Here is a 58,190-nt window from a genome sequence, read left to right as displayed (position 1 = left end):
CTCCATGAAAATAGTTAAGTGACCTGGTACTTTTGAATAGTAGAATATATGGAATATTCAATAACAGAAATGTACAAAGAAGAGGTCATCCTCTGAGGCCGGAAGAGCAAAAATGTCATCGAAAACAAAGGAAAGGATTATTTACAGTAAGGGCAGTAAAGGTATGGAATTTACTGCCAAGAGAGGTAGTGCTATCAAACACAATGGGTGCCTTTGAAATGAGTCTGGATATATATAATTTTTTTTTTTTTTAGAAAAGCAGAAAATACAGGGCCATAAATGATAGACTAAACAGTAATATTTTATTTCTTGATCCAAGGAAAAATCTGATTACCTGTTAGAGTCACAAAAAATTGGCTTTGGGATCAAAAGCGGGAAGGATACGTAGACTGGTTAAACTTGATGGACTTAGGTCTTTTTTCACCCTAAAGTACCAAGTTACTGATATTGAATAATGTAACTCAGAATTACATATTTTACCATTTTTATTATTATTTTTTAACATTTTCTTCTGGCTACAACATCAGTTGCTGTTCAGACATCCATACACTCCATAGTGGCAACATGAATACAATATACGGTACGCTGACCTTCTTTGTCCTTCCAGATAAAGACAATGTTTGTGCACAGGTGTGGTGGTTTTACACTTCTTGTTTAAATAGCATGGTAGAAAGCAGGGGGGAAATATCCACTTAAAACTTACGGTATATTCATGTGCTTTTGTAAAATCTACTAGTGCTTACATACAGCAGTCAGATCATCAGCAAGACATTTAGCTTGAGCTGGGTTGTTGCTGCATTGTCTCAGATGGTGCCCTTCCAAACCAGGAAACATATATGGATGAAATGAGATCTGTATATGTGTGGGGGCTTCTGTCCATTCTTAATGTTGGTGGTGAAGAGGTATTTTTAAATTTAAATATAGTTTCATGCTTCCATTTTCCCATGTGTTAAAACGGAGATTAGTAACATTGTAGGTATCTAGTATTTGCCATATTTGTTTTATTTAGAGAATACTTGGATGGAGACTATAATGTGTCCACGCTTAGCCTGTCTTATGAAAAATCTGAAATTATTAACATAGAATGAGGAGGTGTTGGAATTGGAACAGCTGCTATAGTGCACAGGTATACCCCACATCAACGTACACAATGGGGTCCAGAGCATGTATGCAAAACAAAAATTTACTTTAAGTGAAGCACTACTTTTTGTCACTTATCAACGCATGTACTGCACGGCAATCATTAGGTCGTTTCCACCACAAACAAAAAAGGCTCGAAAGACATGCTGGCGTCATGCTGTTACATTTGGTGTTTCTGGAAAAAGTACCGTATATTCTACACTAAGTTTGTGGACCTCATGTGTTTTAGACCTTCGGAGAGCGTGGTGCCTATTAATGAGATATACTAGTTGAATAAGTAATCTGTAGATGGATAGGATGGAAACATCCTTCCTCGAATACACATATGGTCATTTATTTGGTGGCAGTGCACTTTTACATACAATTCTTGCTTAATGCTTGGTTTACACAAAGCCAACACTCAAACCCTTTATACTATATATTTGTTGCACTCTGCATACAGTGAATCCCATTACAGGTCGCTTTCACCATACAAGCCAGATGAGAAGCATGTGTAATCTAGAGCTCCAGGGACCGAACCACGTCCTTTGTATGGTGGCATTTTGGAAACGCAATACTGAGCTTGCTCTGGAGGGAGCTCCCTGCGAAGTTCCTCGGCCAATATATAGGGCTGTCAAAAAAAAACATAGCAGAAGAGGTATTGTATTAAACATCATAGCAGGTGCTATCATGATCATTTTGCCATATCATTTTGTGTAACAATTCAGGCTTCTTACATTGCCTAGTGATCACAAGAGAAATTAAAAGGGACACCATCACAAAGTCAAGGTTTTCTAGGAAATCTGTTGCAGGTTGTAAAACCATTTTTGTATGTGGAACGCTGAGGGTTTGGAGAAGTGACACTACTCATGGGTGAGACATTTTTTTTAAATAAATATTTTAGGAAAAACAATGTTTATTCTCCTTTGTATTAACTTTTGTGTTTCTGAAAATACAGTCTGGGATCAGCTGGGGTTGAACAGAACCCACTTATAATTTCACATACTTTCTTCAAAGATATTCTTTTTCTCTCTAATACCTTATTATGCAAACTTTGGTTTTGAATATGAATTTTATGATAATAGGTTTTTTTTTTCAAATAAGTTTATGCATAGTAGTTTACAGCAGACAGTCCTCCAACTAGAGATTAAAGACACTCACCTGGAGCCTTGGAGAAGACAACTGCATACAGCTAGATAAGTTCCCCGCTCTGGTTATATTACTAATGTTTTTGCTTTCACCCCAGCATGTTGTAATATTTTATTCCTTAGTTTATGTATATTTTTCCATTTTTACTTGCATTACTGATTGTTTCATAATAAACCTTTTTGCATCCGATGTAATCACACCAACCTTATCTGCTGCAAGGATTCTAAAAGCAGCAATCACTTGTTCTGCTGAGTCTGTTTCTGCCGTCTCCCTTGTCATGAAATCTATAAAGGATTGGAAAGAAACTGTTCCTGTCCCGTTGGGATCAACTAGAACCATAATCCGTGCAAATTCTGCTTCACCCTACAACATAAACAAGCAAAGTAAGCATTTTGTGGGGAACACTTAAAACATGAATATAATAGTTATTTTATTATAAATTAAATATTATATTTACAAGGTTGCTTGTTTTTCTTTACATAGATTGTAAAATGCTTCTTGTATTAAAACAAATTATATTCCTTTGTTGTTACACATACGATGATTTTTGGTTTCCTACCAGATCATAACCCATTGATATCAGACACGCTCTGAAGTCATCATGATCCATCAGTCCATTCTTTCTCTGTAGGGAAGGGTCAGTCATTTGGAAACACCAGATCCATGTAAGAAAAATGGGGGAAAAAAGTCAGTTCCAAATATATCTGTACTGATTTTGATGTGTACTGTGTATACCTAGGAACTCTATAGGTTTAACCTGGAATCTCTGGGTAAAGCACTGTTATGGACAGCTCTGGGTATGCCGCCCCTGTAAAGTGCCACCCTAGGCCTAGGTCAAGCCAGTCTGGGCCAAGATACAGCCCCCCCCCCGGGGCCGGTACAAAATTGTTAACAAAGGGCCGGTCCGGTGAACAATTTTGTATAAACCCAGGGAAGCAAGAACGCAGTAGGGTCACGTGCAAAACATAGGATCCGCATAAACGTGCAAAACATAGGATCCGCCCTGGTGCCAAATACTCAAGGTTTGCCCCTGACTGAAATGTCTGTCTCCTGGGAATTATGATGTATATTTTAAAATAATCACAATTTATTGTTTTAACTGCAACTTTTAGAAAACAACACTTTGTTATTATCAATATCAAAATCGGCACCAGTTAAGTTATTTTTTAAAATATTGCCCTAAAATTATACAGTAGCAACATTACATTATAGACATAGCCTTCTGACACTGTCCTACCACGCTTCTAAATGGTTAATGTGCATGTAGGATTCCTTGGAGTGTTATAGTTCTGTCCACACATACTTCTCAAGTTGTACTGACATCCTGTCCCTGATTACTCCATCAGTGGAATGTTGAGCCAACAAGTTGTGTAGAGATTAGGCATTCACCTCCATATGGGGGGGGGGATGTACCGTCCTATTATTGTGTGCAGTGTAAAATATATTACATGATAACTTAACATGACCATTATTTCAGATAGATTTTCCAAACAAGTTGCATGTTTTGCCCTTAAAGATTTCTTTTCTTGTTCAGTTTTGTTCAAGGTTTTATGGGCAATCACTTGGGTACCATAATGGTTAAATTAAACATGGCTGTTGTTGCCTGTGTCGGAGGGGGGGTTCTAAATCTAACCCTGAATGTAATGAAATAGGAATGTAATAAAATAGCTAATATAGCTATTACAGCTTCGCTGCCAAGTCAGAGGATATGAAAATAGTCCTAAACACAATGTACATAGCTCGTTGTTCCACATTCAAAAATAACTTTCCATGAAGGGAAGGCTGTCTGAGTGTTACTGATAACCTTGTACTTGATACTGCACGGCAGATGGGACTAATCTCACTCTGTTTCTGTGTGCTGGGTTTGCTTAGCGAAACGTACATAAACTGTGACAGTAAAATAACACAAAAAGATGGATTTTAATTTTCATCATGTCCTACACACTATCCTATACTGCTAATGTGGCAGATTCTCAAAAAAAAGTCAAATAATCCCTTCTAAGGGTTATGTGCGGTGTTTATATTAAGATACTGAACAAAATTCTGTAATGTTATGACAAGATTTTTATGAATTGGTAGGACAAATACAGGAAGATGGAGCTTCCCCAATAGAAAATTACTCCGGATAATATAATGTTATAATAAATTAAAGCAACTGTCTATTTTCACTACAATTAGTCATTAATTACTACACCTTGTCAAAATGATTAAAAGAAGAGCGGAATTCGTTAATTTGCTCCTGGGTGATTCCCTTGGCATCTCGTGTCAGCATTTGAGTTTCAATCTCGTTGATGGTTCTAGCTATGGTAGTCAGAAGAAGCTCCCAGCCCACACGGATGTGCTGCAAGATAAATGAAACTGGTTAACTAATATTTAAAATATTTTTTTTCATTTTTTTCTGTTTTTTTGCCCCACTACATGTGTTGTGACATGTAGATTTTTGTGAATAAACACTTGGTAAGACGGCACATCTGCCTCTGGTCCCCTTAAATATGTTTATTAGAAACACTTTCCAATCCCAGGCTTAATTGTACTGTGGCTGTCTCTTGTGCGAAAAGATTTTTTAAAAAGTTGTGGAATCATAAAAGGAAATTTTATCCTTCTAAGCAACCGAGGACATCGGTAGTTTGGTGTGTATGGGTGCGCGTGTGTGTATGTATGAATGTATGTATGTATATGATTATATAATTATATTGGAGGATCCAGGTAGTGAAGCACTGCGTTTTAAGATTTATATAACAAGGAAGGGCAGCACCTGGGACCTCTAGCATACAACCCTGAAAATATAGTTAAGAGTTACACTATATCATCGACAAGGTGTTACAAAACATGGTAAAGGCTTAAAGAACTGAACATACTTCCATTGTATAATTGGTGTGCTTGTTATCAAAGACGAGGGATTCTTGAATCATCTGGTGATCTCCCTCCAGCTTGTCAATGTTGGGCTTGTAGTTGACAATGTTGTGCTCCTGCTGCTTCAGGTTGTTCATCTGATCTTCCAGCGTGGCAGAGAGGTTTATGGAACTGCGAACAATCTCCTACATGAGGCATACGTTTACACGTGACAATGTGACCAAGAAATGATGACCCTTAATTGCCTGATTGTTTGAACGCCAAAATGGATCAGCTAGCAATAAGGTGTCTTATTGGATGAATATTGGACAATTCTTTTAAAAGAAAATAATAATTAAAATTGTTAATATAGTTATGATGGAGGAAAGGAAATTATGGAAATATATTTACAATTAAACACAGAATGGCACACAATTAAACAAAAATATCCCTTAAATTATGGCGTTAGCTTGCTGCATGTTTTATAATACACAAGGTGGGCTGAATGGTTCTTAACCCCCAACAAATATCTGTGCTCAGTGCACAGACTCTTTAAAGTAGCATAAACTGGATATGGTTCTGTCGCCGGAGTTTATATTTCATCTTCTGTATTCTGTATTACCTTTTTTTCTACTTTGATTTTTTGTTACCCAGATTTCCTTTGAAAACTGAAAACAACAGCTGTAACCGTGTGAAACACGAAATTAAATGTGACAAGGGGGTGACTGTCTCTGTATGATCGGTATCCCAGCTGTCACACGACTGCAGTCTTGGAATGCCTTGCGTCTCTCTTAGCATCAGAGACTACAATTTATTAAGCAGTGAGAAAAAGTTTCTAGTGAAGTTAAAGAGTAAAACATTTTCATTCCTGGTTTATCAGCCAACACTATTTGTTAGACACAGAACTTGAAGGCAGATAAAAACCATTGAGCTTATCTAGTGTGCCAATTTTCAACAAAAATACCAGCAAAAGCACACAGTTTGTCTGCATAAATAATTAAATAATCGAACATCTAAACCAATGTCATTAAAAAGTTGTTGATTCATAATGGGAATGGTGCACTTGAGCCCTCTGGGTCTGACCTTGTCTCAGGTGATAAGATCTCTAGTTATGGCTCCGGTCATTCATTTCTGCTTACCTCCATTTTGTTTTGTATCCACGGGCCTATAACATTAGCTTGAGAAGCGAACTGGCGACGTAGACGTTCATTGGCTTGTTGTCGGGATAACTCTTCCTGCAAGGAGTGGTCTCTCGTGGGCACAAGTTGCTTTACCTGAGTGAACAAATCCAAAAGTCAAAATGTCAAACGCTTGACCTGATGACATCATAGGGATGTTATCCAAGAACTGGTACAAAAAAAACAGCAGTCCAATAAAGAGTAGTGCATATTAAAGAATACCTTAATGCCTCTTAGCACTGTTATAACTAAGGAAGCTTATGGGAAATGAGTGATAACCTTTAGTCTCACGTATGATATGGATATATATATATATATATATATATATATATATATATATACATACATACAGACAGTACATATAATATATTAAGGTCCAGAGCCTTATTCTCAATGACTAGAGGCAGCAGTGACTTAATCAACACAATTGTACTAAGTCCTAGTTTATACAAAGTTATATAGGAATAATTTGTTACCTAAAAAAGTGCCATAGTATTATCTATCCGCTAACCTGCGGACGTATTCTAAACAATATTCAAGACCACCATTTCCCTATAAATTGTCTAAGAGTTACCTGAAATGACTTTAATTTCTGTTTTTTTATTAACTAAATCAAGGTTTATGCACCGTATACATTTCCATATAAAAAAGATCTCTCCAAATGCAGGGCCAGCCTTGCCATGGTGCAGAGTGGGGCAATTGCCCCAGACGGAACTTTTAGAAGAGGCGGCACTTTGCCGCCCCAAGCGCCTTATTTTTTTAAGCGGAGATGTTTTTCGGCGCCCCTCTCTCTCGTCTGCGAGCCCTCTAGCTCGGTCTCCGTGCCGGCTTGTAATGCTGAGCGCCGGAATATGATGTCATTTCCGGCGCTCAGCAGTGAAGCAGCGCGCACCGCAGCAGAGCAGGGAGACTCACAGCAGGACTGCTGGAAGGTAAGTGAAGTACAAAGGAGGGTAGATAATGAAAAGGTAGGGAGAGGAAGGGTAGAACGGCATTTCAAACTTCGCCCCAGGCGGCACTATGTCTTGGGCCAGCCCTGTCCATATGCATAATTACCTTTTCCCATTTGGTGCGCAGTTCCTCCAGGGTGATGGGACTATATGGGTTGACTGAAGATACTCTTATATTGTAACTCTGAATGACTTTTTCCACCTCGTTTTGGATGCCCACAATCGCCTGTCTCTCGCTGTCTGCTTGGGGCATGGTAGCTTTAAATTGTTCATGAGCGGTGATTAATTTCTAAAAATAAAAAAAACCCTGTTAGATCAGCAGCTACACAAAGTACAACATTAATATAGATAGCATAATATTTGTAAAATTGGATATTTTTGTTATCCTATTAAAATAAAATATAGCACTAACTGCCAACGTAATTCAGTGGATTTATACTATGTACATACCAGCAAGCTGTTACACACCAAGCAACAATAAATGTCTATTGTGTATCTACAACTCGGACAGTGAGTTTTTTTGGTCTATATATACACTAACATTTGCGCTGTACAGAATAATTATAAGTATTGTTCCTTGGAAACAGAAAAACATTCTAATCATGATTAGTGACAAATAAAGTAACTACCATGTTTCTTATGTGTTTACGCACATAGCAGGCTAAATACCCTGGCAAATTGCATATATATACATGAGAACAGTGACACATACTAAGGCTAAATCCAACCTTTTTAATTATGAAGCTTTGCTTAGTTTCATTTACACATGATAGTAAGCATCCAAAAACTAAGAAGAACATCTATTCAATGTTCTTGATTACAATACATTCAATTATTTTATGTAGTAATAAGTCCACCTTAAAAACTTTGCACCAGAATCACTTTTTATATATAATTATAATTATTTTAAAATAAATCATACCTGGATCTCTTCCACACTATGGACAATAAACATGTCCTGAAGATCCTCCATGGCTCCTTCCATCCAGATATTGAAGGGTACAGCCCGCTTTAAAAACTCCAAATGAAGCTGGTCAACAGTCTCTAAAAGTTTCTCTGTGCGCTGTACAAGATGGAGATAAACAAATTGACATAAAAACATTGATTTTGTTAGTTTAGTGTGAAGTGGTCAAACAGTTCTTTGATGTCAAACTATACTTCTGATGATATAGAAATCTATCTTTTGGAATAAGTCAGGTCCGAGAGGCACAATTATAATCTACTTTGAAACGTTAGATGTTCCCATAAAATCATTGCAGTGGAAAGACAATGACCTGAACGATGCTTTTGACATATTTGACATATGACCAATGCTAACCATGTCAGATGGGCCAAACATGGGGCACATGGGAAACATGGGCTTACTGTGTATCTTTATATAGAAATCCAGTTATTTTATTCACAGATGCTCAGTTGAGTGATAGGTCAAATTTTATAGGGGGTATATCACTCTACTTAAAATCTGACTTGAACAACCAGGATGATGCCAAACTGTCAAATGTGTTCCTAAGTGGGCAACCCAAGATGCCAATGATAGCCAAAGGGAAACTAAAGATGTTGAAACATCATCTGACGAGACCTCCATCTGAAGAAGATACCTCGCAGGTTTCTGAAATTATATTTAACTTTTTCTATGTTGACTCAATAAAAAAGTATCAACTTAAGACTCAATTTCACTTAGACTAATATGGTTATATGCTTCTTTCTGTTATTAAAGGGACTCTAGACTAATTACCTCAAGTGTTTCCCTTCGTTTCTGAGTTAACGTTCCTAGTCGATCCCACTGGTCACATATTTTCTGGCATCTTTCATTAATTCTGGCCGCATCATGATAGTCCAGTTCACTGAGTAAAGAGAATCATGAAAGTAATTTATATGTCCTCCTGACCGTACACATAAACATGGAATAGCATACGGAAGGTATAGTGCATTGTTTTTTCATTCATGCATTGCCAATTTAGACTTCCACAGACCTTAGCAGCTTCCTACAACCTATGTGATGCATTCAAAGTGCAGGTACTGGAACGTACTGGAACATTTTATGGACACAGGGCAAGGAGCTCTATGGAGGTTGCGTTGGTTAAGCACAATGCTCCATATTGTATTTGGACCAGGGAGATTTCTGATCTCTCCAACATTCTCAGAGCAGTAGTGTACCAGGGAGCCTAATGGCTCAATATGGTGCTCTGTCATCGGTTATGTGGCAGAGGGGGGTGCCTGTCCGCACTGCCCGTAAAGCGGGTTAGTTTACTTCAGGAACACAACTTAATAAAAACCTAAACTTTGTATGTAAATTGTACCATTACTAGCTAACTAGGGAATTCATTTGGAAACTTTCAGAACTAGCTAGGGCTCTTCTTCAGACATGCTTACAATAAAAAAACACATCTTAATCACAACATAGCAGGTCTCTTCAAATTAATTATTGTGTAATTACGGTATTTCTTAGGAGTCATTGACACCTTAACTTTAGTCACAAAGAAAACTCAGCTATTCTTTACTACTTAAAATACTGTAAATAACTGGGCTTTTACTCAGGCCAGACATTGTTAATCCAATTGAACAAACTAGAAGTGATTGAGGTCTAAATTTAGCCATGTAAAGAAAAGGGTTCTGAAAGGCCTGAGATAATATTCTTGAAAAGTTATGCTAGGAATTCTTTTACACAGAACCTATGACACTATCGAATTCCTGGGAAATCGTTTTATCGACTAAATGTCAGCAGCTGCGCTTCTGGGATTGGGACATACTTCAGCTCCTGGGCAATGGCCGCTATCTGCTCCACTCTGTCCTGGCGGGAAGCCAGCTCGCTCTCGAAGGCTTCGTGTTTCCTCAGCAGAGCGCGCGCTTCTGTCAGCGACACAGTCTCGTAGTCTTTCTGTATGAGCAGCTGCTCTTTACCTGCATAAAATGATATGTTTTCATTGAATAAACCAGTGGTAGGAATATCATTTGCTTCTTCGCATAATAACAGAATATTGTGGAATTAAAGAGATAGCTTAATGTCCCTGACAGCCTCGCCAAAGAGTTGATATGAAAGCTGCAAATTCCAAGGGAGATAAACCATAAATTTAAAGAGACCTCTAAGCTATAATTTGCATTAAAGTGTATGTGATGGCTGCAGTGGCCCTTTAAAATGTTTTTATTTTATTTTTATTTCTGATGTGACACACGTGTGAAACACAAAAAACATAACATTTTCAGTGATAAAACATCATTTCTAGGACACTGACTTCATACAAAAAAAATATGTTGGAGTTACATCTAAAGCAAAACCACTGATTCCATGCAACACACGACTCTTTTTCAACACATTGCACCATGGTCTCATCAGATGTGACTGACATAAACTGTACATCACAACAATTGAAACACAATTGTTCACACAACAGTTCCTCGTTTTCAGAGATTGAAAACTTTGTTCGCCCAGCACTATTATGCCCTATGCTCAAACCCTTCATCATATCTGTTTGACTTACCGGAAGTCCAGGATTCATGGGAAGAGGCCTTCTGCCTAAACTTCTCAGCTAGATGGTCCAACCTTTCAAGCCTTCTTAGCTCATTTAGTAACCACTCCTCATATCCTTTTTCTCCTTGCTCCAGCCTTTGCCATGCATTTGCAATGTCCTACGTAACATACAACATTTTATATGTTAAATGTATTTTCCTTAGATCATATAGTTAATGTTGTTTAATACTTCTTATTCTTAGGACTCAGTAGTTAACCCCCAGAACCTTGTGACTACAAATCACTTGGTAAAGCCAGTTCATACTCTGATATAGAATGTGACATTAAGAATAAACCATGGCTTTTGGAGTGCTGTGATTAATATCTAAACCTTTTTGTAGCTATTTAAAGGTGAACTCTCTGTAGGTGCAGTTAGATGACATCACAGCGGTTGGAGGCTGCCATCTTGGATAATCAGTGAGCATTCAGTGTTCTCTTTCTTTTGAGATAAAACATGCAAAAACAAATTTTGTAGCGGAAGAGAGACATCACCCATTTGGGACAAATTGGCGTGAGGCCGATGGCTAGATTTAAAGCTCATTGTATGCCTCCTTTCACTTTCTGGTTTGTGGGATGGTTAGAGGCATGGCTACGAGGCACAGCTTTGCCAACCCCTTTTAGGCACATTTGTGGTGTATTTAGAGCTGTTTGTGTAATAGTTATGACTTTTCCAGAACACTGGGATATACTCATACCCTCTAAACTTCCTGAGCCCTTAGGGACATAGAGTGAGGACAGGAGGTATTGTGTCCCAGACAGGGACTGAGCCTCCTAAACAGGGACATTTGGGAGGTATGCCACACAAAGATTGTGACACGTATAGATTCATGCAACTAGATTCAAAGAACTGACATGAACTTTAAAACTCTGCTGTCACTGACACCTTTTCATCCTGAACAACATAATTTAATCAAACATGCAGTCTCAGATAGCATTTGTTGCCCTATAGCATAACTGCTTTGGTTTAAGTCACCAAACAGAAAATGTTATAACAAATTAATCATATACAAGTTATAAAATCTGGATGTTTTTGGCTTAAACAAAAAAAGTTGGAAAGTAACAACATTGTTGTGTTTTACAGAGGTGAGGCCCAGGACTCTTTAGACCACTCACTCTCTTAATGTACAGATGACCAGATTTAAGTCCCACATGTTCTAAAATGTCAGTTTCTGCATTTTTACAACATTCAAAACCGTTTCACTGTATACTGAATGGAACCATTTAGTGAAATGAAAAGTTAATAGTATTTGCAATTTCTCCTATTTTGTTTACCAAACTGTACTTACTGAAACCATTTTGCCTTCGGAGGGCATGAATGCCGGCCTATTGCTTATCCTCAGCTTCGTCTGCAATGTGTTGAAGTTGATCTCCAACTGACACTTCTCCTGGACTCTGGGAGGTTTGTGTTTGCGACGATAATCTCGGAAATCCTCCAGTTTCTTCAGCATAGCTTGCATTGACTTTTCGGGTGTTCGGTTTTCTAACCATGGGATTGTACGCCGGATCCATTCTAAGAGCTAAGACAAGATCTGTTGCATAACTGATGGCATGAATAAACCCTCACTGAAGCCAAACCTTAGTAGATGATCCTGATGTGTGATTAAATGATATTGATATACTTCCTATTGCTTAAAAGTAATTTAGAAGCATATGGGTTGTTTCAGTAAAGTCTGAGTTGGCACAAGTTGCAACTTTAATTCAAGTTGCATGAAAGGGGCAACTTGAACTTTGGTCAAACCAGATATTTTTATTAAACATGGTTCAACCCAGTGCTTACTCATTATCCACATGAAAAGGAATTATTTTTTTTAATACTCACATGAACCTTCACTAAGAAGGAATAGGTACTTACCTCGCTTGCTAGCCTTTCATATTCTTCCATCATCTTTTCATTTTCTTGGTTCACAGCAAGAACTTTAGAGATCCGATTAGCTGCTGTTTCTGCCTGAGAAACATTATGACATATTAGTCACGGGTTTGAATATTGTTAATCCGACATATTCTGTAGAACTGCCAAGTACAACTTTATTCTTCAAGGATCTCGCTTCCCTAACTGGTCCAATAAATCTTGCTTTACCACTTATCAATTAAAACAAGCACACTACACATTGATCCAATCCTTTCCTCGGACACTCGCACTCTTACAAAAAGACAAGGCGGAAATACTTATTTTATAAAGTATTTGGAAATGAGGTCCTTATCCTCTATAGCATGGATCTTAATGCAGCAAAACGACCATACAGAGGAGAGTCATCTGAGATACCTGCTCTGCTCCAGCAAAGGCATGATAAAAGCACGACACATAAGTCATGATCGCTCTTTCGTCTGGTTTTGGAGTATTTACAATATCTACAGAGAAATAAAGAAAAACAAAAATAATGAATTGTCCCCACACTCATAGTTTAAGTATTAAGGAATTGTTAAAAACATATTAACATCTATAAAAGGTAAATACTGCTTGCATTGATTTACATACAGTAAAATGTTCTGGAATCCATAGAAAATGTAGTTCAATATGAAGATATCGAAAAATAGACCATTCCACCTTCCTGCTTTTATTGAAACTATGCTTCCTGCACATGCTCTGTGGTTTCCCATTGAAGCCAATAGGAGCTGAGCAGCGAATCAAATGTCTGCTAGGTGAATGCTGTGATTGGCCACTACTCCTACTGGTTTTAATTGAATCACTACAGCAGATGTACAGGAAGCATACTTCAGTACACTTCCTGCTTTCAGTATACATATATGTGACATTTCAACTCACCAAACTACTAACCTCATTATATAGTAGACTTTGTGTAGACTTTCAATATTTCTACTGAATAATCAAGCAATATCCCCAAAAACATAAAATACTGTAATGCAAGCCTACCTTCTGCATCCAACATCTTAGGGATATCCAGGTATTTTTCAGCAACATCCATTGCAAGGTTTATATTTCCAACAGCATCATCCTGTGGAATCAGAGAGGACAGCGTTCAAATTGTACCATCTAATAGTAAGATCATCGTATTAATAGACAACAAAATTAGTTACAAGACGTTTTCAGCCGTGGAAGAATTCATCTGAGAACAATCTGTTTAGTTAGGTGTCAGTAAAAATATAATGCAGAAATGCCACATTTACAACAGTCTGATATAAAATGTAGCAGGGCGACTTTAGAATGGTTAGAATAGTGCAACTATATTTATATTATATTTATTTATAATATATATTATATATTTAACTAATCATCATATATTTATTTCATGGCATTCATGTTAATAATGAAACAAAGATTTAACTGCAGAACATTAATATGGCTGTGGGGAAAAATACTGTAAATGCAATAATTGCTATAAATATCATGTGTATCATATCATATAATAACATTGCGTATAACAGCATTCGGCTATGCTCTGATGCGAGATTTCATTTGAGCCATCCACTTATACCAAAGATTACAGCATAGGTGTGGATTATACTATATCCATTGTAACGAGGGCCTCAGATAGCAATTTTGCCAGGATGCACTTAAATTTCTAAAAATAGGCATGTGATCTCATACACCGGTCATTTTCCTATAATCTCATGTCTTACTAGGCGACACGTCTCTTGTACACAAATTGTTGGGCACTGAAATGAACTGGCTGCTCAGTTACTGAATTCCACAGTCAACAAGGAATTTGAGTGTTAGCTGTAGGGTTCCAATGGAAATACTGGAATCATGAGAGTGGGTAGCGTAAACATTACAGAACAATATTGTGTGTCCCATACTGCAGTAAATATAGCAAATATATCATAATCAAGTTATTCATCTATTCGCATGTGAGGTTTATGAGTGAGTTTTTAACTTTGTTCATTGTTTTAAGAGTTTCTTAAGTCTGTTTTAATCGCAATGCAAAACATGCAGAGTTAGTCAATGTAGGGATTGTCACTTCAAATGAGCAGGCAGATTGTGACCTTATTTAGCTTGGAGTAGTCAATGAGATCTGGCCGATGTCTGTGGATAAGGGCACAAAGCCCAAGGCCATCTTTCCAGCTTTATGACAAATAATGCAAGAGAAAGAACACGGTTAGGCAATATTTTTAATGAATGAATGTGATTGTCTCAAGTTACCCAGTTTTCTCACAATATATTGTTCTAACTGTAGGGTTTGCATAGAGTATCCTTCCACCTGCAGCTAAGCGTATTGCTGGGAATAGGAAGATATGACATCATAACCCAGTGCCATGATGAAACATGTACAGGAGGGAAGAGTGCTGGGCCAATGCAGACACATATCTAGCTTCTCCCCACATAGACCTCTACAAACATAGCAACCTCCAGAAACTCTGATCTCTCATGTACACTGGTAAGAGAGTATTGGGGTGAGAAATAAACAAGGGGTAGAGTCATGTCACTAGTACCCATAAAAAATCTTATTAAAAAAAACATTTTAATCTTAAAGGTACACAATTATCTAACCATTCATGAATGCATTTGAATGCATGTGTAAGCTATATATTTTATAAAAAATATTTATTTACACAGAGTTATATTAATTTATTTTCTCCAAAATGAAACAGAATATAACAGTCTATGTATAATAAAGTCTTTGTATCAAGATCCTCTAGAATGTAAGCTCGTTTGAGCAGGGCCCTCCTCAACTTCTTGTTTCTGTATATATGATGGCGCTATATATATCGATAAATAATAATAATGAAGTATTCCCTACATATTTTTACCATGTAAGGAAATGAGCAAGAAGTAAAAGTGATTGTTGTCCTGGTGCAAAGATGACAAATGCAAAGATTTCTACACATTGTTATTTGCCATAGCCTTGATAATGATAGTACCCACCTCTTCTCCAAAATGAACATTTATGTTACAGTCTTAGGTCTAAACAATCGATTACGACTCTCTTAACTATTATTGTTAATGGCTGCTCTGGACCTACAGTGATGGACTGGATGGATATACCATTCAGATGCAAAGTGTGCCAGCCAGATGCTGTACAATCAATGCTGGGAAACAGTAACCTATACTGCCTTTCTAGACAGGCTATTTGTTGTTCAAAATAAACCTTTGAGACCTGTAGCTATGGCCTGTTACATCACCCGATATTTACACCGTTATTTATCCTATTGTACAGTCCTACAAAATATGGTGGCACTATACAAATCAATAAATAAGAATCCACAATGCTCCTGTCCCCCCCCTTCTTCTGTTATACGCAATGAATAAACATACGGATGTATATACTACAACCAGTTGCCGTTGAGAGGTGAGATAGAGATAGAAGGAATAGAAGAGAAAAGAGAAAGAAATGAGAGCGATATATACTATTTATAGAATTTGTGTTCTTTCTCTTCTTCTTATTGAACTATTATTATAATCTGAGTATAATAATTGAACCATGGCTGTTGTTTTTGTATGTTGTATTGTAAAAAAAATAATAATAAAAAATAATCTATAATGCTCCTAATAAATAACAGTATACAATACCCATAGGCTACCTCTTGGATCACCAGAAAATTCAACTCAAAGTTCTATAGCCTTTCCCATGAAGACATTGGACAGCACTTGCGTCGAGTAATAACATTATATAGATCGAGCTCGAACATGAAGTTACCTCGTATGAAAGTTCTGTATGTTCACATTGCGATAGGGAGCAGTTTTCCTTTGACACCACAAAAGCAAGCCTTCCTTGGCAGAGGTTTCTGATACAACAAACAACACAATAAAAATTTATTATATTTATGGACTTCACCCTACAATGAGAGGTCCCATAATAACCTTCAAAGAGTGAAGTTTTTACTGAAACATTTCAACAATACCAAGGAATCTAATGAAGGAAGCTCAAAGTAAAATGTAAAAAATATATATAGATTAGAACTGCAGGACATCATTTGAAGTTAGACAGGGTACAACATGCTGTTTATGTGAGGAAAATCTATTTTACCAACATATTTGAAGACCAGGTCAAAACTGAGCTAAGTACATAAAAGTCCTGACAACAAATCATAATAACTTTCAACTTCTGTTTCAGGACGTGTCTTGAAGCTACTTGCTGATATTTTAATAATATATCCGGGAAAACATGGTCATAATATAGACATAATATACATAGATTTAAATTTCAGCATTTTTAATTCTTACCTTCTACTGATATATCTTGAATAGCAAAACGAAGAATGATTGTCCAAATCATGCCCAAAGTCATTTTTACATTTCCATCCACAATTTCTACGGCAGAAAAATACTCATTTCACTCTTTTTTTATTTCAACAAGGTTTTTCGGCCTGGATTTCAAGAATCAAGTTATTTTAACAGCTCGTTCATTTCAGCATTACATTTTTTACTAGAAAGGTTATCGGTATTGTTCATATTAGGCTTTGATGGATTTGTTACTACTTTTACTTGGTTGGCCTTTACTAGGCCTCTAATGGGCCCATTCCTACATCTAGCAGAAATAGACACTGTTCTAGTACAGTATATACTACACTTGACTGCCCTTTCCACACGTGAGATTTCTCAGAAGTTGTGACAAAACAGCAGCCAGCACCCATAAAATATCACATTTTTTTAAATCATATTAAAATACATAGACAAGACCCATAAAGAATAACTATCACTCTGCAAACCCTAAATGTATTCATTGGCTTAAAATAAATTACATTTTCCCCTTAATATATAAGAATGCTTCATACACAAAACAGCATCATGAGTTATTATTAAGTAAAAAGCAATAATAATAATAATAATAATAAAAATGACAATTCTTTTGACAGAGACTTGTCCATTAAAAAGCAGACTAAGAGTAGCCACAGATGAACATTATAGCTTCTCGCGTCCACCGAGTTTAGAGTAATTTAACAGGGGCACAAATATTACTCTTCTCTTATATTTTCTATGCATGGATGCCATTTGTCTATATGTACCTTCTGCTCCGATGGATACCAGTTTTACTCCTTTACTGGCAATGTAGTCCAAAGCTTTGTTGACGTTGGCAATCTTATGGAAACGCATCTTTCCCCTATCAGGTTTTGGAAGCCTCTCTCCTATGGCGGTGGAAGAAACAGTAAAAGTACATTGTTGCTGGTGTTTTCAAATAATTGTTAGGTACAGTGTTTGATGTATGATTATTTATTTAGTTAAAATAAATGTAAGCAACAGACACAGACAAACCAACGCTAGAGGTGTGCACAGCATAGTGATGGTCCTAATGTTGGATATTGGCTGGGCACCACCTGCCCAGCAGACTTTATATGATGTCATTTGTTGCACTGCATTTTAAGGGCATGTGGGACCAAGTTGGCTATGGAGGCATTGTCGGTTAGGCACAGTCCTCCATAGTATACATGGAATGTTACAAGGCAGATCTCTGACCTTCCCAACTAATCCATGGAGCAGTGGTGCGTCGGGAAGCCTAGCTTTGCTCTGGCTTATATTCTTTTTGAGAAAACCTTTGGTCTCGATCTAAAGCTGGATGGATCACCCAACTATAACCAATACATAAGATGAATAGTTCTATGTTTCCAAGCTTTACATTAAAAACTAGGTACTATTTTCTGAAAACACCAATAATTGCAACCTTATTTTGTCACCACTAGAGGGAGTGCCAGAAACCTCTGGCATTTGTTTTTACCCATGACTTTAAAAGAATATGTTTAATATTCACAGCTAATGCCTGACTGCCATATAACTAGTGCTTTGGGTTACCTGAACCATGAGTTTCCAATTTACAAACCCAAAATTCTTATACAAGAAAATAGTTTTGTCCTGATGTGATTAGAAAAATGCATACACTACTACATAAATATATTCAAAGTACATTGGTGTTCAATTTAAGAATAATTAATAGAAAAGTGTTTTATCAACTTACTAAGATAGCATTGTTTTTTATTCACAATTTAACACCATACACGTGTATTATTTTACTAAATATTTACTAAATATTTTCAGGCTCTTTAAGCACTGGAGACTATTTTGGTGTGAACATCATAAGCCACCATCCCTTTCAGAATGATGGCATTTTATACCGTGCATGTTGAATGCTGAGCCCTGCTACAAAAGAAGAATGGATTTAAGAGAAATTGACTATGCATGGCACTTTTTGTTATATGCAACCCTAATGAAGCACACTTTGTGTATTATTGTGTACCCAGTATAATTTATCAGGATAGTTGAATTTGTTTATGTATCAATTATTGTGAATGCTAAGGCTGTAGAAGATCAAGATACACTCATACCCACCGCATACTATGAGATCCTACAAAATGGGGCATCAAGAGAGGAAAGAGGGACAGAAGCCTTTGGGTCCCAAAGAGAGACAATCTCTCGTAAAGAAGGACATTTGGAAGTTGCAATGCATGCGCATGACCTGCACGTGCTGTAGATCCCATAGTGCAGGTTCAACTTAAGGACACTAAGTCTAACTGAACAAATCAAGATATGAAATATAAGTGTTTTTATTGGTACAATATCAAGAAATAACAATAATTTGCAAACAAACCTGAAATGACTTCAAGGAGAAGCATAAGTTTAAGTCCATTTCTGAAATCTTCCTCGATGTTCTCAATTTGTGTGCTGGCTTTCCGCAAATGTGAATTGCACCATGCCGTAAATGTCTGAACAAATATCAACATGTTGAATGTTAGCAAAACCCAATTTAAGTAATAATTTCACACATTTATACAAAACCACAGCCATATGTGTAGCTGACTTGGTATCTTTACTTGTAGGGGAGTTACCTTCAAACTCCTCATCTTCATTCAATGAATGAAGATGAATTCATTGAAGATGAATGAAGATCTGTGGAATCAACATTTAGATGTGCCTTTCTTACTGGAAAGGCATCTTATAGTATCAGTGAAATAATACATATTCTTCCTCAATAATGATGGAGAAAAACATTCTCAAGATGCAAAATATACATTTTAGTTAGTAAATTTCCTACAGGTGTGGAATCATGCAAAAGACAGAAGAAGCCGCTTCTCAAATGATGAAAAATTACACTTCCGGGAAAAGGATTTTTCAACTTTTTTTTTTACTGGAAACTTTTAATGAAAAAGACAAGAACATGTTCAGTAGACTAGAAAATTCCTGCTGACCTCTGTTCCTTACTGCAAACCCCAGGAGAAGAAGCTGTATATATTTCTTGTTATGTGTGGCGTGGCAGGTATATTACCTATACCTCTACTACTCATGTTACTCCTATTTTAACCGATATTCCATTTATTTTGAACATGTCCCTTCACTTTCCAATTCATGTCACACCTAGTTATCCTTTTATTTTAGCATGGAGGTGATGGGGAGCATGGGTAACCCATCCTATGTAAAGACACGACTGTAATCTGAAGTTCTAATCACAATATCATGCCACTATCAATATCAAGCATGTGTTTATGACACTAGGCTAAGGTCAAGACCTTAAGGCTGGAAAAAGTTGTCCAAGACCTGGGATTACCTTAGGTGTCCACAGATGTCCACTGTGCCCCCTCAACAGATGCCAGAGGTGGTTTTAGGCTGCACAGTTTGCAGTATGTGCAGCTGTTGGCATAAATCCCCCTATGAGCAGTCCTTCATGGTCTATTTAACATCTGATGTGTCGTATTTTGTAGTGTGCCCTCTGCTCACCTGATGTGTTATTGTCCACTTGCTTTCCCTTACAGGTTGACATCACCTGTGACTCTGAGTTTTTCTTATGCATTCCTCTTACGCACCCATTGTGCTGTTGCGTCGCAGAGCGTGTCCCTTCCAGACACTGCAGGTACATTTTTGCCACCAAACATGTTCTGGGTGGAGTATCTTTCCCAATATATTACTATCTCTTCCTTCCACCAGGATGTGTGAAATACTATTAGATTTCCAGTGCTGGTTCCTGCTTGTCCTGATATTGAGGCCACCACTTCCCTCTAGCTTATTTTTGATGATTCTGGCTACTGAACCTTGGCTTGTTTTACTTGTCTCAATTGTCTCGTCATTAGGTACTGCTTTGCTCTTGGTTCTGACTTTGGCTTCCCTTTTACTCAAGAATTGAACTATGCAGGTCTATTTTACCATCTGAAGTCATTTGTGATGTTTGTCCCCACACTGAGTATCCTACCTCTTGTACTTCTGTACTGGCTTCAGAACTAGCAGCACTACCTGAAATCTAAGAGAGCTGGTATATGACCGAAGCCCAGCATCTGGTGGTGCACACAACTTAGAGGAATTGTCCCCTCTATTATACTGTGGCAGGTGTGACTGGGTTAAGTGAGGGAATGGGATTGGGAAGCAATAGGGTATGCTTGGCCAGAACTTCATTATTATTGAAAAAAGCATCTTACCTACTTCTTCTTGTCTCTTTGATGCAACTCTTTCTTGTCTTCCTGAGTTGGGTGCCCCACTCTGTCATCTATCTGCCCCTTGTGACTCACTCCTGTTACTGTCTGTGTTGGTGTTCTTTCTTATACCATTCTTCTTGTTTCACTTTTCCCTGAGCCTCCATATCTCATGTGTATTTGTTTAAAGAGGTAGAAATGGACTTGGATTTCTCAGCCACAGTGAACAAAAAAAGATCCAAATCCATCAATGACTCAAATGATCATGCCCCTAGCTTTTACCATAGGGACAAATCATTATTATTCTCATTAAAACAAGCAATTTCTATTGGGTTTGGTAGTTCTAGATTGCAATTAGTTTTCATCGCAGTAGAAATGTAGAACACTTCCACAATAAACACTGAAGACCCATAAAGATTTATTAATAGACTGTACAGCCCAAGCAAAGCATATTACTCAGACTTTTAAAACTACAAGACTCCACAGTACTTCCAACAGGATTTACTGTACTGTATACTTAGTTACAAGAGCGCAGCCAGCTACGAGTACCAGGGGAGCACTACTTCTTAACAGTAATAGACCATGAGGACAACCCTGTGACATTTAAATGCTAACTCGGTAAGCCAGGCATTTCAGCTTTTGCAAGGTTACTCATCAAAGTAAGCCTACAAAATAAGCTGCAGTCTCTTCACACACATAAACCTATCCAGGTGTAAGCTAAATCTAACCTTTTGTTGTCTGTTGTTAAACTATTAGTGGTTTTGCCGTATGCCTCTTAAATATATATATATATATCTATCTATATATATATATATATATATATATTTATATATATATATATATATATATATATATATAGATAGATAGATAGATAGATAGATAGATAGATAGATAGATAGATAGATAGATAGATAGATAGATATACTGTAGTATTGAAATTATGTTCTCAACAGTGGTTCAGCTGTAGGTAAGCTGAAGAAAGAATAAGTCTCTAAGGATCTAAGAATTTAGGTTTTGTGAGGGTTTATTTTTTAAAAAAAATGGTTATTAATGTAGATCCAGTTAGATGTTAGCGAGGCAGTAAAGATTCAAGATAGAATTGATCAAGTAGTCCACTAAAATACCAACTAAAGACAGTTTTGCCAGTTTTGGAAATGTATTTTCTATCACTGATATTGATAGCACTAGCCAACTAGTTGGGGGGTAGGTTTGTACAATATTGATTTTTTGATGATGACCTTGATTGTTCAATATCATTATTTAAGGATATGTGAAGGACTAAAATACGCTTTCATTCCAACTGAGTTGGTGACAGAAACTGTAATAGAACAGGAGACTGATCATCTTGCTAATATGACAGGACTAGATGGTGTCATTGGTTAAAGGGCAGTCTAATGCCCCATACAGCTCCGCCAACAAAGAATACAAATTAAAGTACTTTGTAAAAACTTTATTGTACAATTTTTACTTGTAAACAAATACCTTAGTTGCCAATTATTAACAGAAACTTGCTCCAATTGAAATCAATGACAGCACTTCTCTTTTGAGCACTTAGATGTGCTTGGCCTACTTGCAATGAAAATTGTTGGGGTCAGGGAAAGACATCATATGTATAAAGAGGATTCGGATGAATTAGAATAAGCTAAATACTGCTCCACCTACCCAGGTGGATTCTTAGATCCTTGCTGTTGGTCTCTACCTGAAAGTAATGTCCAAGTGGATATTACATCTCTCCCAAACAAACAGCTCAACTAAAGAATAAAGTTGAGCTACAATCTTTGGCTACAATCCACTCCAAAGTCTAGAAAACATCTATCTATACTATGTTTTCACCTATGTTATGGTGAGAACTTTTGTTATTACAACAAAAACTAAAACAGGCAAAAATTAAACAGGCAAGTGTAGCCCAAGTTTATTCTGTAGAGTGGTGCTGGATGTCAAATACTTTATCTCCAGAGGGACCCTTGAGGTGTACATCCAACCAAGGATTTGGAGTTAATAAGTAGAGCTAGAGCCACGATAAGTAAGATGTGTAACATGAAACCCTGTATTGTCAACAGGTTGATAAAAAAAAAATCAGTAGATTCTAAAGGGCAGCTGAGTAATGGGAAATGGTAATGTTCAATTAAATGATTCTATTATTTTATGAGTGGAGGCTGATTATCTACTGATTTGTTCAAGGATGATATGGGTGTGGAGAATATTGCTAAGGGTTCCATTTACTTGCTTGTGCAAAAGATGTAATCTCGAGTATAATTACGTCTCACACCACATATTTGGTTTATGAACCCCTGGCTTAATGTCAATATAGTCTTCAAAACATCCTGTATTGAATATACAGTTGTCACACAGATGAATCTAAGACCAATCGAGCTACAAAGAGTTAAAAGCGGCAGAAGCCAATCTAAGACTGAGCCAGACCCCAAGCAGGGGATATGGATTTGGATGAGTGCCAAAGCCTACAAGGTTGAAATTAATGAACTTTTGTCTTTTTTTTTTTCAACTTAAATTACTATGTTACAAAATATATTGAAGGTGCTAATCCACTTAGACAATATATAATAATTGCACTCTTGTGTATGTTAAGCAAATAATGTATTCTTTCCTGAATATATAGCATATTATATATATATTTTTTTAAAAAAAACCCCTATTCAGATAAGTAAATCATTATTTTCTATTTTAAAAAAATGCTCAGTTAAATGTGGAATAAACTGGCAAAATATATTCGATTACTTGCCCTGATAATAAAACCACCCTACATTCCTATATAATAAGTTATGCTTTCTATTGTTTTAATCGTTATTTTATTTTAACCCCTACCACTAACTCTATGTAACTAACTCCCACTAATTCCCAACTAACTACCCCCCCCCAATATACATTACATATTACACAATATTAAACAAAAATGAACATCTTAGGCTAAGGTAAAAATAATAAAAGCAGTGCTTACAAGTTACAAGGTAAATCTATGCATGTGATTGGCTGTAATCGCGGTGACGTGGGATCCCCTTTTTATGTTTATTAGGTGCGTCATTAGTCTTCTAGAGACATTGGTCAAGAAGGGGATAATTATATCAAGACAACAAACAAAATGGAAACTTTTAATAAATTCTTTCGGATTCTATTGCAACAACCTATCAGCGCCTTTTTTGGTATCATATGGTATCATATTACAAAGATGTAAACATGGCAAATTGTGCACCGTTTTATAGTAGTTAACATGTTAAATCCAGCAGGGTAGCCGGAACCGCACCTTTAATGTTAAAAATATAGAGTGTTTCTTTTCTAAAAGACTTCTTACATTAAATGACATAGCTAATCTACCAAACATGTTTTTCTCTTCCTAGGTTTTCTATGAAGCATTTCAAGAACCAGACTAGATTATATTTTACATTTTAAATTAAAATGCCCCAATTCTAGTAAACGCTTTTTTTACTCCACCCGTCCAATTAATATTAAAATGTGAAAAAATCAGGGTTTTATAAATACGCATCTAACACAAGAAAATACCCAACGTTTATGTTGCAAGTAAAAAGTGAAATCTGATTAATATGTTATATATATATATTAGAAAAAAATGATGAAATCTCCCTTAAATAGTAACAAAACGTATACTCCTACAGCAAAGTGTACTAAAGAAAAACGCTGGATTACCTAAGGCTATAGTTCCTAACAAACCGCAGTTATAATAAGCAGTATCAGCTATTGTAATCCCGCGGATTTTTTCATCTGCTACCCGCGTCTGTTGACAGATTTCATACCAGGCATATCAGCCAAATGGCGGTAGTCTAGATCCCGCTACCCACAATAGTAACAATGGCTCTCTCATGTCTCCACGCTTCCAGGAGATTGTCTCATAGGGTATACATGTGTAGAGGCTGCCAGGAGACTCTGGCCGGTTCACCGCAGTAAATGTTTTTGTCCCGCAGCCAGCACATTGCTCCCTGTCACTTGTATATACAGAAAATAAAACACAGTCCGTGTGTGGATACACAAACATGAATTATAGATCGCTTCCAATGACATGTTTAGAAATGTATAGCATTTGGGAAAGCGATAGAAGAGTAACCGGTGGAGAAAGAGTAATGGGTCAGAGGGAAATTACTTCTTATGCCATCATAACATTTTAAAAATGTTGATACATTTAATAAACATGACCTTTAAATGCAGCTTTAAGTGCTATAACACATAAAGAATATAAAATACCGGAAATGAGCCGAAACTGGCTTCAGTTATTATGCTATAAAATTTTAAGGGTCTGTTTTGCCAATTTACACTTACCACCAGTTAGGTCCAGTGCTGGTTGGAAGAACGTTGCGTGGAGGTCTAATGAGACCCACTTTGTTGGCATGCGTGAAAACCCTCCCATTGATTCAATAGGAGCTTTTTCCTGCCGCAAGCAGTCAGAATGGTCAGGCCATGGAATATAAGGGGAGCTGCAGCTTCTCATAAAGTATTATGAATCCTTTTTGGTGAGGTTGTATTGTCCCATTAGCCGGATAAAATTGAACAGACCTAGCATTATATTATTGATCAGTGAAGAATAGTGAACCTTGTTAGTATTAACATCCTTGATCACGATTGAAACACAGGCTGAAATGACAGGACTGTTATGTCTGCACCAACAGTTAATGATGGCTCTTAGTTTCCACAGACAGCTAGCCTGGCATAAATCATATAAATGGCTGTGTCAGACAGCTAATCCCTGCTGACAAGCAGATAAAAAGGTTAGTTTTACCAACTTGTTAACCTGTGGCTTGCTCAATATGGTAATGCCCAAAAGGATAAAATCTGTGATAAGCTCTATTTTTACATATGTTCTCAGACCACTTCATATAATGTACGCGTTCTAGCTCTGTTACTTTGGCCAAAAGTTTCTGCAGGCAAGGGTTTCATTAGACAAGCAGGACTTCTTTACTACTGCCATAAAGAATCGGCTCAGTGTGGTGCTGGAGCAGGGAAATTCACCAAACATATCACATGACCATCTGCAATGGCGGCCTCCAGTTCTAAAGATTAAGGACGTTTATTGGAACAAAAGATGGTGTGTTACATTCCCATCACAAGGCAATGTTTTCTCCAACATATTTAGGTGAATTTAACATTCACTCCAGAGAGAGAGACTGTAATTCTATGGAAACTTAGATCTTATGGAAAGCTCCTTAAATTGGGTATATAATTATATTTATAGGTGTTAGCCTTGTCATTCACACACTACAAGGTTCTTTTGAGTTACCATGCAGGAATATTGGTTAAATATAAAATGCTTAAAAAACACTGCCAATGAATTATTTTGCCACATTTTATATTAAAAGAAATATATCCACGGGGTCTGATTTTACTTTGTCATACCCCAACATTTCAGTTGTCCAAATCAGGACACGTGACCATCTCACGGCTCTCAGCTTCAGCGCATCATGAGTTGGCCACATTGGACCCGCATTGACTTTGCAGCTTCCTTGGCTGGTCAGGGGAGATCAGAGGACACATGATGCCCTCTGCTCACAAAATCATATCTGTGGCTATGTGGGAGAGCAGGATACTCCAGTACATGGAATGTCCAGAGAAAGCTGGGACACTTGGGAGATATGCTTTTGTAGTGTTGAGGGGATTATTCAGACCCCTAAAGTGTTTCGAGGAAGAGTTGGAGAAGGCTTGGGGATGGTACTTGCAACATTTTATCTTGCGATACTATGAATAATATCTATATTACTAACAGCATGGATAGTAACCAATCTTATTTTTTCCTGATGCAAGATGCTTGTATGTTCTGTAGTTTCATTGATGAATTTGCATGTACATAATCATCAATGAAACTTAATGGCATGGACTAAAGTCACACATGCACATTGGCATGTTTTAAAAGAAGACCCTCATTGTTATATGAACATACAGTGGGGCACTCTCAATAAGGAGTACCAGTCCTGTGAAATAACTGCACAGGAAACACACTAAAGGACCACCAAATGAACCCAGTCATGGCTTAAGTGCAACATTAAACTCCCAAATGGTTACTTTTGGTATTGCAAGGAAAAGATTGAGCACGGCTCCTGGTAGACGCCCGCAATCCCAAAACCTGAGAGTCATAGATCTGGATCATATTACCCAAAATAAATCTGTCTCTGATTTTGCCAGAACACCCAGGCTGTTATGTACTATTGGCAGAAACAAAATAGGACATATTTTCCCCAACTACCCCACGGAACCAACATGATAAGATTAAATATAAATACAAATCCAGATGTTAAAGCACAGACTAGAGATGTATAACTAAATGTAATAAAATGCTCTCGTATGTATCACATATTAGTACATTTCTGCCTAGCATGCTCCACATTTGAGTAGATGCAGTGCCCTGTATTACCTTCAGGAATATATACTGTTTTATATGTTGTGTTGAGTTGTATGTAACCTAAAATATACATCTTGCAGTTGTATACATAGCCTCTCTATTGCATCGTTTCCCAAAAGCAACAGACTGAAGATTCACTGTACTCCATACCTTTCTTTACTTATGTAATATTTACTGCATTTTCCATTAAACATACATTTAATACAATTGTATAGAGTTATCATCATGTCTGCTATTATATATATAAGTAGAAGGCAGTGGTAAACCCCTTGTTACAAAATAAGATCTTTTCATCTATTAGTAGAGATGAACACAACTTTGCCCACTGAAATGCCCTTACTGTCTTCTAATTAGGTGGTATGCCCAACCTTTCTTTGTTGCTTTTCCCATGCCGGATCCAAGAGCATGTCCCGGTCCCATTCATCTTCTTGGTTCATATACTCTTCCTCTTCATAGGTATAGTTGTACATCTCGTTGGCAGATACTTGGTTCATGCCGTTAGACAAGCAAAGCTAACAATCTGAAGTTGAATTGTGTCACAAGATAGTTTGCGTTGGAATAACTTGCTGATGGCAGATGGGTTACGATGAAACCGTGATGTTGAAAAAAAGTGGAAGAGATGATCTTTGCTAAAGTTCACGCTCAATTCATTTGCCTCTCCTGGACACCCCTTGTGCCTGCTTCCCTAGTGCAGCCAACTCTCGGCTATGCAGCTGTCTATTATCCCCAGATCCCACGTGACAGGCCCTCTTAATAATGTCAGATATGAAAGCACTCCCACTGAAGGCTATTTTTGAACCTGCATTTATCACTCTAATATCTGAAAACAATGAGCTGCTCGCACAATGGTATGACCATAAAGTCACGATAATCACTCTCTGTGTCATCGTTGCCAACAATATTAATGTGACCATTTCTCCGAGACTGATCTGTTAAGATTGTATCGACTTTCTCATGAAATACCCGCAGCTAAGCTTGCTACATGGAATATAACCTGATCTCTCCCTCCGTTTAAAAAATGTGTGCGTGAAAACTTCTGTTTTATGTCTTGTACTTAATTTTGCTTTTCATTGATTTTAATGAAAGCTAAGTGTAATATAATGAGCAATACCGGAAGGAGTATTTATCTGCAATTCTGTTGATGTCTGCCTATAAAAAGGAAATCTGATAATGTGGTATCATATTAAACTGCATGACCACAGTATCCCTAAGGCATTTGCCTAGATAGTATTTTCAAAGCATGAGGCAGATAGATTCATGACTAAAATACAAACTGTTTTCATTCCCTGTGTGGGGCCAAAGTCAGATTTTACTGAAGAACTGACACAAGATAACACGGTAGTTTATGCCTGGTGTTAATGTGGGAGGCATTGGGAGTGTGGAAACCAGGGCCGGCCTCAGGTGTTAAGGCGCCCTGTGCGGACTAGTTCTCTGGCGCCCCCCTCGACAAAAAAGAAAGGGAAAAAATCTAGTTTTAATTGGAGATTATTTATGTGCAAGTGCAAACAAGTACAATAATATATAACTGCAAACATTGGTAACAATAATGTACCTTAAATACATTAAATATAGGGAAAAAGACAGCAATCTTTGTAACAAAAACATTTCCCATTAAATATTGAAAAAATTGGACCCCAGGCAATTATTTCCCCCTCCACGCACCCTAGCATGCAATCACTCCGCTCCCACACACAAAATAAAAATTCGAAACTGACTGCAGATTAGGGGAATACTGTGAGAGTCAGTGCAGTCTTCTCTCCTGACTCTGCTATGACTTTGAAAGGTCCTCTCTCCCGTAATCTTCCCCAGAGTCCTTTTGTCCTCTCATTCACTAAGCTACACCTCTCTTTTCCTTCCTCCCCATAGTTCAGGTATAGATCAAATAAACAACACATGTAAACAACACTTGCGTGTATAGCATTGCAGGTATTATCCAACAGATTAACACACAAACCCATCTTTGCAGGTATAGATCAACTGGGGATCACATGCAAACTCAGCACTGAAGGTATAGATCAACTAAACAACACAGGGAAACAGCACTGCAGGTATAGATCGTGCCATCTTGGTCCCCAAAGCTCATACACCCTGCTTGTGCCATCTTTGCCTTTCCCCAAATCACTTATACATCTATCATACACACAAAACACTTATACAGTCACTTCTTCAATCTGTCATTTACATAATTTCTTCACGCAATTATCCATTCTCTCACTCATTCACACAAATCATTTACACATATTCATTAATGCATTCTCACCATTCATCCACACATTAATTCATTAATTCTCTAATTTATTCACACAATTCATCCACACATTAATTTATTCTCTCTCATTTACACAATATATCCACACATTAATTTATACTCTCACTTATTCACGCAATTCATCCACACATTAATTCATTTATTCTCTCACACATTCACACAATTCATCCACACATTAATTCATTTATTCTCTCACACATTCACAAAATTCATCCACATACCAATTCATCCTCACGCATTCACACAATTCATCCACACATTAATCCACATTCATTCTCTTACTCATTCTCACTCTTTCTTTCAAGATTCTTACAACCTCCCTTTCTCACAATCTCCTCCCCCTTCTCACTATCTACCCCCTCTCCCCCTTCTTACTACCCCCTTCTTACTATCTCCCCCCTCTCTCCCTTCTTACTATCTACCCCCCTTCTTACTATCTCCCCCTCCCCCTTCTTACTATATCCCCCCTCCTTCTTGCTATCTACCCCCCCTCCCCTTTCCAGTTTTCTTACCCTAGAGAAGTCCTGTGGTGGGAATGCGAGGCCTGTTTCTCTGTCCTGCCGCAGCGCGCGCAGCTACACTGCTGAGCGTCGGAATATGACGTCATATTCCGACGCTCATCGTGAAGCGCTGCACCGCGACAGAGGCCTCAAGCGCCCACCACCACAGTCAGGGCAGCGGTAGGGAGCTAAGGGGACAAAGGGGGCCGAGCGGTTGCTAAAAACCTTATGTGCGACCTCTCAGCGCCGCTTTCTCTCCTCCTCTCCCTGCCGCCTTGGCGTTGGTGATGGGACGGCCGCACGGCGCCCCTGCTGCTGTGGCGCCCTGTGCGGCCGCACAGCTCGCACACCCCTAAGGCTGGCCCTGGTGGAAACACACTCTACACGTGTCTATTATTGTTAAAATCCCTGTTATTACTGTATTGGCCCAATTATAGGTTGCACCCTTATAGTTTGGTGCTATTTTAAAGAGCAATGTATTTTTAAAGAACAAATACCCATTAGTGGAATGATAATGTTTAGTAAACGGGAATCTATTTGTATACATTGTATACATGTATTTTATGCAGTTAGTCCTGCTTTTGACAGCATATGTTATATATAAACAGAAATTTGGAAAACCAGAAGCCATTTTAAGGTCCCCCCATAATCCACCTTACTTATAGATACGCCACTCTGTTCCCCTGATATGCCTTATACCCTACTTTTATGCCACTCTACCCCAGATATTCCCTATACCCCACTATATGCCACTTTGCCCCCTGATATGCCACTCTGTCCCCCTGATATGCCACACACCACCTTTATATGCAACTCTGCCACCCAGTTATGCCACCCCCCAGACTTACCAATGCATCACCAGGCTTGCCCCCTGTGCTCCAGACTCCCTGGTGTCTAGTGGGGATAGCCAATGGACGTCTGCACAATGCACGTAGACAACTTCTGCAGGGGATCTGGATCCTAGCCCTACTGCTTGCCCGCAGCAGGGCTAAATGAAAAAAACAAAACACCTGCCCATCGATTCGGGCGTTGGGCGATACAAATCGTGCATCCCTGAGTATATTTTTTATTTGAATTTGTTATAGCCGTGCCCCATGTCCAGTAGCCGCTCACTTAATCCTGGGAGCCCCTCTGGTGGTTCATTTTGAGTATATTTCCCAATATTTTACCTTATTGTCAGGACAGGAGGGGCTACCCATTAGGCCAAAGTGTGAGGAAGGCTTCAGCGATGGCAGTCCCCTTGGTTCCCATTACACGTGTCCAGTGCTTGTGTCCTCAGCAGTAAGCAACATGTGCCCTTACACACCATTGCTGGTTGACTGACGTTAATAAATTATTCTTGGATTTTAGGGTGACACGGACAGTGAAGGAAAGTAGGCTTCAGATCCCAGAAAAATAAAAATTCCATATCAATCTCCCTAAAATACATCACTCTGCTCTCCAGTTCTCTCTAAATTACTCATAGATCAGAAGCAGTTTCTTTTGCTTATAATTTTTGCCCGTTTCCTGTAAGAAGAGGTCAAAATATAAAGAAAGTAGGCGAAAGTTAAGTAAATGTTAATTAATGAAACAAATGTATAACACTGTAACAGTTAGCAGCATCATTGACTTAGCTGCATTCATTTCACACTAAAGATTGAATGGGAAAGGGCAGCTGCTCAAACTCTTCATTGGTCGCTCTTATGGCGCCAAAGCCAGGTTTTCCGCTTAGTGATTCCCTGCCCTGATGAAGCAGAGATGCATCTCGGTGAAACGAGCGGCGGGTTAGAGTGTTAGGGATTTATTTTTTTCATGCCATTGATTTATCTTCGAGTTCTAGGGATCTATTTTTCTCACACCATTAGCTTTTTTCTGATGTGGATTCCTTTATTAACCGTTGCTATACTATGGAAGGCCTAAGGCTTAGGCTAGAGTCAATGACTTTTATGGGGGGAAAGGATCAGAGAGCAGTAAAGCGAGGTCTGAAGTGACAGGCCTCGTGCTCCCACCACAGGATGGAGGATGAAGAATGAAGGAAGAAGGATGGTGGAAGAGGTAAGAGATGAGGAGAAAGGGGTGTAATGGCAGTGTATATAAATGTATGTGTTTGTAAACTTGTGTGTGTGTGTGTATGGACAGGTGTGTGTAAGAGCAGTATAGGTATTTGTAAGCTGTGTGTAAGGGCAGTGTATGTGTTTATGAGTGTGTAAACACAATGCACGTGTATATGTGTGTGTAAAGGCAGTATATGTGTATATGTGTGTGTAAGGACAGTGTATGTGTGTTTATGAGTAGGTGTGTGTAAGGGCAGTGCATGTGTATATCTGCGTTTATGAGCAGGTGTGTGTAAGGGCAGTGTATGTGTATATGTGTGTGTAAGGGCAGCGTATGTGTGTGTACGGACAGCTGTGTAAGGGCACTGTATGCGTATGTGTGTGTAAGGGCAGTGTATGTGTATATGTGTGTTTATGGGCAGGTGTGTGTAACGGCAGTGTGTAAGGGTCCTGGGAGGCTAACAGCCTTTTTTTAAATAAAAAAAATCTCTGCTGTTGTTGACTACTCTTCCAATGATACTCAGCATTATGGTGGACACCTGGCTGGCTGAGAATCATAGGAATTGTAGTTCACAACTAGCACCTGCAGCTTTACTGTTGACTGCACTAAACAGGATGCTAAGCCAGCATCATGGAAGCCGTATGTCTGGCTGTGCCTCGTGTGAACTGTAGTTAACAGCAGATTATATGGCAGGTGTTTGTTGTGCATTTAAGCTCCCACGATGCCTAGTCATGTGGACACCTGGCTGGCTGAGCATCATGGGAATTGTAATTTACAGCTAACATCTACTGTTAACTGCACTTCCCATGATCATACCTGGGAACTTCTCGGCTCCGGCTACCTGGAGCCTTCCCTTGTGGGACGCAGCTAGGACTGCACACAGACGTCAGCGGACGGTCCCGTTGATGTTGGTGGGTAGTCCCCCAGGATTCGGGTCTTGACCCGGAGAACCGGAGGAGCAGCGCTCACCCAGCAATCTCCGGGTCAAACCTGGAGAGTTCCCAGCCATGCCCATGATGCTCTGCCAGTTCCGGTGAGTTCCGCAACATTTTGAAATGTTGGGAGGTATGCATTCGGGATCAAAGACAAGAGGGGCAAACCGACCTTGCCTACCAATAAATAAAAAAATAGTAAAAAAAACACAATTACAATAAAGATAAAAATAAAGAAGTATAAAGACCCCATATATACATGAAGAAGTATAAAAAAAACCTTGTCATGAAAGAGTTAATATTAACATTATTTCAACTTTTAAGGTTGCAGAACTCTGTAATACACATATGAAGCACACATTCTTAACTCCTAGAGGGACAGTCCCTCTGGAAAAAAGCACATTTGGGGGATATTATTAATTTCACATGCAAAAAATGCATAACGTGACAATCCTAGTTGGCGACATTTGTACAGTTTTGGAAAACATGAACTTCGCGTAATCACCCATAACAAAAATGGCCGCTCGTGCCGAACGGCATTGTCACAGTGTGAGGGATGAGGCCATAGAGTAGACAGGAACTAGCATAGAGTGTCGCTAATGATTTCCGGGTAAGGGGTCGCACATGTGGTGTGAGTGCTGTGGGAGCCGAGCTCGCTGCCGCATATACATCCAGCGGTATTGGAACGTGATTACCGGCCCAGTGTCCATCAAAAGGTAAAACGATCGCGGATATAACGCCATCGTGTGCGGCACAGAGTTTGGGCTCGGTGTCCCTGTGTTTTGTTGCGGAAATTAGTCGGACAGCGATTGTATTTACATGGAAGTAAAAAAATAAATATTACCAGTATACCAAGAATTTTGCCATTCAAAAGCTTTTGATTCTGGTTAACATATAGGTTAATGTGAAGATTGAAAGTACAATTCCTCTGCTTTTGTATTGTGCATTAATACTTTTTTTTTAATTTATGAAGTCACTTCTGATACCCTTATTAAACGGCAAAAAGTAGCAACTGGCAAGGGACTTAGTATAAAGAAACTGTACTTTTATAAAGATAACTAAAAAAAATAAAGTGGCAACTCTTCCCATTTGGATATATATTACGTGATTTCTGTGTGAAGTTTAGATCTTTTCTGCAGAATCATGTTTTTGTAATTATAAACCTCTGTGTTGTAAGAATGTAGAATATGAATCTTGATATGTGTTGAATTTGCTCAGCGGAGAACCTGCTCAGGAACCCCACTTCGAAACCCACCGTGCCCATGTTGTGTTTCCTCTGAGATGTGTTTTGTGTTGATGACAGCAGGTTCAGACATTATGAGCAAAAAAAATAAAAGACATTTTTGTTAAATTTTACTGCAAATAGCGGGTTCTTCTATCTCATTCAACTCCGTACAGGGCCGCCTCTGCCACGGCATGGTTTATTATTTGTTTTATATAGCGCCATCACATTCCGTAGCGCTGTACTATGACATAACGAGTAGAAATAAATGGGAGTAGCAACAGCCCCCATGTGTTCACTATCTATCTTAACCCCTTAAGGACAATGGGGGGGTCCCTAAACCCATTGAAAACAATGTATTTTGAGCCTGTACATGTACAGGCTTTGTCATTAAGGGGTTAAGATTTTGAGGCCACCTCTTCGGTTGGAGGTGCCCTCTGAGGTCCTGAAAGCTTATGTTTACATATCAGTCCCTTTTTGTTCTTTTGTATAATTTTGTTTGTTTCTTTGTTCTCACAGCAGCATAACCAGCAGACATGACCACCTTAGCCCACCAGCTGAAGCGCCTTGCGCTGCCACAGAATGATTCAAGTCTTTTCCAACGGGTCGAAGCCGCATCTCTTCTGTATGACCGCAAAGAAGCTGCTAACATTGACAGGGAAACGTTTTATGCATTGGGTAAGCCCTTTGGCAATGATGAGGTAGTGCAAAGTATGCACGTTATTAGGAGATTCTATAATACTTGTATTTAAAGACAGGCTTTAGCTTATGGGAGAACCCCAACCATAGAAATAAGGTGAAAAACATTAGTATCACTTATATTTGTTGTTAAAAAATGGTGCTCCTTTACGCTTTCCAAACAAGAGTAGCTTTCGTGTTTGGAAAGTGGGTTTGTTAGCGTTGCCATACAAATAGGTTTAGTATGGGGCATGTGAAGGAAAGATAACAATTCAAAAAATGATGCTTTATAAAGCATTTCTTTTTCAATCACATGAGAATGTTGTGCACGGGATATTCACTAACTTACCTTAACTCAGCGTCAAGGTCTTGACACTTGGGCCACCAGTATGGTCAGTGCTAAGTACCAAGTTGGGTAACCAATTGAATCATCTTGTGACATATCTTGGAGCTGCTCCGAGGATAATGAATTCACTGCTGCAAATTCCCAAAGTCTAAATTGGGAAAAGTGTTAAAAATGAGTAGAGTTCTTTGGCTAGTTATCATGCTGCCGGATGTATAGATCAAACAAAAATTTTTCATTTTTTGTTAACTTGTGGTATTGGATCTATAGTCACACGCTGCTCACATCACATTTAATACTACATAATTAAGCCCGTGGACGGGATGATAATTCTTATGTACCAAAAATTTCTTTGTAAACAACATTTAGCGTATAAACTGTTTTACTTGAGGGTATGGAGCAACTCTGAGTGAGAGTATGAAGAATTTAGCTCTAGAAAAACGGACATGCGTTGTCCATGCCTAAATACCAAATGCTTTTTTTAAAACTGAGGTATAATTCCAGTAACATTAGGTCAAGAATGTAAGTGCAAACACTAGTTATCATTAAATTATATTCAACAGTGTATTTTACTATGAAGGTAAGTGGGTGTTTTGACATTAATTTAGCTTTTAAAAGCTGTTACTGAGCTCTTCCATTTGAAAACAATGCAGTGTCATGCTACCTTACTCTCTTAGTTGGTTACCCAAGTCTGTCTTATTATAGAGAGAGTGCGATACTAACTGGTATGTTCTTACCCTTGTTCCTCTGCAGGATGCACCGGCCTTGAGGAGCTTATAGGTATCGACCCTGCCTTCGACGCTTTTGAAGAAACTCTTTTTAGTCACGCCTCAAAGAGCTTGGAGCGTAGTGTCCAGACTAAAGCCGTGAACCAAAAGCTGGATGAAAGCATTTCCCTCTTTCTCATACACCTGTCACCTTACTTCATGCTCAAACCAGCCCACAAGTGTCTGGAGTGGCTAATTCACAGGTACAGCATTCTTACGATGCAAGAACCAGAGGGTATTAACATGTTGGAAAAGCTGAGTGATAACGTGAGGCAGGTTTACTTGACAAAAGGTGTAGTAGATTCGTGGGATAAGCCTCCGTTGGAATAAGTACATGTAAATACAGTAGGGGGTTTCAAACACAGCTTGGATGTGTATTAATACAAAAAGGGAAGACTAGATGGGCCATCGCCATGTACGTACCTCCTTGGATGGATGTTCTCTTACATTCCATAAATATTCATTATTTTTTATGTCACTCAGTCTTGAATAATCTGGCAAAAATATTATAGAGTATAAAAAGAGCCAATGCCCTCCTTTATCTTCTGTCTAGTCTGCCATGTGGCCTTCTTGAAGTCCTTCATGAATTCTAGTGTAACCTAAAAACCTGCTGAATAGTGCAATGATGGACGATGCATGTTTTTAGATCAAGTTAATACTTGTTAACATGTTGTTGATTATCTTACCTGTAATTCTGAGAATACTTTCTATTTTGTTTAAGGTTCCACATTCACCTTTACAATCAGGATAGCCTGATAGGCTGTGTTCTGCCGTATCACGAGACCAAAGTGTTTGTCCGTGTCATTCAGCTGTTACGTATATCAGATCCAACTCACAAATGGAACTGGCTGCATCCAATCCAGGTAACGTAAATCTTTAGGTGTTCTTGCCGTGTTATTACTCTATCTGAAAACGTAAGCTATGAGTTTTACTATATATCGAAATACGCAATATGATGTCCCGGAGAGCCGTAATTTAACTCTGCGGTGTTATATTGTGCAGTTTTATTTCATCAGGAGAGCACTGGTGAAAATGACAAAATAAAAACAATAAAATCCCCAAAAAACTGATTCCCTACAGCTAGAAGGGAGATCATTGCGGTCTGCAGTGATTGCACAAGTTTTTCAATAATAAAATTGGTTTTATTGCTCACCTCTGGGTTTTGTGTATTAAACAGGCTCCAGGTGTCCCTCTTGCCAGAGGCACCCTCATTACACATTGCTACAAGGACATGGACTTCATGGAATTCATCTGCAAGCTGGTGACCAAATCCATTAAGGTTAGTGTAAAACTGTGGATTTTACTACCAACGTTTGTGTGTGTGAATGCGTGAAAACGTATTATCGGCACATAGCTTAGTTAAAGTGATGGCATAAATTATAGTTGTACATCAGGCAATGAACAGGTTCATTTATTATCTATGAAAGCCATGTTTGTAATTCTGGCTAGAGGTCTGTATAGATAGTCATTTTAAGAATCCTCCTACTCTTCTAACATACTATTAGCCTTTTTTTCTGTAGTTTATCAATCTTAAAGTTATTATGCAGCCTTTTAATTTCATCTAGTATATATAATATATCTATATAAAATCTGCAACCCTGCAATCTGCTAACAGAATTCTACCATTTTTATGAACCTCTGTGTATCTCGTAATTTAATTCAAAATGCTTTTATTTTTTATTTGTTTTTTAGGTGTTCTCTGAACCTGCAGGGAGTGCAGCCAAACTGAGAGTTCTGCTGTCGTTTTATGTCTCTACGATAGTGGCAGCTTTGGACTCCTCAGAGCGTGTCTCGGACACACTAGTAGCTAAACTTCTTCCTTATGTGCAAAAGGTAATCATTTTCATCTTGAACCGCAAAATCAATGCGCGTGCTGCATATTTTGTTTAGTACCTGTTAATTAAAAAAAAAATCTGATTGATATAGCTGTGAATCAGAATTCTGGTGGTCAGTGCTAGTAAGCACCCTTGAAAGAGGTTGTTGGCTCAAAATGCTGTCTTCCCATCAGGGTTTAAAGTCCCCCTTGGAAGGTTACCAAGCTGCCACTTACATGATAATCTGCCAGTTGTCGGTGAAGACAGTGATGGCTCCGACGCTGGTCAAAGCCCTTGGATCCCAAGTCAGCAAGAGCCTTGTTAAAACATCAATGGTCCGAGAAGGGCTGAGCTGTCTGATTATTCTTCTGCAAAACCAACAGTCCAAGGACCTGGGCAAAAAGTAAGTTAAGGCTTGTCTCTATAAGTGCAGTAAGTAACGGATGAGTGCTTATTCATTATAATTGCCCCGTTTCTTTTCATGAACCTTATGTCTATCAGATCATATTAGTCATTTTTTTTTCTCTCTCTTTAGGCCGTTTTTTAATCTTTGCAAAGTTCCCGATTTAATCACGCTCCTTCAAGCAATTGCATTCTCCTTCGATACAACCCCTCTGTTAGAATACCTAATGCCTAACCTAGCATCGGGCCTTTTTCCCACCACTGCCTGTAAGTATTTGGATTTTCGCATCCACAGATGTGCTACTTTTTTGCTAGTCCAGCCTGTATTTGTTTTGTGTGTTTGTAGCTGTATTTATGATCCCAAACTGAGTCAAAGTTATGTCGTTACTGACCCGATCCAAATATTTTGGTTTATTCCATATGTATACCAGTAGCAGAAAGCTCGGAAGAGGTCAGTCCTGACACTTGTAAAGACATTCTTCAAGCGATGCTCCGTGGAATACTACTTGAAAACAATATAGACAAGCTGTTGGCTCGGTAAGGAGTTTACCACAACTTTGGAGCACGTCCGAGCTTGAGTGATATGAAAGCCTTTGTGTTATTTGTGAAACCAGTGTTTGATAGAATCATAGCATTGCTATTGTTGGATCTGATGTATTTGTTCTTTTCATGAAGCTTTATGTAATTTGGTTTAAGGTGGTGTAATGTTACATTTAGTAAGGGTTTTTTAACACTGTCAGCCTTGTAAGAAGGCAATGGGGTGGCCTTGGATGATTAGCCATGTTTATCTGACCTTTTTTGAACATAGTGTCACTAAACATGTTCATCTAATGTTGTCTTCACATTCCTCTGCCAGCACTTTACTGGATGAATTCCTCTCCTATGGAGAGATGCACCAATCTGAACCAGACAGAATATCTGAACTGGGAGGGTTTCTCCTCCCTCTCATCAGGCTCTTAGAGAGCAGGTAAGTGAATCTGGTACATATATTTTTGTGTGTTTGCATTTAGAATGTATGTCACAGGTTTACAGATTTACTATTCCACTTTCATTCATTCGCAATTTTAGATATCCTGATGCTCTTGACTCTGCTCTGGCAAACCGTCTGAAAGATGTCTCGGATAAGGAGAAGCAAGACCTGTTTCACAGCTTTATATCACTCTCCACCAGTGGTGGTAAATATGAGGTGTGTTGCTTGTTTTAAACATACTGAATACCGATTGGTTTGTACGCTGGATCGATCAATATGGTGTATTTGAAATGCCCTAGTGAATCCTTGTGCTTAGAGAGCAATTGTAAATGGGTTTGAAGTAACTCAATAATTAAACTTATATCCTTAAAGGATTCTGGTATTTTGTTTTTACATATTGGCTTTTTATTTGGATATTGCTTCATTTGCTTGGTTTTCATTCTAGCTTCTGGCAGACTGCGACACCTCACTTCTGCTCAGTCTGAATCACCCACAGGCCGGAGTGAGACAGTTGGCTCTTCAGCACTTGAAGGATATTATCGAGACATCCAGGGTATGTGTCTATCGCTCACAAAGTGAAATGCGGAGCTATCACTTTGTATTCTATATTCTTGTTTTGTAAAACATTACCCATGCTGAACTTTATATTGGTAATTGTCTGCTGTGAAAATGATAGGCCATTTACTAGAACCCATATGGGAAAGTACAAGGGACAAAAACCTATATACTTCACATATTTAAATTTAATTCTAACTCGATGTGAAATGCAATATATAATTTAAGGGTTGGTCAGAAGCTTCCCTCCAATAGAAATGCATAGGTTACTATTGAAGGGTGGAATTGCATTGCATTGACTTGTCTGTATTGGATTAGTGTAATGTTTAGATATCAGTACATATGGTGTGCTTTCTAACATCCTTTTTGTTTGGCCGTACAGGCAGGGTTTGATGAATCCTTTATACAGGAAGCAATTTTAGCCCGTCTTGCGGATGATAACCTGGAAGTGGTCATGTCTGCTTTGAGTGCCTTCAAGGTAAATTATGTTTTATAGTTTGCTACTTTTTTAAAAGTTTTAATTTGCATTTGCTTATTCCTAAACGTTCTGAGATTTGATGTTGAAGACTGTAAAATATACACAGTGCCACTACACTAAATACTTATGGAATGGCATTTGGAAAATAATATATACAGTGAGATCCCACCTTGTGTGTGTTCCAGTATCTTTCTTCTTCTAAGGATGTGATTTTATGGGTTATGTGGGAGTCTAGAGAACCTGATTGTATGTGCAATCTTAACTTCCAAAAGGGCTGGCTGATCTCAATATGTCAATACAGTCTTCGCTGAGGGATCATGGGATATGTAATAAAATTGAAGACAAAAACCGATCCTCTTAAATGTGTACAGGTCCTTAGATACTGCAGTAGTAGTTAACCACATGTTAACCGGTCATAATGTATTTTGTCCTCAGTTGTATCACACCCATCTCAGCACTGAAGTTGCAGTTTCAAGTCTTCTTAACCTCTTTGAAAGAGTTGATCTTGCGCAAGATGAGGATTGGTATGTATATTTTTCTTTCTTTCCAAAGCCTTATACATCTCTGTGACTATTTCACATCTGCACTTCTTGATTGTTTGCTGAAAGTTACTATAGTTTTTACATGGTTTTACTGCAAAGGTTGCCATTATCTAACTTTTTTTTGTTGATTGAGGTCACTTTTGATCACCATAATCCTAATTATGGTGTAGTGATTTATTATTTTTTTTGCCATCTGAATCCCATACTGCATGACTTGTCAGATATGGAACATTTTTGACCAGAGCCTTTCAAGGGACTTGTATTATTCAGTAGAATTTTTCATAGCTATTTCCACGCTGAACAACTGGAATACATATCTAGTACCATTTGCAAAAGGAATTTCATAGTTTTTGTATTCATAAACTGTATTGTGTTTTACGCAGGTACAAGGCTCTCGAGGAAGCAACAGTTCTGCTTGTCCAGCAGACGTCCATTAAAGATAATGAGGCTATCTGCAACAGAGTGATCCTGACATTGATTCCATACATGGTCTTCACAAACAGTGACCCTGACTCCTCTGAACAGAAATTGGCTCTGTACCTGGCAAAAAGTGGGGTCTGTGACCTGCATCCATTAATGAATGGTTGGCCTGAAGGTATGGGTCATATTGGGCGTTTTGAAGCAATATCAAAGGGAACTGTTAAGGTTATCCTTTAGTAGCTAGTATAGGGTTGTTATTGTTTGAGTTGTGTTTTGCTGCATAATCATGCACTGACCGGTCACTGTATATGTCAAAGGTGCTTTTCCAAGTGCCATGCTGAACTTAACACTTCAGTAACTATGTGCTTCACTACAAAAACATTTCCTAGCACTAATGTATGCCCAAGCCTATTCCAGGCATAATTTTTGTAAAATTTAGACTAATTTAGAACTTTTGCTGGGACCAGTTAATTGCCATGTGACACAAAAGCAGTGTCTGGTGGGTCGTACAAACTAAACGCATCCTTTTTCTATTTATTTTTTGTTTGTGTGATTAAAATTTCAGGTGAATGAATAAAATGAGTTAAACATGATTTTCTTTTTTTTCTTTCACAGCTCTTGAGGAAGTGTTAAAAAATGCTAAGCCTGCACAAATACTTGGCCTGGCAAACAGCAGTATGGTTCATCTCCTGTCGAAGAATATGTCTGCTGCAGACTCCCCTACCTCTCTGCAGATGGTATGTGACGGCACTCGGATTGTGGTTGCCCAGTTTGATTAAATCGCTCACATCTATTACTTTGCTTTCGTTTTTTGTTTGTTTTATACATATCGCCGTATGTCATTTATAGCTTGATTTTAAAGTATTGATATCCACGTTAAATACACGTGCCGATGTTGGGTACATACTTGCATGGAACTCACTGGACTTTCTCCTTTATTCCCATGAAGGTGGACGATATGATACAGGCTCTTGAAAAGGATTCAGATAAGGTGAGGCAGAAGGTATCATTTCACGTCTTGTCGCATGCACTTGTGCAAGGATGTTGTAGCCTCCGAGAACACCGGGCCGTAGTCAGCGTTTTCCAGCTACTAGACAAGAGACTAAGAAAGATGGATTTACCAACAGGGGTAAGAATCTTCTTTTTTTTTTTTTTTTTCCTGAAAATCATGCACGTTGCAAGATTGTAATAGTTTAACTCAACAGTGGTGTTTTTGTAACGAAATACACCTTACCTGACTTTTTCCTACTTTTGAGGCACTCGGCCCAAATCCAGAAACAGGAGGCACATTTGATCAAGTGTTGGTGATTACGTGACAAGTAGCATGATGAAAAATAGTGTCTTAGCAAGCGATCTGTGATCAAAAATGTCGCATATTTGTGGCAATTCTTGAACCGTGTTGTTGCAAAATGTTATAACTTTTCTAAATCTGACTCCGCAGGAAGCCCGTGACAAATGGCATCTGGATGATTTGAGTGGGAAAGAGCTGCAAATCCAGCTACTAACAGAGTACATAAAGACACTGAATGCTGTACAGTCTGCTGACATGGAAGAAGCTGTTTTACTTATGCTGCTGTTGAGAAATTTTATAAGCAATCTCCGCCGCCCGGAATCATTTCCAAAAGGTGAGAAATCCTCATAGCGCCACAAGATCTCCTAAAATGATTCCAAATGTTCAGAGACTTTGGGGTCTATTCAGTAAGAGTTGGCAGGAGAGTTGTTATCTCAACCATACACGATGAAAGTCCAACCCAGGGATCTTCTGTTCCAGGAAGAGTGGGTTCTTCAAAGTGCCTAGGTGAGAGTTGAAACAGCAAGCCTCATGCCAACGGTCTTTTATGGAATAAACCCCACTATGATAAAATCAATGACTTTGTCAGACCTCTTTGTTGGTCCCATGTACTGTGACTTGTGATGTTTCTAATTTGTGTTTAGATGTGCAACTTTTTTCTGTTGTCTGCAATAGGTTAGATGTACTGTTTGATATGTTTTGCACGGCCACTGTGTCATTCACTCCTTGGCAGTGCCGTTAATTCTTCTGGAATGTGGTTGCTTTACAGATAGCATGTGGTGGAATCCAGAGACCATGGACAACCTGAGCAGAGTGTACCTGCAGCTTCTCATTGGCTTGTTTGAAGTGATAATTTGGGGTGCCAGTGAGGGACCATACTCTGCCAACTTCAAAGCTCTTATGGGATCCCTATTTCTGGTAGGTGGCCCCAGGCGGTCCCTTTATTCAAGGAAAACAGAAAAAACTTCCTTTTTAAAAAAAAAAAAAAATTAAAATCTAGATTTCATAATTTATTTTCCTTTTTGTTGTTTTTAAAGGAACACCTAAAAGATCACATGGAACTGTTCCGTTTCCTCTCGGTGCTGTGGACCTATAGCTGCAATCTGTCCAAACCATTAGATTGTACAGTGAATGCGCTGCTGCAGACCCGAGCTCTGTACATTGGCCACACTTTGCTAGCATCACAGGCAGAGATCAAGAAGAGACTGGCTTCTCCCACCTCCCCTGGTACGCACAGTCCATTTATTAACCTGTCACTTTGTATCTGCAACATGATATATGTGTGTGTGTATATATGTATGTATGTGTATATAATATATATATATATCCACAGTGAATTGAATGTCCATGCTTAGACAGTGTGGGTTAAGAGGAATGAACTATCATTCTCAAGGAGAAATCTTGTGATCTTGCTAATAATTTGAAATTGTTTATCTTCAACAGTGGTCGTGTCTTTGCTGATTAACTTGACTTGCCCGGTCCGAGAAGTGCGCAGAGCAGCCATAACTTGCTTGCAAGATCTCTCTACGGTGACGGATTCACCGTTCCTCCCTGTATTACAAGGCGTGGTAGAAAAAACCGAAGAGATAGTTGCAGACTCAACCTTTGTTATTCTGGTAATTGTGACTAATTACTTTTTAATGAGATATTGTTTGCTTGTTGAAGAGTTACTACAAAGTTCATGATAAAATGATTTTGCTTTTGTGTTTAGCCCATGTATTTATCCGTTACCTTGCATGTCCTGGAGCCTTTTTAGAAATGTTAGATATGTTATCTAGAAGAGGTTACCAGCCTAGTCCTCACCACATTCTATTCAATAAAGAGATTAAAAGAACCCAGACCATTGGTGCTTTGGGCAACCATTATTGTAATGAACCAAAATGTGACTTTATAAACCCTATTTGTCTTTAAAGAATTAAGTATTCTGAGCTTGTTTTGAGAGCATTGTAAAGAAAAAAAATAATAATAATGAAAACCCAAATGTGCCCCACGTTTTGCATTTCTAATGAAAAATGTTCAGTTTATAGGTAGTATTAAGAGATTCAAAGTCCATTACATGCATAAGGATTTATTTTCAAATTTATACTTCAAAACCATAAATAATAAAATCTTCCAAGTGCTGATTGGTTGTAGTTTTGTGTGTAGCTATTGTAAGTGTTTTTTCTTTTACCCTTACACGTTGTGTTTACCCGGCAGACGTTGGGGAGCTTGTTTGAGGAGCTGCAGCCCCTTGGCTCTCAGAAGTCGACACAGAAGATTTCCAATGCAATGGAGCATCTATTGAGCCCCCTGGAGTTGCCCAGCTGCCCATCTTATGTCAAGAAATCCTTGATGAAAGTTCTCCGAGATGCTAACGGCGAGGTTTGTCAAATAGTCTCATGGGCCATGCCATTTATTTCTCATAGACCAAAAAAGAAACGGTCGGACATTTTGTTTCCTTATTGAAATATTGACATATTATATAAACAGTTTCTTAAAGCTCTTAAAGGGGTAATTGGTAGTATAATCAGGGTAACAGTAGTAGTCAAAAGGGGTTCCAAGACAGCAGTTGTACTCAAACGTTGACCATTTATGAATGGTTTATTTTCTCTACAGGCTCTTCTCGCTCACCTGTTGCCAGTGTTAAAGGCCTTGCTTGAGAAGGTCACGTCCTCTCCTAGTGAGGTACTAAGAGATGAAGCTCTCCTGCTGCACTACCTCCTGGGCAAGTTTAATGAACATTCTGCCAGCCTGTTGGCCAAGAACCCTGAAAGCCTGCAAATGTTCATACAAGCATTGCAAACTACCCAGATCACCCACCCAGGAATGCCCTCTTTCCAGGTTACTGCGCTCGGACAGGTACGTTCTATACTGGCAAACCATTGACATTTAAAAAAGGCATAAATACATTTGAAAGGTTGTTTTAACCCTGTCCCAATCATCTAGCTGGCATGGTATAATCCCAGTCATGCGTTTTTTTTTTCTTTTAGATCACCAAGGCTTTCTTTGCTGCGCTAGAAGATGGGAATGTTCAGCAGAAGATATTGGGTGTATTGTTTGATCTGCTTTTAAACTCCAAAAATGTAACCTGTGCCCAGGCTGTCAGCAGTGCGTTCAAATCTGTAAGTTTTTGTCAAAAGAGTAGCCTGGAGATGGTGATTTTTGTCTCTGCATATTCAGTATTGAATCTAAAAAATCTAATGTTGACTATTCTCTTTAGATCTCAGTGAGTGCAAGTCACATTAGTGCAGAACTAGAGCCACCGGGAAGAGAGAAAACGGTTACTACGGTACGGCAAACCAGGAGGCAGAAAATGCAGCTGCAGCAAAGGTATATGGCGGATCTTCTCTGTGTTATGTGCGTTCTCTAGATTGTAAGCTCTCCTGTCCTGTCTACCCATTGTATATAAAACAATAAATGGGAATAATAATCTAGATTGGCTGTCAATAAAAAGTCATTAGTCTTTTTTTTTTTTTTCTTTAATTTTTAAACAAAACACAGATTTTTGCCACGTTCCTTCTCGTTTCTAAAGTGGCTTCTGGTTAAATCTAGCAAATGTACCAGAAGGTTTCGTTGGATGCAAATGATCCAAATCTAATAGTGTATTTGACCTTCACGAGATCGTGGCCAGTAGTACGCCACCTTTAAAATATACACGAGGTCTGGTTTTATTGTAATTTTTTTTTTTTTTTTTTAGTATTTTTTACTATGTGTAAATTGTGGCATCTAGAGAATCTCCTTATTAGTATAATCCATACTAAAATATGCTACTTTCTGACCCATGCAGGAAATCTCAGGCCCCTAGTGGCACGGCAGACGAGGGAAGCATCAATTGGCCAAGGACCACTCTTATCCTGGAGCTGCTACAGCATAAGAAAAAGCTCAGAGAGCCACATCTCTTGGTGCCCACACTATTTTACCTTCTTTCCAGGTAACGTTCAGATTTGTAATTAAAGTCATTTTTGTTTAATGTTTTTATATATAATATATGTTTAACTATTCTTTGCATGTACAATAAGAACTGTTTTGAATTTATTAGGTGCCTGGAACCTACAGCTCCCGAGCAGGAGAATTCGGAGTACACCAAGCAGCTTATCTTGAGTTGTCTGCTGGGCATCTGTCAGAAGGTTTCACAAGATGAGGAGAACATCCCAAAAGGTATTTGTGTGACAATTAAGAGCCAGAAATTGCTTGCAGTTCCACTTGATTGTGCAAATGAAATGTCTTGAATGATTCATCTTATCAAGAAATATTTTGTTTTTATTGTGTAGTAGTTAGTAATTTTCAAAAGTCACAGTGAGGATGATAATTATGTTGAGTGGCCACACTTTTTTTTGGTGCCACTCCACTTGTTAGTAATTAAATCTATTGTACACAAGGATCCTTTGGTATTACTGTTTTACCCTATTTTGGACTACAAATGTTGTGTAATCATCCTCATATGAAGTTATATGTAGTTAAGAGAACATGTTGTCCCCTGCGAGGGTGTTTGTAACCTGTGCATATCCCTTTAACTCAGTTCATGTATTCAACGACATCTGAAAAAAAAAAAAAAGATAGCTGTAGTCAACTGAAGTGACAAAGTTAAAAATGATTGTCCCATTTTAGAAGTCCTGGATGAGGAAAAGTTTAATGTTGAGCTGATTGTGCAGTGTGTGAGAACCTCAGAGATGCCACAGACGCACCACCATGCTCTGCTTCTTCTCGGCACCGCTGCTGGGATCTTCCCGGTAAGAACAGAAACGTCCTGTCAAGTAGCATACGCATTTACACTCGCGCAAACTTACGAGCCCTCTCAAACTCCTTTATCCTCTCACTCCTTTTACTCTTTTTATTTTATATATACACACACACACACCCTTACCCTCTTACCTTGTCTTGAGTCTTCTTTCTAGCTGCTCGTAGCCTCGCTTTTACCACAGTGTCGCGTCGTGTTTCGTGACTCCCGCTCTCTTCCTGCCACCGCGAGGAACACTGCTGCATTTTTATTTATTTATTTGAATTTTGGACCTGCGCTGCTCCCAATATATGTGGATGTGTGGACTTGACCTCCATCAATGTAACCATGCATAGGATAGGCATAAGGCTTTACTGAATTCATAAGACAGGCCATGGGACATATCCATGATGGGCCTTACAGCAGAAAGATAATTGGGTCAAGGGGAATAATTGGGCTCTTATCTGCTGTTAGTTTACATGCCCTGTTGACTCTAAACATCAATTAAATAGAACATGTCTTGCAAAATAAGTAAGGCTAAAAGGTCTCAAAAACTGATGAGTCATTGACATCTATCAGTCTGGAACGATACAAAGCCATTTCCAGTGAGCTCCGCGGGTGGCGCAAGCAGTTATTGGGTTTAGGGGCAATTACTTTTTCTCATGGATGATAGCGGTTTAATAAAAAAAATACTTTACCTTCCGTAAATTGAAACGGTCATTTAAAAGCTGCATTTTCTGTTTCTTGACATTCTTGGTCTCATTGTTGGTTGGGTGATCTGACACATTTGAATGTCACAGATGAGCTAAAAAAAAGTAGATTGGGAAGGAGGCAAATACGTTCACAGCACTGGATGGCTGATCTGTAAAACAAACCTGTACTAAGTTACATTAAGCCTGTATTTTCCTACATGCACGTTCATTCCTGCTTTTAGTCCGGCTCACATTCGATCCAGCCAGGCCCATCTTATTACATCTGTCTGCTCTTTTGCTTGTAGAGGTGTATGGGGACCCTTTTTATTTGTAACGGATCAGTTTTACTTAACTGTTGTATACCCAACACATGGTGTTTTCGCTGTAAACTCTTAACGTTTGCTATTTCTCCACCGCATAGGAAAAGGTCCTGCACAACATTATGCCTATATTCACTTTCATGGGAGCAAGCGTTATGCGGCTCGATGACACCTACAGCTTCCAGGTGATCAGTAAGACGGTGCAGACTGTGATCCCCGCGCTCATACAGGTAGGCGCCAACGCCAGGAGCAACTTTTACGGCTTTAACCAGCCTACATTATATGGTTAAATGCTTTAAGTAAACACATGGATCTGAGAAACCAATTTCAGCTTCCATTAGGAACCTTTTAACTAAATATTTCCAAACAATGACCTTATTAGCAAAAAAGCAGAATAATAATTAGCGTTATTATTTACCAATACTAACAGCTGTTATGTGATGGCTCCACTACGTGTTATATGCTTATAGTCTTTAAAGAGTCTGTTAAATCAGGGGTTTGCGGGACAGTTCTGGTTTCAGCTCTCCAGCTATACCATTCATTAGGAAAGGCCAATCCCAGTGAGCATGCTCTGCTTGGCCCTGTATAGAGCATAGGAAATCAAGAGTTCTTGATCACTTGGATTAATCTGCTTTATGCTACCTCTATAGATTAAAAGCTTGTTATATTTGGGACTTCATGTGAAGCACCTTCCTTAGTGAATAATCCTCTGCGTTTAAATTCGTAAGTGAAAGGTTTGGGTACTTTTAAATGGGGAATATCTGAGCTCATTTTTTTTTTTGTTTGTTTTCTTCCCTACTTTGCTACCGTGATACAGGCAGGCGAGGAGGCCTCAGAGGAGGAGAAGGAAGATATGGAGAAGGTGGTTGGAAACATAATCCATGTGTTTGTGGATGCACTTCCCCATGTTCCAGAGCACCGTCGTCTCCCCATTTTGTCCCAGCTCATCGACACGATTGGGGCGAAGAGGTTCCTATGGATGCTGCTGGTTCTGGTTTTCCAACAACACGTCACTAAAACCGTCACCAGTGCAAGCAACGGAGAAAAGGTTGGGTTCCTAATAATGGTCTCAAAAACAAATGTTTTGAAAAATGTCAACCACGTTTAAACTTACTGGGGTTTGCATGTGAGTTTCTCTTTGAAATTGTTCAACTCAACAACATCAATGTATATTTTAGTGAGCAAGCCTTAATGAGCTGTGCTGAACTGCCAAGTATAATAACTCTACCATCGTTCTGTATGCATTATACAGGTCATGTGGCTAGGGAATAGGAGTAAAGCAATTTCAAAATCTAAAATACCCCCCCAATTATGTGTGTGCCATTGAGACTAAAAGCTACAGATATACTCTAAGGCACCTTTGCTTCAGTTTGAATTTTTTTGTGGGTTTCTGAATTGTTTCTGAATTGTAACATGGTATTAAAGTTGCATTTAATTTGACTGCAACAATCAAACCTTGCAGTGATGTCATTATTTGGTGTCCGTGGAAGTGTGACATCATCTTTAAGGGTGGTGGATCTGGAGTCAGTAGCGTGGCGAGCCTTTGCTGGTGTATGTACATATGAATTGGCATTTTGGTTTTTTTTGTTTGTAGTCTTGCTCAAAAGCTAACAATTTCACTTCCAACAGGATGCCGTTCTGGAGAGGGACACCGAATTCTGGATATCTGTGTGCTGCGAATTCAGTGCCTATGATCAGCTCGACAGTTTAATCAAGTTGCTGCAGTTTCTTTCAAAGCTTCCAGAAAATAAAGATGAAGGTCAGAAAATGTGTGTTTGTCAAAGATTTGTATGGTATTTGTTTTTTAAATCGATAGTGGCAAATTACAAAAAAAAATATTGAATCCATGTGCGATTTTGCTTATGTGTGTAAATAATGTATAGTTTTTTTAATTATTTTTTTTGCAGGGGGTCACGAGAGTAGGCCAAGTAGAGCACAGAAGCAGAAACCTCAAAATGCCGTAGATGGTCTCTTTAGTCTGGAGTCTAACTCAGCCAAGCAGTTGCGCCATTTTAAGTTCCTCTCTGTATCCTTTATGGCGCAACTTTTGGCATCGCACAGTTTTGTTGCCAAGGTAAGCTCTGGCCCCTGAGACTTTTAAGGTCATTATATATTTACAGCATTCTGCCAGCCTCCAATACTTTCTTTATTTCAATTATGGGTCAGCGTGGGGAAATTGTTTTATGCAGTGGTGTTATTGTGAAATCGAGAAGGGGTGGCGTCAAGGCTTCACCACCATATAGGCTTAGGGTGCTGACGCTACCACCAGCAAGTGCAAGAAATAGGAAGACACAGTTCACCTAGGGGCACTTTAGCTTGCAGTTCTGCTCAGAGAATGTGCATGTGATTATTATTTCTATCAAGGCCCTAATCAGTGCAGGAGAAGTGGGTTATAACCCTGGCTATATGATCCCCACCCACTTACAGCCTGCCCCCCCCTTGCCTTTGGAAGCAGGTTGCGACCTATGGATCATGGTATAGGTGTCCACATTGGGACACCTGGGTTGAGTGATCTGACAAGGGGTGGGAGATGGCAGTGGGCGGGGTGGGAGATGGCAGTGGGTGGGGCTGTCGGTGTGGCCTCTTCTCACCTTACCTGAAGGAACCACTTGGTGCAGAGCGTCCATTGCAAGACCTCAACTCATCTTACAGCCCCCTGGCCCTGACCGTTATGAAGGACAGTGCTGGAAAATCAGGACAGTCTTGGAAAAACCAGTATTGCTGAAGCATTTCATAAAATTGAATGGTGTTTGGAGCAGATTGGCATATTACTTCTCTTGCAAACACAAAGTGTGTTTCCGCATGTAGAGATAGTATAGTTTTCATACTTGCTTAAATATATTTTGTTTGAAGAGAATTCTCCCCCCCCCCATTTATTAATATTTTGAATGGCATCTGTTCATTTAGGTAACAGATGCAGTAACCTAATGTTTGTTCCTGTGATCTGTTTGTAAGACTGTCTTTACTTATCTTTTATCAGGTTGTTAAATGTGAAGCAGCCAGAGACCTGGAGAAATTGGAACAGAGGTACATGTTTGTTTAACATTCTGATCTCCTAATACTTTAATTTTCTATTGTCCAGAAAGTACAATACATACGTATTTCATTGGTAAAATAAGTTATACCTCTGTTCTGCTGGGTATAGGATCTGTTGTTTTGCTGGCACATCACATGTCATCTGACATCATAGACCTTGATGAAGACCTGTGTGGCCCATCATTAAATAAAAGTAAAAGACTTAAAGGTTTTCTTTAAGCTGAAGGAAATAAGCATCCATAGAATTTAGATTTTTCGAGACCTGTGTTTCTAACCCCTGCATGTTTAGCTTTTTTATGTTATCCACGTCTGTTATATTTTCCCTTTTTTTACACAATTGTAGAAATACCTTAAAACTATACACAGTTAGCATTGTTAGCATCATCCTCAAGGGATGGGTAGCTATATGCTACATGTTATATGCTATAACAACCAAGTTATAAAAATACATTTTTGTTACCTCTAATTTATTTTTTTAGGTTATTGGAAGAGGTCCTTTGCTATATCAATTTAGTAGCCCGTTCCGTGGAAGGCAATGCCGACAAACCCACAGCAAAGTTCTGGCGAGCTCTTCTCAACAAGTCTTACGAGATGTTGGATAAGGTGAGTTCTGCTGTTAATCCTGTATGTTTAACATACGGGATGTGGAAACTGGGTACTGAGACAGGCTTTAAGGCAGGGCTCGACTAACCCCGGGTGCCAGGTCCCAATGGCGACTAGTAACCACTTACCGGCCCAAGGTTTTGCTGAATTCAGCACCCTATGATTTAAGAAATAGAAATTAATAACAAAAACACAAATTCTCAAAAGATTCCGTCTGTTTTCCATCTGTGTTCATTGTTTAGATGACAATGATTGGCTTGGGCTACAGGTCAAAATATTTTTGATGTCAGAATATACAAAATAGATTGATGGTGTTGTGCAGATGATATTTTATTATATATACGCTCTTTAAGTAAGAAATGATGACATCGTAACAATCAGGGCTTTAAAAATACCGATGCTGATATTGGGCATCCTATGTTTTTGAGATGACAAGGGCTCTGTTTTCAAAGATCTACAGTGTTGGGGATATATACTGTGGACCGGTCCTTAAGGGATTACTATATTGATTTAACCGTGTAATGAAGCGCTGTTGGTTTGTCTTCGCTTTTTTTTTTTTTATTTAATCTTGTTTGATTCTTATGTTTGTATTCAGAAGGTATGATCAGTTTTTGTCCCCCCCCACAGGTCAATGCTCTGCTGCCAACAGAAACCTTTATCCCAGTAATACGAGGGCTGATGTCCAACCAGTTGCCATCCGTGAGACGTAAGGCTATGGATCTTTTGAATAACAAGTTGCAGCACCGCTCACAGTGGCAAGAAGATCAGGTAAGAACATTCTAAATTATAAACCTTGTTCCTTAAGGTTTCTAATTAGATTGTGGTAAAAATCGTTTGAGCAGGAACCAACAGATCAAACGATGTTGTAGTCCATGTATAAATAGCCATAAATATTTATATATATATATTATATACAATACTAAAAAAAGAAATACTTTTTAATACCACAGTAGCTTCTTCCTTTTATTAATGTAGTGTTAAAGTAAATAAAAATGTAACCTTTGTATACGCTTCATACCAGTATTGATTGTATCATACCGAACTTCCCAGATCATTAGTCCAGTGGAAAAATGTATTGTTTTTAATATAATTCAAGGAAATTAATCATGTAGAAATGAATACATTCAGAACAATAGCAATTCACTGACATTGATGTTTGCTAAATTATTTCCATTGTCATAAATATGAGAACAGCGTTATATAATGTATCTGTGTTGGAGAATGAATGAGGTGATGTCAAGTTGACCACAACTGGACATGGCAGGAAAAATCATTCTCCAACTCTTCCACCAAGCGAGGTCCTAATTGGAATAACCCTTTATTTGTGTGTTCTCTTGTAGATTGAGCTGCTGTTAGGACTGATCAAGGACCTCCTGTGCATTGTGAATCGCAAGCCAAGTGTAGAGGAGGAGGAACAAGCCATCAACCGGCAGACTGCCCTGTACAGCATGAAATTGCTTTGCAAATGCTTCGGGTCCCAGAGACCAGATGTGTTTGTACCTGTGCTGAACATGGCTGTGAACCTCATCTCTGCGGATATCCCCGAGGAAAAGAACGTGATGGGTAGTGCACTCCTGTGCATCGCAGAAATCACCAGCACGGTCAAGGCCTTGGCCATACCACAGCTACCTAGGTATTCTTTTTCAAGACCACTACGGTTCTTTAGAAAACCCCTTCAAATTGTGATAGGCTCCGTGCTCTTGTTGCCACCTCCATGGGCTTATGTTTGGCCTGTTTTCAGGCAATTAAGGCAAATTTCAGTATGTGCTAATTTTATAGGTTTGGCACTGGAAATGTTTTCGTGTGTGTGCCGAACTATTCTTAATCCCTGAAACTATATGTCCTCCTCCACTTTGTAGATATTAGAGATGTTACATTTGTGTCTTTTAACTCTAGCTTATATTGTGTGTTCTGACTCTTTTTTTGCAGACTGATGCCAGCTCTGTTATCCACACTGAAGCACAAGAAGGAGTTGCTCTCTAGCGAGATCCACTTACTGAGCACCGTGACTGCTCTGCAGAAAGTGGTGGAAACTCTTCCCCATTTCCTCAGCCCCTACCTACAGGAGTGCGTGCTGCAGGTGAGTGAAAGCCGCACGTCTCTTGCCTGTAATCTCTGCCTCTGTTTAGCTGGTAGATAAAATAACTTCATTTTCTTAGAAATTGTAAATTTGTCCTCCGCACCCTGCTACGTTTCTGAAGACACCGGCCTTTGATCTGATGTATGAGGCTCCGTGGGTAATTTTGTTCCTCCATAATTGTTTGTTTAGGTGGCTCGGCTTGACAAGATTTCCAGTAAAGTGGGTCCTACATCTCAGCTCGCTATAAGAGTGACAGCGCTCAAGACCACTCTGGCAACCAAGCTGGCAGCCAGAGTCGTTCTTCCAACTATTACCAAGTGTTACTGTCAGTTGGCTGACACTCAGCAGGTAATGTTCTTTTGGATGATTATAAAAGTTTTTGTATTTATGACCTCAGCAAATAAATACCGGGGCTATGTATGCTGGTAGCAGCGTATGGTTAAGATGCGTGAGTTTGAATGTATAGTGAAAAATACTAATAACATTTGGCATGCTTGAGACATTATTATTATAAACAGTGCAGAAGTAAAAATCCATATTTTAAGGAATATATAGTCCATAGTCTATGCTTGGCATGTAGACTATATAAACGGTATGAGAGTGATTGGGCCAATGGGTTCTGATTTATCAATGTAGCCTGTTGAAGTGTATATGCATTCAGTTCACTCGATGGGCAGTTTAATTGCCAGTAACTGGTATGTTTAGATTGTGTGGAGCGCAGAGGATTAAGTCCACAGTGGAGCAAAACATTGTTTATATTTTAGGATTTCCAGACTTATTAATAATTTTTTTCCCTCCACCTTTCGCAGAAGTACCTTGGCTCGCTCATGGATATTCTCCAGGAACACATTGCGATAATGGACAAGCAACAGCTCTCGTCTCACCAGTCTGAGCTCACCACGTTCTTTATGAAGGCGCTGGATTATCGTGCTGAGCATCCTGAGGTATTCATATGATCTTTAAGTGTGTACAGCGCTGCACATTAAGTTATCTGGTGATGGTGTGATGAGATCAGAGAACCTTGATGTGCGTGTATGTTACTTCTAAGGGCTCTATAGCTGGTTTCACTACAGTTTTTGATGCACTGTTCCATATTTACTTACATGAACAGTCCAAGTTTTAGTAATGCTTGTTGGAATCCATTTTACATGCAGTGCCCCCCATCCCCTTTACTGACACTAGAAAGCATTGATATGTACACTTTTGGGAGCTGCTCAGCAGAAACCCCCATTGAAGTAATTCAAGCAGCATACTTTTTTAAGTTTTAGGTATAAAATGAAGTATCATTTTCTAACTCCAGTAACTAAAAAGCACCTACACCAGTTTGTATGCAGTAAACTGCACTGGCGTCCATGCCCAATGGGCTCCAATATGCTTTTAACATGCAAATAGGACTGGGGTGCTCTTTTGACCCTTAAAACAGTGGGCTTTTCTGAAGGGTCTTTCCCAGGTCTTCATAGTTCCACTGAACCTGGGATCAAAATCTTTTTGAGACTGCTGCAGAGGCTACAATATTCATTAGAATTCTGTGAGGAAATTAAGACCCACTCGTTGGTTAATATGCTTATCTGGCCTCTGTAAACAATGGGTTTATTTTTCCATAGCCAATAAGAATAACGTATACTGTGCTTCGGCGAGCTTGAGGAAGCTTTTTTCAACACTTCTCGCTTCCTGTGTGTCCACAAACGCTGGATTCTTAGATAATGCTTTATTGATTGTGAGCAGGGCTCTCTCCACCTAATGTATCGGTTTGTCTTAGTCTGTCAGTTCTTGTCTTGTCATATCCATTGAATATATGTATTGTATTAATCGCTGCGCAAATTGTTGGCACTATATAAATAAAATATAATTAATAACTGATGCCAACCTTTTTTATTTACAGAATGATCTGGAACAAGTGGGCAACACAGAGGGTCATATCCTTAATTGTCTAATCATCATGGTCATGAAGCTCTCTGAAGTGACCTTTAGACCGCTCTTCTTCAAGGTGAAATAACTGCACTTTAAATAATAATAACAAAAAGATTTAGCTTCATCACTTCCTCCCACCATCTTCTAATAAATAAATTCCTCACCCTTTGCAGCTGTTTGACTGGGCCAAGACTGAAGGTTCTTCGAAGGACAGAGTCCTCACCTTCTGTCGTTTGGCTGACTGCATCGCCGACAAGCTAAAGGGACTGTTTACTTTGTTTGCCGGTAACCTGGTGAAGCCCTTCGCAGAAATTCTGAATCAGATCAACACAAGTAAAACTGGTAGGTCTATGTGTGTAACAAATACATGGTTACCATGCTGACTTAGAAAGTATATTCTGATTTATATATATTATTTATTTTACAGATGACGCATACTTTGACTCTGATAACAATGTTGAGAAAAGCTGCTTGATACTGGAGTTTGTCCTGAGCTGTCTGCACAAAATATTTCTGTATGATACTCAACATTTTGTGAGCAAGGAGAGGGCAGAAGCTTTGATGATGCCACTGGTTGATCAGGTATTCCAGCGTGAAAACTTTTTGTGCAATTTTGTTAGATCTGTGTGTAGAAGATATGGTTTACTTCAGGGCTCAATTAATTATATATGTATTGGTTTTTTTGCGGTGTGCAACTCTACATACAGACTTAAGTATATGTAGTGAATGTTGGGGGGGGAATGAAAACAAGAGGATGTGAACCATTCTTTTCATCCATTATCTTTAATCAAAGTTATGACATTCACAGCACTGAAATATTCAAAACAATACACTTTTAATGGTCCGGCGGCCATTCCTCTGTATTGCTGCTTAACCAATGTCCTTGAACATATCTGGTTTAATGGTTTATTGGTTTGTTTGAAATCTGACACTACCAATGTTTCTCTTTATTAGCTTGAAAACTTGATGGGTGGTGATGAAAAATTCCAGATGAGGGTGAGCAGTTGTCTGGTCCCTTGTATAGCTCAGTTCTCTGTAGCGATGGCAGATGACTCGCTGTGGAAACCTCTCAACTATCAGATTCTCCTGAAGATGCGCCATTCTTTTCCCAAGGTGAGAAAGTTGTTTTGTGAAGATCCAGGACCATATAGCATAGTCTGTTTACATGTCATATTACCAAAAAAATAGATTTTTATGTATTTGGATATACCAATCTGTGTATGAATGATGAGTTGAAGGACATGTATTCCTTGTTTTAAAAGTGACCATAAACTTTTGAAAAGTAGTGTACAGATATAAACAAAACATTACTTTTAAGCAATTGACGTCTCATTGCTTTGGAAATGTTAACCTTTAGAATGTAGTATTTTAAAGATGATGGTCTTTACATCTTATAGAAAATGTTCAAATATTAAAATGTGTAAATTTTTTACCCTGTGTTACTATTAAAATTGCTTCATTTTTGTCACATGGTTGATTTACAGCATTTGTGATGTTTTTAATGTTTCACTCGTGTTCAGGTTCGGTTTGCTGCATTGCTGGCGTTGACTGATCTGGTTGAAAAGCTCAGAGAGAATTATATGGTGTTGCTCCCAGAATCCATTCCTTTCCTGGCAGAACTGATGGAAGGTAAGCACTTCATATAGTCATAGATGCATTACCTTTAATTAGTTTCATTGTATGGTGGAAAGCCATGGCAATATATCTGAGCTGAATGCCTGATATTTTATTTGGTTTTTTTTTAGATGAAAATGAAGAGGTGGAACATCAATGCCAGAAGACCATCAAACAGATGGAAACCATATTGGGAGAGTCACTACAGAGCTATTTCTAAGAGAAGAGCAATATTAAGAACTTACAACAGTGCAGACCTAAAGGCTCCATATGATAAAGTGATGTTCATAAAAGGAAGATGGTACTTCCCAGTATGGATCATACCATCTACTAAACATGGATATTCTGTTTTTGTACTGTAAACACCAATGGATTTTAGTCTTAAAAAAAAAAATGAACTTGTGTAAAGTGCAATATTAAATAAATATTGTACATCCATCCTCCTTTGAAGATTTCATATTTTTCTTTGGCAGTGTGTACTAGTACCCATTAAATGATTCTATATAAGCAACATAGTTTGTTATTCTCAGCATAGGCTTCCTTAGTAGAAATGTTGTTGTGTACCTACTAGAGTGACCTGTAGGTCACCCCATGTGAGGCCGTCTGACTGAAGTCCTGCAAATAAAATAAAATATCCGAA

At 38.6% G+C, this 58,190-nt stretch overlaps 2 protein-coding genes across 2 annotated transcripts; one reads left to right on the top strand and one right to left on the bottom strand.

Annotated features, from left to right (window-relative positions):
* Positions 1-1,416: 1,416 nt before the first annotated feature.
* On the bottom strand, positions 1,417-28,080 carry ACTN2 (actinin alpha 2). Its single transcript, XM_053460074.1, has 21 exons — positions 27,750-28,080; positions 19,214-19,328; positions 17,640-17,759; positions 16,858-16,944; positions 16,331-16,418; positions 14,679-14,757; positions 13,609-13,690; positions 13,000-13,085; positions 12,589-12,681; positions 12,023-12,253; positions 10,708-10,855; positions 9,979-10,129; positions 8,964-9,072; positions 8,151-8,291; positions 7,335-7,517; positions 6,240-6,374; positions 5,127-5,306; positions 4,463-4,609; positions 2,828-2,893; positions 2,473-2,631; positions 1,417-1,750 (listed from the first exon to the last, which is right to left on the bottom strand). The coding sequence occupies exons 1-21, from the start codon at positions 27,873-27,875 to the stop codon at positions 1,592-1,594; spliced, it is 2,685 nt and encodes an 894-aa protein (XP_053316049.1). The 5' UTR covers positions 27,876-28,080; the 3' UTR covers positions 1,417-1,591.
* A 5,646-nt stretch (positions 28,081-33,726) lies between these two features.
* On the top strand, positions 33,727-57,990 carry HEATR1 (HEAT repeat containing 1). The gene is made up of 45 exons (XM_053460007.1): positions 33,727-33,832; positions 34,858-35,016; positions 36,113-36,329; positions 36,848-36,989; positions 37,304-37,405; positions 37,819-37,959; positions 38,135-38,343; positions 38,476-38,609; positions 38,774-38,879; positions 39,199-39,309; positions 39,411-39,528; positions 39,758-39,865; positions 40,250-40,345; positions 40,781-40,869; positions 41,271-41,482; positions 41,923-42,044; positions 42,257-42,436; positions 42,749-42,932; positions 43,368-43,516; positions 43,636-43,825; positions 44,042-44,214; positions 44,795-44,959; positions 45,194-45,436; positions 45,568-45,699; positions 45,798-45,907; positions 46,365-46,508; positions 46,617-46,735; positions 47,186-47,307; positions 48,408-48,536; positions 49,124-49,354; positions 49,936-50,065; positions 50,214-50,380; positions 51,287-51,333; positions 51,822-51,945; positions 52,573-52,713; positions 53,286-53,578; positions 53,875-54,025; positions 54,215-54,373; positions 54,835-54,969; positions 55,908-56,012; positions 56,110-56,278; positions 56,364-56,518; positions 56,891-57,049; positions 57,457-57,565; positions 57,682-57,990. Exons 2-45 carry the CDS (start codon positions 34,875-34,877, stop codon positions 57,768-57,770), a joined length of 6,453 nt encoding a protein of 2,150 aa, XP_053315982.1. The 5' UTR covers positions 33,727-33,832; positions 34,858-34,874; the 3' UTR covers positions 57,771-57,990.
* Positions 57,991-58,190: the final 200 nt, after the last annotated feature.

This window comes from Spea bombifrons, chromosome 3 (genome assembly GCF_027358695.1).
Source record: "Spea bombifrons isolate aSpeBom1 chromosome 3, aSpeBom1.2.pri, whole genome shotgun sequence".
Classification (NCBI taxonomy): domain Eukaryota; kingdom Metazoa; phylum Chordata; class Amphibia; order Anura; family Pelobatidae; genus Spea; species Spea bombifrons.
This window is presented reverse-complemented; position numbering and strand designations above follow the sequence as displayed.

What these genes read in the sequence shown, in the direction of transcription:
- HEATR1 (XM_053460007.1), top strand. Translation starts at nt 34,875, where the DNA reads ATGACCACCTTAGCCCACCAGCTGAAGCGCCTTGCGCTGCCACAGAAT. An exon ending in GGAAACGTTTTATGCATTGG is followed by an intron (nt 35,017 to 36,112) that starts GTAAGCCCTTTG and finishes GTTCCTCTGCAG; the next exon opens with GATGCACCGGCCTTGAGGAG. An exon ending in AGGTTACTGCGCTCGGACAG is followed by an intron (nt 45,437 to 45,567) that starts GTACGTTCTATA and finishes TTTTTCTTTTAG; the next exon opens with ATCACCAAGGCTTTCTTTGC.
- ACTN2 (XM_053460074.1), bottom strand. Translation starts at nt 27,875, where the DNA reads ATGAACCAAGTATCTGCCAACGAGATGTACAACTATACCTATGAAGAG. An exon ending in TGCGCACCAAATGGGAAAAG is followed by an intron (nt 6,375 to 7,334) that starts GTAATTATGCAT and finishes TTGTTCACTCAG; the next exon opens with GTAAAGCAACTTGTGCCCAC. An exon ending in ACACCAATTATACAATGGAA is followed by an intron (nt 4,610 to 5,126) that starts GTATGTTCAGTT and finishes TTTATCTTGCAG; the next exon opens with CACATCCGTGTGGGCTGGGA.